The sequence below is a fragment of the Sinohyriopsis cumingii genome, chromosome 6 (assembly GCF_028554795.1).
Source record: "Sinohyriopsis cumingii isolate HCF-2022 chromosome 6, ASM2855479v2, whole genome shotgun sequence".
Lineage (NCBI taxonomy): Eukaryota > Metazoa > Mollusca > Bivalvia > Unionida > Unionidae > Sinohyriopsis > Sinohyriopsis cumingii.
This window is the reverse complement of record NC_142966.1, coordinates 156284768-156356856: the sequence shown is the minus strand read 5'-3', so window position 1 is coordinate 156356856 and position 72089 is coordinate 156284768. Positions and strand designations below refer to the sequence as shown.

At 36.2% G+C, this 72089-nt stretch overlaps 2 protein-coding genes across 2 annotated transcripts in view; both read right to left on the bottom strand.

Annotated features, from left to right (window-relative positions):
- LOC149798341 (uncharacterized) overlaps positions 1–10690 on the bottom strand; it is an 18520-nt gene extending 7830 nt beyond the window's left edge. The window contains exon 1 of the mRNA XM_089963484.1: positions 10360–10690. Within this exon, the coding sequence (XP_089819610.1) occupies positions 10360–10570 (211 nt within the window). The 5' untranslated portion in view covers positions 10571–10690. The remainder of the gene's footprint in view (positions 1–10359) is intronic.
- A 15388-nt stretch (positions 10691–26078) lies between these two features.
- LOC149798340 (uncharacterized) lies at positions 26079–55491 on the bottom strand. The gene is made up of 4 exons (XM_089963482.1): positions 55089–55491; positions 33508–33678; positions 30283–30375; positions 26079–29417 (listed from the first exon to the last, which is right to left on the bottom strand). The coding sequence occupies exons 1-4, from the start codon at positions 55312–55314 to the stop codon at positions 28933–28935; spliced, it is 975 nt and encodes a 324-aa protein (XP_089819608.1). The 5' UTR covers positions 55315–55491; the 3' UTR covers positions 26079–28932.
- Positions 55492–72089: the final 16598 nt, after the last annotated feature.

Below are 72089 nucleotides of genomic sequence, written 5' to 3'. Positions count from 1 at the left end.
AACGTTGGGCCATATCCCCTTGTCTGCCTTTCCCCATAAACGGGAAAAAACTACATTCCCCTAATCCTTTTCAACTAATAAAGAATAGTACTAATACTAATAAGTATATCAAAACATGAATGGGATCGATTAAAAAAGTTCCACACACACTGAATATATTTTAAATGCGAAAACTGAGTGACTTGTAAACAACGAGAAAAGTATAGTGAAAACAAATCTTCATATTTTTGTAATGGGAAAATTGACATTTTAGTTAAAAACTAGAAAAGTAACGTATGTTTTTAGGGTCATTTTTTCTTTCTGTTTATTTTTGAGTACTCCTCGTTCGTCCCTAAGAGAAGGTACGTACGGAATACATTTGCCACATACATACCGAAAAGAGTTTCCATGTATATCAAACCGAAAAACTCAGATTGTCGTTAAAAATGGGGGATAATTCTCGTCATTGTAAGGTCTATTTCATTTGCTTTTTTATTTTAAGCATACTCTGCGTTGAGCTCTAAAAGAAAGTACTCGAGGAATAGATCTACTAACATTTCACATAAACAGCGAAAATATTCTCCTTGTATTTGAAAATGGAAAATTGAGTTTGTCGTTAAGCATAAGTAAATGAATGGTTTCGTAGTATTAATACAATTAATTAATAAATTTCCCGACCTACCTACCTAGAACATTATCTTGTCACGAAACTAAAATCTGATTCATTTTTGTGCCAGTCAACTCTGGTTGCAGCTAGCCACAAAGATACAATGTGTATATATAAATTGCAAGCAACTGAACGAGCCCCTGCGCCTTAATCAAGTAACTTTATACTCAATTTAGTAATAAGAACTGGACGGTGAGGGTTGCTATGTAAGATCGGTAGGCATGTTGTACGTATGTTTTTCTGCTTGAATGTCGATAAACCTTGCTGTTCATAATATCTTAGCGCGTTCTTTTGTCTCCGAAGCATGGAAAGCTAGCTATCTGTATTGTATATAACACATGCCGAAAAAGAGCGCATTGTCAGTTCCTGCTGTATATTTAAAGAGGCCCAACCTGAACTTTTACCAACATTCAATAATAGTCTACTTAAAATATCATATATATATATATATATATATATATATATATATATATATATATATATATATATATATATATAGAGAGAGAGAGAGAGAGAGAGAGAGAGAGAGAGATTTTAATCTTTACTTCATGAATAAGGTTGAGGAGGTTCCCTTGACGTAAATATTTCTGGATTTCTGAATCGTTCCTTTCCTGGGGGTTATTGACTTGATGTGAATATTTGTGCTTGCAGCATTAATGCTTATCAATATATCATTAAACATTTATTATTAATACATTATCCACTTGTGTTTTGTTACGTAATTTCTGTTTGATTCCCTCCTTATTGTTAGATCTTGTTTGTCTGATTAAGTCCTTACTGTTTTATCTTGACTGCCCGATTACGTTTTCTAAAACATAATTTGTATATATGTAGAGAAATTATGTTATATTTAAAAAATGTGTTATAATTCATAATTTTTTTCAAATATTTAGTGGAAATTATGTTATAAGAAAGAAGTTTTGGAACAATTTAGAGAAATTATGTTATGATAATGTTTCAGTCAAATCGCTATGATGTCTGCAGTGTGAAAGCATATAGTGATGTCTAGCACTGGGGATCATGTCGCAGACATATCGCATGCTGTCCCACCCAGTCACATTATCCTGACACCAGGCCGACCAGTCCTAACAGTTACCTCTTAATGCTTAGCGCCAAGCGAGGCAGCTGTTAGTACCATTTTTGTAAGTCTTTGGTATGACTCGACCGGGGATCGATCCCACGACCTCCCGCATCTGAGGCGGACGCTCTAACCACTAGGCCACCGGAGCGGTCATTTTTACAAATATTCAGTGGAAATGTATGTCATGAGTAAGACGTTTTGCAAATATTTGAGAATTTGTTTGTAAAGATCTAACGAAAATACGTAGTGATTAAGAAATATAGTGGTAATTAATGAATTTTAGTAAAGAGTTTAGTGCAGAGTTTGCTTATAATTCTTTACTTTTGTCATTCACATATTCTTCTTAGATACAAATGTCCTCACATACATACAATTCGTGTTCATATAAACGTCATCTATACTAATTAATTTTGTAAAATTAACATGCTAAATATTTCTTATATTTTTCTCCTATATTCAAAGTGTATGTCAAGGTTGTCATGCAGGGTTCTTACTGATCTTTAATAGAATTCACACTGTTCTAACCTACAATACTTAAATAATTTTACCACTGTCTGTACATTTCTTATGGTTGAAACGTTTACACATCAATTGCTATTATAAAAATCACAGATGAAAATTTACTTCTTCGATATGAACTTTTAAAATGAAAGAATGATACTAAACTGGGTCAAGAGAAGCGAGAATAGTTCACCTCTTTGCAATACGCGGCGCTTTTATTACGTAATAGCGAAACATTTAATTCGGTTTAAAACTGGATCATATGTCATGGGTTAATCTTTTCTGCAAAAAGGGTGAGTCGGTACCCAACGTGTACATTACTGGCTCTCAATCTGTTTTGTTTTATAGTTATCGCTGAATTCTGTTTGAGTTTCATAATTATTTTACGCGTTTAGCCTAAGCATGAGTTTTTAATATACCCCAAGATTCAATTTGGTCTGTGTGCATGTCTGCTTTAGGTTGTTTTAAATTGTAATCTTGAGCATTTGAATATAAGCTTGGGGATTGATTTAGCTTCCACTAAATTTAATGTTATTTACTTCATTTTAGTATTGCTTTTACATTCTGCCATTTAAATATTATATTTAGAAGCTTTTTATTTTTGTCTCTGCTAGTTTCAGTGTCCTTTTCGCAATTATTAAGTTTAGTTTCAGTAATTTCTTAAAATGTTCCGAGGGTATTTTCCTTTCTCCTTAATCCTATCTTAGTTTTGTATTTTAAGTATTACATTTTGTCTTAGCCACTTTAAAATTATATTCAGGGGATGTTAATCGTAGTGTTGGTCCTATTGTTGCAATATTAGATTTCAAAAGTGTTAGTAAGACTTTGTCTTGGTCAGTATATATTTATACTGGTCAATAGATGTGCGTGATAGTCAGTAGGTATGGATGTTAATCAATATGACTATGCGTTGTTCTGTAAGGATGGCTCTTGATCAGTCATATGAAGAGACATCCAGTATATTACAATTCTAATAGACTAACAGAGTTGACCACAGCCTTTTAAGTGTCATCTGACTGACATACCTAAATTGGGGTCCAATTATCTCCCAATGTTAAATATTTATCCCAACCCTATACCCTCCTATAATGTTAACTTCCGCTTGCGCCAAGATGAGCAGAGAATGTTAAATTGCCCTTGTACCCATATTAACGCACACTGTTTAATTCACTATGAGTGTAAGGTTTACCCTACGTTTAATCCTATGGAACAACGTCTTTTGAAGATGGCGGTATTATTCGAGTTGTGGCATAAATGTAATTTGTGTTTTGTGTGCACAGAGTAACCCCTATAATTACTTATAAGTTGAAGAATATTTGTACCATCCAGTAAACATTGTTGTCAAACGGTAATTATGGCATCATCCAACATTTGTTTATTAAAAATATTAAACTGTATACATTACAAGTAAAGTCAACTAAGCATATGATAAAACATTTTATATTATGTAGCTCTCTTGAAATATTCATGCCCATCGAGCATAAAAGTATTAGGAAAATGGGCATATATATTTGAATATTTGCAATTGCTTTTCTTCCGTGAAGTTAAGAGATTTGGCAGTTTCTTTTAACTACCAAACAGCTCATAGAATAAAAATATCATTGATACATAAAATGAGCGCACAAAATTGTTGCAATAAGTGTATCAACGTAGCCGTATCCATATATCAGAAACTGAGTTCATGTGCCTCTGATGCCCTGGTGTTTTTTTATACTGATCCGTTTTCCCGAAGGTACCCTAAAAAGTGATCCTTGCATACGCACCATGTATATTGACTGAAAACATGTAGTTATGTTAGGTTCACCAGCTGCACAGCGACGAGAAATTTTCCGAGTAAAGAAATAAGACATTATCTATTGAGCCAATGCAGCGTATTTATTCAGTAAAATAGAAATAGCGAGGAGGGCAAAGTGGATTTTTCTTTTTTCGCAAACATCAAAATATGGTTCAGATTCTCTATGATTTCACATATTTACCAGCCACAAAATCTGATAGCTGCTTCATTCCTAAACAATGACAGATATTATACTGAACGGTTCACGAAAGTGGTTAATTCTTAATAGGTCCAAGAAATCTGTCCCATAAAGAGACGTTATTCCGTGCTGCATCAGCTGATCCTTAAAGTCCGCTGTCACGGAAACGTATTAAGTAAATCCAGGCTACAGGATCGGCACCGTCACTAAAGAAACCCATAGATACATCTAAAAATATAACCCTTTCCAATTAATATTTAGAATAGATGTCATGCATTTATGTATGATATCCACGTTCGCCTAATTCTTTTATTGTTTTCGCTTTGCAGACTTGTATACTAGAATGCTCTTGAAAGTATACATACAATATTCTATAGTTATGCCAAGAAACTGTAGCAAAGCAACTGCAAGTTTGCCTTTTTCAGTTAATCATGCATCTGTTTTCTGGTCTCCGACCCTGTCATCTGCACCGGTCGCCAAATGGTGGTTTCAGATTCTAAGACGTCAATGAACTTCTGCAAACCACGTCCATATTCATAATTATAAATTGTCCATCTTACACGGTTCGGAAGGAGTTCTGTGGAGTAACGTTCTCACGCATGTACGCACCAACACACAACATAAAGGAACGGAGGATCACACGGAGTCTTTACATAGTCTCCACAGCTTCCAAAATGATGACGTTGACGATTAAAAATACCCAGTAATTTCCTTGCAATGATAATAGTGTCCAAATGTTATATGGTCAGTAGAAATTTCCATACGTGATATCAAAATAAAAGTAAATATTTTGATGTTAACCATATCACAATATCTGAAGTTTGTGAAATGTATAATGAAACAAAAAAAAATTCATTTACTAGCCAATATGTGTATCTTAAATAATTTAGTGATCTATTGTTTTCCTTTAAAGGCAGAGCGGTTCTCTGACTGAAAAATATCAAGCGGTCAGATATCAGGATTATACAAGCATCAAATTCAGTCCTTCATTGAGCACGACATGGTGTTTAAAATGTTTGTAAAGTTGATCGTTGTTGTGCATATATTTTGACTGCGTCACTATGTTTATGTTTCCACCAAGAAAAGCAAACAAACTGGACAAAACTTGATTGACAAAAATTCGGAAACGTTCATCAAAGTGAATCATGAGTAATTTTTTGGTATTCAATCAATACACTTCGCGAGGTTTTCTTCGGTGCTTTGCAAAATGGATCATTTCGATGAGTAAGATGTTGAAAATTAAAATAAAGTCGTTCAGGAATTTTTATGGAATATATGTTAGATTGGGTATTTGCGTGATGGGGATTGAAATTCGTAAATGAGAGGGTCAGATAAAATATTCTTCCACTTTCTTGTTGGGTATTTTGACGAGAAAGTGGTTTGAACTACAACCACATTGTTAACTTGAATGGTATAAATCAGTTCTACAAAAGCTACTTCCCAGTAGGCTTTGCCATCCATCAGAGGCGTAGCTATGATATTTTGCGCCCGGGGACGAACTATAAAATTGGCGCCCCAGCCCCCTCCCCGTTTAATCACATTTTTGAATATTACCCTTGTTTACTTATTATAATGTAACGTTGTAAGCCTCATTTTGGCGCCCCTGTACCTTGGCGCCCGGGGACATATGTACCCCCCTGCCCCCCCCCCCAGCTACGCCTCTGCCATCCATTTGTATTTGGCCCTGAAACACATCGATAGAACTGACAATTGACATAGCTAAATACAAATGAGTAAACATAGGTTGTTCTTGTCTCCAAGAAGTTACTCTCTGTCAAACGATTGCTTTCCAGGGAGGTTCCATAATTTGCCTGATTTGACTGGAAGAGTTTTGACTGGCGTTGGTGGCGAAGCTACGGTTGTTGTTACTATCAGTATAATTCAACGAGCGATTGTAAAGAAGACAAACGACATACTTGCCGAGTAAAGTAGTCCATAATTTTTTTTATCTTCTTGTTGCAAACTCAAATTTTCAATCGCTGCTCCAAGTACAAAAATGTTATGTACCGGTATATCTATATTGTGTGTTCAACTTTTGCCCATGATTATAGATTGTAATGATAATTTGCAAACATATTATTTTTTAATTGTGTCCATCATTGTAGATATATCTTAAGATAACGATCATTTGGAATCCACATGTTTACTTGGGCTTGGGTTCAGGAAATGTTTTTTTTCCGTTGGAAAGAACATGATGTTTGTAAGGTATTTTAAGTAAACAGAAGTGACATTGTTTACGAATTTGATGGAAAATTCCATTATAAATGACCTAGGTCAAGTGCATTTTGTTCAGTCATAAATCAGGCGATAGTCTGTCTGTAAGTTTAAATTAAATAAGATTATTTCATTTCAACACTAAGTTCAGCTCTTAAAACATTGTAAGTTGTGTTTTGATAGTTTTTGAGAGGAATTATGTATTTAAAAATTAATCATTGGAATTTTAAAGTGCTCATTTACATTTTACACTAAATCACTATTTGGGATTATTGTGAATTTATTCAAGGACATTCTGGATTATATCATTGTCATACATCAGGATTGTTAGCACATCAGGTTATCCGAGGCTACAGGCACATCAGCACATTCAATGCAGGAATTTATTCGGAACACTTTTGGACTTGTCATAGAACTTTTAGGATATTTTGGAATATAATCCATAATACTGTAAGTTCCTTTTAAATTTTCACTCTTTGTTCGATATAAATAAATTATTTGTTGAATTTGTACCGAACTTGTTTGTTTAGCTTTTTCTGCTACTGGGTTGAGGACCATAGAGTCATAGCACTCTACACCACCAAATTTTGTCGAAGACTGATAATTTGGTTTTGAGGGACATGTTAGTTGTGTTTGCGGGTCTTGGAGAGATGACCTACGAAAGGAGATGTAACTGTGTTTAGCGACATATTGGTCACTTCTACTTCTTTTTATACTTGATGATTTGTGAAGTGGTAATCCAAAAATAAAAAAATGAGCTGATAGCCTTTCAAACGAACATTCACTTAATGGAGTCATCATTACTGAGGATGCTTCCGATATCGTCCACGTCATAAAATTTCTTGATCATTCGTTGTAATTTGGGAAAGTAAGAAAAATATCCTTACAACATTTATCCGTTCATATCATCTAATACACTTGCGGTCCACGTCAACACATTAAACATTTGATACGAAACAAATCTTTCGCCCAGTTGGGTAAAACATCTTTTTGAAAAGTGTTTTGTTTATCTCCAGTTCTTAACACTTATTTCTATTTTTGTAGTCTCTGATGTTCTAAACATGTCTCGAGGCGTCACTTCTTCTGGATCACATTTAATGCTACGATACTATCGTCGTTTACAAATTTTATAAAAAAAATCATCGTGCACATGACAAGCTGACTGGAAAATTGAACTTGCCTATTGGAAATATGAGCTTGCCCCAAATATTGTATCCCATCATATATAACAAAATTAATCACAATAAAATATGTGATATTTTACTTGAATCACGTTCTTTTCATTTTAACTTTTGTTTTCTTTTATCTTTGCTGGCAACTTAAAACCATATGCGATAATTAAAAAATATCCAAATTTATGTAACTAACACATGTATATGGATACCTAGATGATAAAGGTTTAGAATGCATAGAGAGTCAGAAGAATAAAATAGACATCGCCGTGTATATCGATAGGTAGAAACGGAAACGAAATATGAAGACTTTTAATCAAAGGAGAGGGAAAGAGTTTAGGGAAAAGACCTTTAACTGACAAATTCAATAATAACAATATTATAGCCAGAGATACGCGTTTATTCCATGATGATTGGAGCTTTTTTCGTATCATCGTATTTGTTAATTGTCTTAAAAACAGGTTCATTAAAGCTAGAAAATTTCATCAGTTACAACAATAATGAAAGCAACACTATTTTTAAAGAAAATGTAAATTGAGTATATTGAAGGTTTTGTCAACATGTTTTGTATTCATTTACTTAACAATTATGATTTAGAGACCTTAAAATCGGCGAATTTTTCTTATCTTATTACGACTCTATGGTCTTAAAATAAGTAACAGAAAAGATTGAGAAGCATTAAGCTTGTACAATTCAACAAATAATTTATTTCCCTAGAATACAAAGTGAAAATGCAAATAAGGAACCTAAAGGAATTCAATTCCAAATAATCCCTGAATTAAAGAGACAAGTCCTGATGACGAAAAGTTTGAATAAACTTTAATGAAAGTCCAAATCAAATCCAACGCTGAACGTGTTGATGTGCCTGTGGTGACCCGTGTAGTGGTGATGTGCGGATAGTCTTTTCTTGGATACAATAATGCAATCCAAGAATATATCATCTTTGAAATTTCACTAGAAAATCAAGTGTCTGTTGCCTAGAATATTAGTTTTGAAGAGCGGTTTGTATTTCCAGAGAAGAATCGCTTGAATCAAATAATTTTATTAAATAATTTCCAGTCCAAATGAACTACTGGACACCCTAATAATAAAAATTTTTCTGCTACGATCTTAACGCACGAATGAATGATTTCTATAAAAAAACAAGATTATATAGTCCTCTACTTGACCTCACGTCACAATTAGCATTTTTTAAACAAAAGCTATTACCTAATGTAAAATTACCTAGAAAGTTCCTAATGTTTATAAAACAAATCTTTGTTATAAATAGTATGTAAGATATGGTGAATACAATGTCCTTGACTCAGGCCAAGATAATAATCCTAATAATTAACGCATATATATGGAGAGTATTTTAGTTATATATTAGTTGATTACAGAATAACAAAATAAATGATTCAGGTCAAGTAGAAAATGAAATTGAATTAGGACAAGGTCAAGTCCAACGTACAATGTTACTTTGTCGATAGCATATAATGAAATAAAGTAATACAAAATTAACAAACATAAATTACAAATTAAATATACATAACAATCAGCATATTTCAGGTGCCGACGTTTGAGAATGACAAAATATAATGTTATCTATTTAATTGTTTGCCGAGCAGGAAGCTTATATCGATCTCCTGTGATTATCATGCAAACAACATATAAACATCTTGTGGTACCTGCATCTTCGGTACATCAATCGCATTATGCACAAAACCTTCATAGCTAGTAAGCGTTATAGATGAGTGCTTACATTTTCGAAAACGCATGTCAAAACTCTCATGAGCTAATTAACAATTAGCACGTGCTTACCTTGAAATCGACGACATGCATCAAAACAATATTTGACAAACCAATTGTTTCGGTGCACAAGCTTACTATCTTCTCGAGTCTAGGATAGGACCTGAAAGTCGGCGAATCCCAGATTTGTACAAATATTACGATTAAAATGTAAATTATAAGCTAAAGTACTTATTCCTTATTTTTAAAAAAAAATTCTGTACGCATTAAATATTCTCATTATCATGTCTGAGCGAGAAAATGCGTGACTGTCCTTGTCATTGACTACAAGATACAAATGACACACCATTAGTTAAAGAAACTGGCCAGCTAAATTAATAGAAGAATGCGGTATATGCGAATACTAAACTGAACACGACCCTTTCCCACCCTCCGTCCCACCCTCCGTCTCAAGTGTTTGTATTTGTCCGTGGGCAGCCACCATATTAACTTGAGCTTGGCTTCACCGAATTTAATTTAGTCCTATGAGTTGATTTCTAACAGGTGAAAGTGACTGTTGTAAAATAATTCATCGCCGTTAGACAGAACGAAATAAAATCCTATCTTCTATGTAGAGGAAACATAGCAGTTGTCCTCATTGACCTTGAGGTCATATAAACAAGTCACCATTCTAAGATTAATGTTGTGTTTTAGACACCGTAGCGGTAAAATCAATATCGAGTGTAACCAAAGTAATATTTCCTATGTAAACCGAAATGGGAAATAAACCTATGCGAGTCGAACGATCAGTCTTAGAAGGAATTAAGAATTTGGTATATTTGTTAACGTATGTTAATGGTTTATTGTGAATTTGTTGCCTGCGACCTTTATGCCCAAATAATAAGCTTTCATTTTTAAATGAAATGAAATCATACAGCCATTATAGAGAATAATGGGAATGAGCAATATTTAAATAGAGTATGAAAGGAACATCAAGGATAGGGACTGACAGACAAAAGATAAAGCCAAACACACACATCGATAGGGGATAGTCGAAATTATTACCCTTTGTTTCTCTTTGATCCCATTTTCGTTTCAGTTCCTCAATTTGTAACATCATTACCTCAACGTCATTCTGTAAAAGAATTCGCTTGGCCTTCTCCTCTTCAAGTCGAATACGGACAGCTTCCAGATCGGCTTGACCCACATTTTCCAAGATCTCTGTAACTACACGGGCAGTTGAAACAAATAAAAACAAAAGTCTGGTTGAGAGCATATTCACTGTATTGCCTTTACAAGAATGGTAACGTCAGAGATACTGTCTTAGTGAGATCAACTTGTGCTCTATTTATAGTTCAGGCATGACACCAACGTTATGTGAACGCGTACATCTGATAGTTCCAGCAGATTTAAAGCTTAATGAGGGGAACGATTGCTCTCTTTATACTTTATACAGGAAATCTACGTCATTTAGATCACGTGCCTAAGTTTGCTTGATTTCATCTGATAGTCAATTGTGAATGTTTGTTAAGTCCATTGCTAATGCTCCCGCAAATGTATATAAGGAAGATATTATTCGTTTGAGTCCAGCAGTTCATACATCAACTACCAGAATTTTCTTGCAGTGCCAAAAGAATTTGCTATTAATTTATCGTCTTTGTTTATCTTGAGATTTAATTTTATTTTAAGATATAAATAGTTAAACGTATTCAAAGCTAATAAAATGTATACATTTATTAACAAAAGATCGCACCTCCATTGTTGCCAAATGTTGCACTTAACGATTTCAAGCGTTGGATGGACAGTTGCCTAAGGATCACTTAATGTTTGATGGTGCTGCTTTTTTTTCCCAAGACTGCTACATGTAAATGTCCTGTAAATCGTATTTAATATGGAAGATTTTTGGTTCGAGTTTATTTTCATGGTAAAAATATTTCATGAATTAGATGCCAGGTGACGATTCAGAGTGATTAGTCCGTAAAAATTGGTTGACAACATTGAAGATAAACGTATCTAGATCCGTAGTGAATGCCAATAAATAGGGTTCATTTAATATAGTATAACATTTTAAATGAAGCTTTTGTTTTTTCAACCCACACTTAAATCAAAATTTATTTTACTTTATGAAATATATAAGTTTGTTTGTCCCTGAGTTCATGATAGGGTATATCTTGCATGTATTGCATAACGATACTTTGTTAAAAATAATGCTATGAGATTAATTTGTCTTTAATGGTAGGAATGGAAAGAATCTTTAAAACATTTTAGATTAATTGCCTTGCGTCAAGATTGTCAATCGTGCACTTGATACAACTTTATTATCAAAGATATAACGTAATTATGTATGCATGTATGTATGTATGTGTGTGTGTATGCATGTATGTATGTATGTATGTATGTATGCATGTATGCATGTGTGTGTGTGTGTGTGTGTGTGTTGTTGTTGTTGTTGTTGTTGTAGGGTTTAACGCCATTTTTCAGCACACGATAGGCTATACATGGCGGCCAGTATTAATGGTGGAGGAAGAACCCGGGAAAACCCCAGAAAGAACCACCGACCCACGAGAAGCTACTGGCAAGCTTTCTCACGTACCCACATTGGCAGAATCCGAGACTCGAACCCACGCAGACAGAGGTGAGATGGCAGTTATCCGTAACGGAGAACGCTTTAGACCACTCGGGGCCCTTGTATGTATGTATGTATGTATGTATGTATGTATGTATGTATGTATGTATGTATGTATATGTGTGTGTGTGTATGTATGTATGTATGTATGTATGTATGTATGCATGCATGCATGCATGCCTGTATGTATGTATGTATGTATGTATGTATGTATGTAAACATTTCTATATCCTTTCTTGACTATATACTCCGCATGATCGCTCGATATTTTATCCATTGTTTTATGAATGATTGACTCATTCTTGAAATATTTTTCAAAATCACATTTAATACATTTTCAAAAACGTTTACATACTACTAGTGTTATCATTTTTTCCATATAATTTCCATAAAGGGTACACCCATAAAATTTGTAACTGCTCATGCGTATGTAGTAAAATCATTACCCAAATTAATACATGTTTACTGTTCTTAAGCACGTATCGAGTACCTATGACTTGTTCATATAATATGTACGATGGAGTACTAGAGAAGGTTAGCATAAATGGTAATGACATTTCCTCTCCCTTCCCATTCATGAATACTTGTACCACTCTGCTTTCCGTTAAACGGGAAGGAAAAATAGGTTGAGGGTACTCCAAGTATCTAATTATAGTTTTGTCATTCTTTCCTTGAATATGTTTTGGGGATTCCCTTGATATACATATTTCTGTATCGTTTCTTCCTTGAGGGGACTCCCTTGACGTGATTAATTCTGCTTGTAACATTAATGCATGTTATTTACTATTACAAATTGATTACCAATGTAATATCCATTTGTGTTTTGTGTTACACCTTGTCTGTCTGATTACCGCTTTCGCGTTACATCTTGTCAGTCTGATTATTTTCTTAGTGTTGTACCTTATGTGTCTGGTTACCCCCTTGATGCTACATCTTTTCTGTCTGATTACCTTCTTACTGTTACAACTTGTCTGTCTGATTACCTCCTTAGTGTTACACCTTGTCTGTCTGATTACCTTCTTACTGTTATAACTTGTCTGTCTGATTATTTTCTTAGTGTTGCACCTTATGTGTCTGGTTACCCCCTTGATGCTACATCTTTTCTGTCTGATTACCTTCTTACTGTTACAACTTGTCTGTCTGATTACCTCCTTAGTGTTACACCTTGTCTGTCTGATTACCTTCTTACTGTTATAACTTGTCTGTCTGATTATTTTCTTAGTGTTGCACCTTATGTGTCTGGTTACCCCCTTGATGCTACATCTTTTCTGTCTGATTACCTTCTTACTGTTACAACTTGTCTGTCTGATTACCTCCTTAGTGTTACACCTTGTCTGTCTGATTACCTTCTTACTGTTATAACTTCTCTGTCTGATTATTTTCTTAGTGTTGCACCTTATGTGTCTGGTTACCCCCTTGATGCTACATCTTGTCTGTCTGATTACCTTCTTACTGTTACAACTTGTCTGTCTGATTACCTCCTTAGTGCTACATCTTGTATGTTTGGTTACCTTCTTACTGTTAAAACTTGTCTGTCTGATTACCTCCTTAGTGTTACACCTTGTCTGTCTGATTATCTCCTTAGTGTTACATCTTGACTGCCGAATTACGTTTTCAAGTAAAATATTTGGTAACGACGTAAAGAAATTATGTTATAATGAAGATATATTGGTTACAATTAATGAAGTTTTGCAAATATTTAATTGAAATTATGTTGTAAGGAGAGAAGGATTTTATTGTAACCTCATAGCGCAACATTCAGACTGGTTTCGACTGGATCACGTTAATTGGGTTTCGACTGGATCACGTTAATTGGGTTTCGAATGGATCACGTTAATTGGGTTATGACCAATTCAAAAATAGTGTAAGTTGGTACCCAACACTAAATGATCTTGATGATATATACTTAAACAATTGTGCTAAAATGTGTGTTTGTATATGCATCTTTTATACTAATTAATTTTGCAAATAATTGAAAACATGCTTGATATATATTCCTTACTTTTTCTCTTTGCAAGGTATGCTCTCCGCGTTATTATCTCCCCACACCAATGGGAGTCCCCTAGATATATCTTATGCTTCAAATACAACATATCAGATTTATTTTCTTTTTATTTTCTGACTAATATTAAGCTGAAAAAATCGGTCTCCATGACTGTTTAAGCCGCCATTGTTGTTCCTTATTAACATTATCTGGATAAAAAAAGCCGTGCCTGTTTTCGTGATGTATTTGCCAATATTTTATAAATGTTTTGCACATTAAAAATAAATTTCACACGTTTTGTAAGGGAGGGGTATTTTATAGAAGTAAGTTTTTGAGCAGAGATGGAGAAAGACGAATGATTAATTTTATCCAATTTGCTTGCGATTACTAATCAAATTCTTTTCACTGTATTTTCTGCAAAAGAAATTTAATAAAACGTTTTAAAACTATTAACTTTTTTTGTGTATTTGAACTTGAACCTAGGCCACTATTATAATATGTTGGTATTTCCCTTTATGAGTCTACAATATATAAGACATTGTCCTGTAGTTTCATTCCATAACTGCAATTTAAGTTTTAGGTCATTTTAATTCTGGTAGACTTTGATAAAATTTATAAAGACATATTGGTCTAACTTTGTGCATTTTCACAAGAACAGCATCCTTAATTAAATCAGGTAAGTTGTTTTCTTTGATTACTTTGCCTTTGTAAGTATTTTAATGTATTACATGATATACGCTTTTCTCTAAAATTGCGATAATCCCAAGGCTTTAGGGAACAAATCTTTTAGAAACATGTATTGCAATGTTTTTATTATTTTTGCACGTATAGATGTATGGAATTAGTCGTGCATTAATTTTCTTTTTTCCCGCGAATTTTGGCTTCTTTTGAAATATTATAATACGAATGTAAGAGATTGTTGACCGGTCCAACTTCAAAATTTCTTTTACTATATTGACATTGGTAAAGACGGCAACATTTAAATTTTTTTTAAAAGTTAAAATGAAAAATTTTAATTTGGTTAAAGGTAAACAAATGCATCAATTATTATTTTGATAGGAAATTAAAAACTTTCATATATTAATTTTAATACACTAGTTTGATAAAAGATGTCCTGAATGATAAAAGATTTGAAAACTAATTAATTGATTTTTTTCATGCAAACAAAAACAGTTCTTTTTATCGAAATATTTTAATCTCTAGTATCAAAGAAAATAACTTGTGTGCGTGTCACTATGAAACTGCAGTCATTTTTTTACATTTTCTTTTATTACAGAAATCTTTAATAAGTACATAAATCTACTTTAATCTTTGTTGAAAAGACACATATTTTCACACATGACATAAGTCCAGAAGTGCCTGTTAAATAGTTTTAAATTCAAGCATAACACCAATTTATGCACAAAGAGTTAATCTGGATTTGCACTGATTTCGATCAGCAGAAATGGTAATTAGTATGTAATTTGTAACCAATTTCTAATGATTATACTTAAGTACAATATATGTCATGAAGCTTCCATAAGTTTAATCGAACAAAAAAAGTCCTTCTTGAGCTTCATAAGAAGTAGAAAGGTATGTTGTTTTAGGCTATGAATTATATAACTCATTGTTAATATAAACTAAATAGAGTTGACGTCAGCTTATAATGAATAAAGATGTTTTTATTATAAGCTTCTACAAAGAATCTTGTTTTATAAAAAAGTTAAATCATCGTGGAATAATATTGGTATAAATATTATTCCATGTGACATAATTCAATCCTATAGGTGCTGCTTGGTTTTAAGGTTAGCTGAAGTAAATGTATAATAAATACTTGAGCCTAGACGTAGTTGCTCTTAATGTACTCAGTTAAACTTGAATATATTCACGACTGAAAATTAATACCACTAATAGTATATCTATGAATGTACAAACCGACTTATCTGACACCCGGGTCGAACTCAGATTCGGTTTGTGGAAGCTCAGTTTGTTAGCAACGAGCCGGCGGTTAAGTCAAAAAAATTGAGAGAGGGATGCAATTTTATTAACATTGGTAGTCGTTATAGAATACATAAAACACCAGCTCTGTGCGAGATATTTTAGTGACAAGGTGTCGTGTTCAGGTCCTAATACTGTTTGTTCTACAAGTTGTATACCATGTGATCATATATCAATACCTTTATTTAACCTTTATATGCAGCACATTCTTCTACTACAAATGGCTACAGATTCTTTCAGCTGTTGTATATGTCTTTCAGAAATGTGATAATAGGGTTTTAGATTTTGGGCATTAATATAGGTCACGGCCTGCTATGCCCTATGACTTGATATTGACATAGTCACCGTCACACGCGAGTATATGCATGATATGGTGATCAACAAGTAGTCACCATAAAATAACAACCAAAAAAAAAATCAAACGTGAATTAAATTAGTTAAAATGAGACCCCAAAAATGTTTACATTTCAGCTACATTTTTTAACTACCTTTCCTGCAACGAGCAAATCGCCAAATGATCAACAAGAAATCCTACAAGAAGTCTTCCAATCTGAAGAAACACAAATAGCTAAGCCTATTATTTCGCCCATGAAAAAAGATACACAACAAAAACAAAGACACACACACAATTCCATCCAACCTATGTATATTCAAAATGCTCAAACATTTCCATGCACAAGCATACCAATTCACCAGCATTCCATAGCCAACATGATCTACAAAAAAGTGTAACAATCCAACAGAAAAATCTAGAACAAGAATACCAAAAACCAGAAACAAGTATAAGAATCCAAGCAAACACCAGGAACAAATAACATACAAAAACCAGAGACAAGTATACTAAAAAACCCATCCAAATCCAAATCCTACAGGTTTTTTTATAGACATCAATCTAACAACAAGACCCTAAACATCCACGACCAAAAGCAACAGAAAGATTCATGGCAAAAACCAACAACAAAAACATCGACAGCCCCCCATAACAACAAGTATATCACAAAAATGCACACAATTTCATTCGACTTTCTACAAATAGAAGTCCCCTTTCCCGCAAACAACAAATACCGAAGATTTCCCATTTCCTGTATTACAAGTACAAGCACAACTATGCGATACTATACGGAATGGGGAAAAAAGAACATATACAAACAACTATGCGAAATAATGCAGTAATTGAAACCTTTTCCTAATGGAGAAATGACTTTGCGCATATACATGTTCGTCCGTCGAGTCGACGAGGGTCACTCTAGTCATCCGAGGGTTGGAGGATCTGGTTATTTTCTGTGCGTGCGCAGGGTGCTGATGAGGCCAATCCTTGCACGAAATGTTCGTTTGCATAAGGAACAATAGCTGAGTGGGACATCTTCAATAGGGTTGATGGCACAAGCATTTCTGGTTTACCTCTTCAGCTCTGCAGCTGCTGTCCTGCTAGATTTGCACAACTTTGAGCCTTTGTGCACAGAGGAACGCCAAGTGAATTGATCGCTTGATGTTTGCTTCCTTGAATCAAGGTTTATGTCGAACGATTTCAATGCATATTGTCTCTGAAGCGTTTATTGTGACCTTCGTGGGGTCGCTGTCATTGCTGTAGCTCGCCATAGAAGAGTCTCTTAGGCTGCCGAAGGTCTGGCATGCGCACAACATGTCCAGCCCAGTGCAGCTGCGACTGAATCAGGATGATGTGGATGTTGGGGAGACCTGCTTGGGCGAGTACCTCAGTGTCTGGAACCTTGGTACTGATTGTGAGACCGAAGGTTCTGCAGGAGCTGGAGTACTTGGCCATTAGCTTCCACAAGCCTTCTCTGCTGACAGTATCAAAGACCTTTGTCAAGTCGACGTAGATGGAGAAAAGGTCAGCGTTTTGCTCTTGACATTTCTTATGCAGCTGCCTCGCAGCAAACACCTTGTAGATGGTCCCACGTTCTTTCCGGAATCCACACTGGCTTTCAGGCAAGAGTCCCAGTGCATCGTGCGTAGTGAGGAGGTTGATTAGGATTCTAGCAAGTATCTTTCCTACGATTGATAGCAAGTATATACCCCGGTGTTGCTGCCACATCAATACTAAAGTTGGTGGAGCCTTTCTAACAATGTTGTGTCCCCTTCCTTGTAGACTTTAGCTAGGATGTAGTCTGAACTAGGGGCTTTGACACGGGATTGCATACGTATCGCTTTCTGTGTCTCGAACAATGTTAGAGGGCCATCCAGTTCTTTGTTCATGGGTAATTGAGGGCGATGACTAATATCTTGATCGTTGATGGATGAAGGGCGATTCAAGACATTGTCAAAGTGTTCAACCCATCTTTTAAGAATTTTCTCATTGTCAGCAATTAGTGTGTTCCCGTCTGCGCTGTGAAGGGGGATGATTCAGAGGCTCTGGATGTAAGTCCATACACTCCTTTCAGGGTATTGTAGAAATTCTTCTTGTCATGACTGTCTGAGTAGCACTTGATCTCATCAGCTCTGTTGATCTGCCATGATGGAGTTTCTGCCTTACGGTTCTGCATATATTATTGTACGCATTGTGGAGGTGGAATTGGGGTTGTTGAGGTAGGTTTGATGGAGGCGGTGTTTGTCATCCAGCAACTGCTTGATCTCATAGAAGTTCTCATCAAACCAGTTTTGGTGCTTTCTGGTTGAGAGTCCTGGGATTTCCGAAGCTGTGCTGTAGACCAGCTCTCTGAATGTCACCCATGGCATCCACGAGAGACTGTTTGGTACTGGTGCGTTTCAACTTGGTGATGTTTAGTCGTTTAGGGGCCTTCTTTTCCTGCGTGAGTCTTTTGGGCTGAATGAGGACGTTGAATTTAGTGATGATGAGATGGTGGTCTGTGCAAGAGTTGGAGCCGCACAAGGACATGCTCACACGCACATCCTGCCTGTCCCTCTTCCTGACCATGACGTAGCCGATGAGATGTCAGTGCTTAGAGAGAGGGTGCATCCATGACGTCCGGTTGCGGGTAGGGAGGCGGAAGAATATTGGATATAGGAGATTATACTCGGTGCAAGTCTGAAGCAAAAGGCAAGTTGCTGTTACAGTAACCCACTCCTTGCTTTTGTAGTATTCCATCCCAGGCAACGTGATCACAGCATACTCTTGCATTCAGGTCACTAGGAATGACGAGCTTATCTGGTTTGGAATGTCAGCAATAACGAAGTAAAGATCTTCATATGTCTCGACCTTCACTTCATCCGGGTTGGTCATATTTGGAGCGTAGCAACTGATGATGGTAAGTGCTTTCATCCAGACAAAAGTCGGAGTTTCATGGTCATGAGTTTATCGATTATTTCCTTGGGAAGTCCAGCCAATTCGTTAATCAGTGCTGTCTTTACTGAAAAGCCGACACCAGCCACAAGGCGCTCTTCACCTCATCGGCCGCTCCGAAAGAAAGTGTATTCGGAGCCCCTTCCAAAGAGTTCGCATTCTCCTGCAAGCCGGGTCTAGTTTGTATTTGGCGAGTTCCCATCCTATTAGGGCAGTTCTCCTCTGGGGTCTTTTCGTGTCGCCTCTGTTCAGTAATGTGCGCACAGTCCATTCGCCAAGTGTGAGAGGAACAATCCTCATTTTCTTCTTTGTATTTTGACCGCTGGAGAAGGATTCCCACCAGCGCGGTAAGCTGGCTAGGGAGGTTTAGAGCAGGCAAAGCTTATGGCACCTTTTCTAGCCCCTTCCTCGTGGCAAGGAGATGAGTAGTGCATTCCAGAAGAGGGCTGTTCTATCACCCAGGTGACTCCACTACTGCGACGTGTCAGTGGCGAACGACCCAAATGGCCTGAGTAGACTGTGTGCTGGTTCGCGAATAGGCTGCCAGTGTACCCACACCTGCCGCTTCGTCACTTGCTGGTTACAGCTGCCGTAGTAGTCGTAGTCATAACATTCGTTCCAAGTATACGAGGTATCCGCATCTGGCGCGAACTAGTACATCGTCTTCGTTGTTTCAGTTAGAGGTACATTGATCAAACTGTATGCAAGTGTATTCTCATACGCTGTCACTTGTTCTCAACACAACTGAAGCAAGATGTGGACTAGCGTCGAGTCATCAACAATTGTTTCCGGTATGCTGTTTAACCCAGACTAACCCATGTTTGTGAAGGCATCGTTGACTATTACTAGAATAACAGACGCAGCGGTATGGAAGAGAAACATTTATGTGGAGGCATGGATGCATGAAGCGGATCTTTCTCTGTGGATCCACCGTGTGAGGAAGTTAGAAAAAAGAGAACCAGTTAAGTGATACTACTTATGTTAACCGACTTTGGTGTATGTTTATGCATAATTATATAGAAGAGGAACCAGACAAATTTCTTACCTTGTGTGATATTATGTTTGTGTGTAATTGTGTGTGTCAACACCTTATACCCTTTTTGTTTGGATGGTAGGGGTACGTGTTCAGATAGTAATCAAAAAGAGGGTGCTGGTTAGTATATGTGGTGCGTTTAGAAAGTAATAAAAATTAGTTGCTGCATTTTATGTCTTGCGTTTTGGATTGTAGATACAAAATTGAACATTACCATTTCCGTTTGACCTTATAAATCTTAGGACCCTTTAATATTATCTCCCTGATAAACATATTGACCCATTCAGTATAGGATTTCCCATTGACCTCATACAGTCCACCGCAAGGTATATATATATATATATATATATATATATATATATATATATATATATATATATATATATATATATATATATATATATAATGAACCTCAACTGAATATTAAGAACTACATAACTCAGATCTGTCAGAAAGTAGCATGATAAATATACATAAGGCATTGTCTCAACTGCGCCACATAACTACGATCTTTCATTAAGCATCATGAGAAATATACGTCTGACATCGTCTCAATCCTTATTTCTCGATTAATACTAAGTTTCTTCTCTATAAATGCTTTATTATGGCAAACAATAATTAATACCCCTTTATCCCGCATTTTTGTATTCAACAAAAGTCAGACAAAATTAGTAACATTAGACAGAATAACCTACTATAAATGGATTTTGATGACTTTATTAGTTCGTATCATTTGCTGTGAAGAAATGCAAATATTCCAACTGTATAAACATGGTAGCCAAAGCATTCAATATGCTATACACGAAACACCTACTTATTGGAATAATCTGGTCACATTCAAAGAATCCATCTATAATTTCAGACACGAAATTTTGCTCACATTACCAAGGTTATACTCCACGCGTTAAAAAACTAAGAGAGGACAACAAGTTTAGTGTAAAGGAAATAACCAGATTAAATTCCGGAATTATTTGCTTAAGCAATAAAGAAGAAAGAAAATTTACATATATACAAATATAGCTGCACCCGCATCTTCCGAGACTGCTGTCCATACACAGTCAGATGAGACAATTAAAAGGAGTCTGGCTGAGAGCATATTCATTGCATTGCTTTTACCATGCTGTAAGATCAGATATAATGCCTGAATGAGGGTAACTTGTGGTATATTTTATACTTCAGACAGGATATAAATATGACTTAGAACACGTACGTCTGTGTTCGCTTGCTTTCATCTGATAGCCAGTTGTGCTGGTTCTTTTCAGCAGACGTTTAATGACTTCAATAGCTGAATGTATAGCAAGAGAGATGTTCATGCGGTTGATTAACGCAGTTCATATATCAAGTACCAGAACCTCTTGCAGTGCCAACATCAAGGGTAGATATATTTTTCTTCTACATTTGTTTTATGTTTCTGTTTAACTTTTAAAGATTCTTAGTGAAACAATATCATTTATGTTCGAGACCAGTAAGATGTATACATTTTTTTTATCAAAACCACTAGCCTTCATTGAAGTATCGTAGCTAACAATTACAAGCGTGGGATGGGTCATGGCCTGAGAGCCATATGAATTCTGGTTGTACTGATTCTTTACCGCAAATTTCAAATGAATGGATAATGCCAAAAGTTTTACTCAATATTTAAATCAACCAGACAAAATAATTTATTTTAGTGAAAAAATCTTAGATTACACGTGCGTTTCTTTGCCTTATAGTATAGGGTGATTAGGATTTACTTTATGTCTTACGTTTTTTAATAAACACTGACTGCATTATAGGTGCTTTCCAAGCAATCTTAAACTTACTATTTTTTGGTTATAAAAGAGAAAAAATAAACAACAAAGGCCAACTGTGATCACTTGGTTGACACGTCCCTGTGTCCTTGAAACTTTTTTAAGCACACTCAAATAGAAGTGTACAAAGGAGGAACTTTTTCTTTTAATGATAAAAAATTAACTAGAAATTCAGAAAATCGTCTATTACCTAGCACATCACAGGTAAGATCTGTAGCCTTCAGTATGTTAGAGAAACTGAAAAGCTACACAAAAGGATCAACCTTCATAGATCTGATTGGATGACAAAGAAGCTGTGCGAATGCCCGGTGGCAGAACACTTCTCCTCCCCTGGCCACACTTTGAGTGACATAAGACTTAGTGCAATTGCTCACAACCCCAACTGGAGTTCTAAAACCAGGAAAGAAAAGGAATCTTACTGGATACGCCGCCTTAGAACATTGAAACCAAGCTGTTTAAACCAATAAGACTAGAAAAAAGACAACCATGCACAAATAAAATTATCTTTCGCAGCCGATACATTTTCTTTTAATTAATCTCTAAATTTACTTAGTAGCTTATAACTACTACTGTAAGAATGGAATATGTGGGATACAATTTGGGCATACATAACTTTACATAAAGGAACAGATATCATTATGGCTCATCAATTTCTAGGTCAATAAAAATATTTTTCAGCATCCTCAACAGGTTGAAATAAACTATTTGAAACATAATACATTTAAAGGTTTAATTCCTGTAGAAACAGCCATGTAATGTTTTGCAAGCAACGGTTTTTGTATTTGATTTGTTTCTCTTGTCTACGTTTTGCATTTGCATTTTAAAAGGACTCATTAAGAGTCGAAAAGCGCTCAGGCCAGTTAAATTCTAGTTTTGCACTGTTCGTTGTCAGTTTATTGCATATATATATATATATATATATATATATATATATATATATATATATATATATATATATATATATATATATATTCATTCAATGTTTGGGTAAGTATTGTAAATACAAACAGAAAAAGGTAAAATTATCCATTGAAAGAGAATTAAATTCATATCATAACAAAATAGTAACATTACCAGCTGAATTGTTTTGACGAAAGAAATTGATAATTGATTTACATTAAGAAATATTATGCTAAGGTGCCAATCCAAGCTCAAGTGCTTAATGTTAAAATGAAAATTTCATGTCAAATCGGATGCTAAAAATACAAAATTATTATCCGAATAGCGACCACCAATACTTATGTTAACAATAGAATCATAGTGAATGTATGTTCTATCTAATGAATAAGGAATATCTGGTAGATTTATCCTGTGATAAATGTTCCAATCAAAACTGAGCTACATATCACAATTACCTGTTGACAGAGCTCAGCGGCAAGTTTTGTCCAATATTTGTCCTTATAACTTCGAGTTGAATATTTATGGGTGATTAGGCTCCCTCTTCGTCACGTAAATCCAAATAGACGATATAACTTGATGTTTTATTTTTATCATAATCTTTCTCATAGTTATTACCTCATGTACATCTCTTTTAACCAACCATTTATATTCCACCACTTATTTATTTTTCTTCAAATAAATGCTTGCATATACCTGATAATTTATGTCAATCATATTTTGACCTGAAGACCCATGCAGTTGATGATAACTATTTATGAAGAGCTGGAGTTAGTTATTCTCATTTAACATCGTTCATCTATTGTAACATATTAGCCATGACCATGAAATCCTCCTATATTTTCACATATAAATTTATCCCAAACATTTAGAGCATGATTACAATTACCATCACTTACGGACTCATTTTAAAAATTGAGCAAAAATTGCTTTTATTCCAAATGAACTAAAATCTTATTAATTCTTATCACAAAATATTTTGGTAATCTTAAAATCATCTTTTTAAATATTTCTCCAAGACTGCCTGAAATGAATTGAAAACAATCCATATATTCTAACTGTCCTATTTGCAATTGTATGTATTGTTCCATATCATTGCAATACAAAAAATTCTGTTCTTAGAATAGTTGGATATTTCCTTTATTATTATATGGCCGTCACAGCTTCTTAGGTTCGAATTTACTGCCGGTATTTTATTTTTAAATATAATTATTCTTAATATAACTGTAGTGAGATATTGCCTTGTAAATTCTTGTCACGTGACAATGATCCCCTATTTTGTCTAAACCAAACTCTTTCTTCCACATTCATGAAGTTGTTTCGTTTGTGTAAATATTAACTATCATTTTTCAGTCGTATATTATAACGCTGTCGCCATTGGTTGGTGATATATTATCTCTTACTATTTTTGCATGTTTTTCACATTCCAAACTCAGCATACATTAGAAATATTGCTAACATCTGATTTGGAAATTTGTTGAATTGTAACATACTTCCATTTACCAAACATTCAACTCGTGACCCTCATTCACATACATCTTTACAATACAATTTTGTCGTCTAATAGTTTTTGTATGCCAAAAAATGTAAACAGTATACGCAGACAATTTTGTATCTTTTTTTCTTTAAAAGATAACAATCTTTATGAAACTTCCTGTATCCAAGCTATTTAAATAATATATTTGTTTTCTCTCTTTTGCACAAAACGATACTTTTAACAACTTGGTTATCTACCTTTATACAATGGAATATACATTTTCTGATTTATACAACTGTTATTGTGTTTGAATTTCCTTATTTGGTTTCTACTTTAATACTTCCATTTCTTCTTCGTCTTTTCTTTTCTTCTCAAAAGACATTTACAAAAGTCAATACCTTACGTAGCTTGGTTGTCTAGGTGAAATGTATTTTTCATAGTTTAAAAAATCAGAAAGTTTCTTTTGATTTTATTTCTTAGTCCGATTTTCTTTTATTACAATCGATTATCAGTCTCTTCAATCTTGTTATTTCTCTTACGTCATATAAACAATTTTTAGAAAATATTCTTTGACTAAGATCACATGTCATATTATTCATAAAAATGTTTCTAAAAAACTTTCCCACCTTGTATATGTTGTTTCTTTGACAGAGATTATATTGGCCTTCTTGGGATCTCACTGAAATTGAAACAGCTCATAATATGATTGGATAATTTACTTGTTATTTTCTACACCCTTTAACTGCGTCTTAGAACTATAGTTTGTTTTTTTGACAATTTTTAAAAATGTTATTTTCTCAGTTTTATGTTTTTATTTGGTGCATTTCACATTTCTGTTTATATTCCTAGCATTGTTTCCTATTTTGGAGTTTGGGTTTATGACTGCATACTAAAAAGTTTTGAAGAATATAAAATCAGATGGCGGTGGATGATCCGGAAAAGTCGGTCGGGAAGAATCAGCTGACACCACTAATATAAACGATCTTAGATCAGTCGAGAATGGAAATTAATAGAGAAATTCAATATTGTTAAACAATTTACACAACACTTTTCTTCTTTCTACCCACTCTTCGATCAAAAATTATTTACTTTATCAAATATGTCCGTTTGTGGTGTTCCTCCGTTCTTGATATGATCTGTCTTGTATATACTTGAATGAAATGACATCATAAAAATAAAATTAAAGGTCGACATTGTCTTTAATGTGAGAAACGGAAAAAATAGCAAAATATTGTCCGTAAATTGTCAATCGCTATTTTTGTTAAAAGTGCATGTGTCAAAAGTTTATTTTATGTACTTAAAATATGTATGTATGTATGTATGTATGTATGTATGTATGTATGTATGTATGCATGCATGCATGCATGTAGGTACATATTTATAGAAAAAGATCGGTAGGTGCAACAATATTTGGCTTTGTTAAATTGAGCGAGTTAGTGTGAAAGCTTATCCGTCAACTGAAAGCCAAAATATTGCAATTCAAAAATTGTCTTTCATAATTATCATATGATACATCTGGCTGGAGACAAGTTCCAAACTGAAGACATAAAAAATACAGCTCGCAGAAAGTAGCATGGATGCTTGTTAAAAGATGCAAACAGCAGCTTGTCTGAATCATATCCTAGTACTTATCCTTGCAAACTTCAGGTTAGACTTTGCTGAGAAAAGCTGTAGTTTGTCAATGAGCATATGTAGGTATGATAAGTCATTCGTTCAAATACATTATATAATAGTGATATACAGAGAAAATATCGTTTTATTTTTCTGTGAGTAAATATGATTTAAAGGTCTTTCAAAACACATTCAACATATGTAAACATATTGCTTTTCAAATCCTATTATATGGGTATATATTGTGCTGCTTGCAGGACATATTTCTCACGTTCTACAATGACTAGGGTAATGTTTGTTACAGCAATGGATTTTAGGATTGCAAGAAGATATGATAGGCGCCATAGAGCGCAGGAAATGTTTGCAATTGACCATGCCATCAACATCCGCGTTTTGCTTAGAAAGACAGTATTCATTCAGAAATATAATCGTAATACTAATAGTATGATCTTGATAGAAATTTTCCGATTTGAGTATTACTGGTTTTCTTCCTACGGATTTAAGTTTGAAATAAAATTATTATTATTATTATTATTATTATTATTATTATTCATCTGATGTTATTTATTAATTAAAATGGAGACCTTTTTGCTGCCAGACCCACCCAGTCACATCATCCTGACACCAGGTCGGCTAGTTCTAACACTAATCTCTTAATGCTGAGCAACTATCGACACAGCTATAAGTACCATTTTTATAGGTCTTTGTTATGACTCAACCGGGCTTCGAACCTACGACCTCCTGCATCCAAGGCTGACGCTCTAACCACACATGCCACCAAAGCAGTCAGAACCAGTACTTAAGAAAATAAACTTTGTTTATGTTTATGCTTAGACGATTCAAATTAGCTGTTATTATAACAAAAAGGATAATAAATCTGTACAATGAAGAGTTGAATCATTCTAAAAGCAGACATTACATGTAGATGTAATATCGCTTCACATAAAAACACGGCTACAGTTCCTTGCATTAGGTAATCTAGTTCTAATTCCGAATACAGTACGGCCATAGCCATATAATTACTTATGCTTTCCTTTAACTTCATTACAGTCATTAGAAACTGGAAAATGAAGAAATTTTGTCAAGTATTGGTAAGGGCAAATCATTGTTTTAAAGCTGAACAAGTGATCGGGAAACGAAATAGACAAGTCCATAATTGGTCGTAGAATTCTTCATTTTTTAAACTTCTGTTTTATATTGTTAACTAGTGAAAAATCACATGCCTCAATTCGTTTGAAACTATATAAGTGAAAGCGTAAAAAGATCATTTAAAAAAAGAGATGAGGGTCATTTTAACCTACCGGTTAGAAAGATTATTTCTCGAATGGAACGATTCCATACTTCATATTGATCCTTGCTGACATCCGTTTTTATGGAGGATCTCAAATAGGTTATGATTTAATATTTAATTTTATAAATTGACTTGAATAGTTTCTAGCTTTTCAAGGCTTTAGGAAATTATTCAGCGAGTTTCGTAAATTTAATATTAAATCATTGCCCACTTGATATCCTGTTTATCGCATAAGTTTTAACAGAAATAATTTAGAGAAAAAGAAATAATAAATTCGTATATTCTGGCTCAAATATTGCACCTTTCAGTTATTGCGCGAAAGAGAGTCCCAAACGCTAGTTTAATTTATAATGAACAGTAGCCTGTAAAAGTAGATATTTGGAATAATTCAAAGAGCAATCATCCTTCCAAATCAATAGAAGATTTGACACATACGTCATTTATCCAAACCAATATAACATTTAACAAACATATTACTTGACAGGTACATCAACACTGGATTACCGATGGAAATTCATGTGTGACTGTCACATCATACATTCGGTTTAACTTAGACGTGCCACATTATTGGATTTGGAACAGTGCTGTAGTTGAATAACATTTTATTTGTTGGGAGACAGGCATTGATCGGAATCCATTTTGAAACAGGCAAGTTTATTTACTCATACAGATCAACATTTAAACCACACTTTTTTTTATAGGGTTGTGGTTCTAGTACCAGGTTACGGCCCACCAGATCTCTGTTCATTGACCGATACCCTTAATTTTATTTACCAGTGGGGTAAGTTGGCCATATTTCGACAGATTTAACCTTTTCTCCAAATGCCCCTTGGTCAATTTATTCAAAAGACAGCCGCCAAAATGTTGATGGTATGAGTAACATGAACAATTTCCAGAAGGCGGGGTACGGAAAATACTCACAGTCACGGCTAATCATTAAAGAGAATACCACACAAGACTTTCAATGGCTTATTTAGACAATCTGATTCACATCACTTGATATGTTAACGTGTTGATCTATCAAAACCATTAAATTGTACACACCGTTCGTAATGTGTATATCTCTGTGATCAGTACCATTGATACATCGCAATATAAATACTGACTATTCACATGATTGACGTCGCATAGGTTCGTCAAGCTGGATTTACAGAAAAACTCACAAATGAACCTTTGGTGAAAAATACTTTGTGCAAAAGATATATCCTCTCGGCTCGATCATTCGATGACTCACAGAATATCATCAAAAAAATTAGTGTTCAAAGAGTTGTTATAATATTGGTTGTATAAACATTAAACTTCACCTTTAAATTGTAAACCGATTCATCATCAAGCTTAGAAACATGTGGCTGTGCCTAGGCAAAAGTCTTAGCTTTGGTACATTATTTAATTCTTATTCACTTCAGTATACATGTATATGTTTCTTACGTTCTGATTTGAATTTTATGTATTGGATTAATGTAATTTTGAATCGTTTTCATAAATCCTCAAGTTTTGGCAAAATAATGTCATATTTGCATTTTTGGCGACGACCTGAACGGGATAATTGTAGAGTCCAATGCAATATTGTTTAATTAAATGACAATACAATAAACAAAAACTAACATTATCTACACTTATCATCTAGTGATCTGAGCAACGGAAATAACTTTTCACGGTTGATTACAGTAGTGGCAAAGAATCCGATTGGTTATTTAGAGCAGACGACACATGCGAGTTCCCGCCCGTTGACATATGGTGGACATCGCAATGCGCCGCATATGACATCCACGAGGTATATCATGTGACCTTGTAGGTTGGTTATACCGCCATCGATAGATTCCGGGTCTCCGTCCAAACACACGTACTCTAGCGGTGAAGCATGACCGTAATACATTGAGACGAGGTAACCCGAATATTCAACCGTCCATCCTGAGTAGCAGTTTGTTCTCCCTGGGATCATTATAGAAGAAGAACGAGTGGTTTGGCAAACAGCACATGGAACATCATTGTTTAGAAGGTCAGGCGAGAAAGGCGTATAGGTACCTCCTATCTCATATTCTGTACCATACACACGAGCTCTGTGATCACCGTCGAAAGTACCGTCTTGATATTTAGCCCATGTTGGATCTTCTGGAAGGCAAAGATTATTTGGACCGTTTCCCGTCTGTCTGTGTTCGGAGCCAGCCATATATCCTGAATTTAAAAAAAAATCATAACATGAAACAGAAGTCAGTAATCACTCGTATCTGTTAATAGATGACGTGAGTGTACTATGAGATTTGTAGACTTTCCAGACTTTCGACAGTACATTATGCGCCCTCTGCGGAGTAGAATCTGACTGAGTTCTAATCTTAAATCCTAATTAAGTATGTACTCGAATTTATATTGGAATATAATCGGCTGCCCCGACCTCAACGAACACTTTCATGCAATGTTATGCCTTTCAGGGGTAGCTAGACCTGTACATAATGGTGATGTTAATAGGGTGTCACTGCGGTCCTAAACAATTTAATTGACTGAGGGACCTGACTCCAGAAAATTGCAGTAAGCAGAATTTTAAAAACGGACATGAATGGTTTTTTAAAAAGCATATTCGACATTATGTACTAGAATATTGATTGACCATAAGACAGAAAGAGATTGTTCAAAACTTCTTGATGGTCAGTTTCCACATGATGCAGACAACTAAATACTACAAGAAATATCGGTGCAATGATTAATGATAACTGCAGATGGTTTTATTTTTTGTATGTATGATATTGTAATTAGTTCAGCCAGATGCAAATGATCTCACTTTTCTAATATTACAAAGTTACTTTAATTCATTAGAAAACCAATTATACTAGTAGGTAATTATTGTCTAATACAAATAGTCGTTCTCTAAACTGTATTCTAGCATTAGAAAATGTGTCTTATATTTAAAAAAATAACGTTTCTAATGTTAGAAAATGAGATTAATTTATTAATATTAAACAATAACAATTATCTGGTAGAAATCATGTCCTAGTAAAAAAGAATGTTTTTTTTTTTATTTACAACCGCTTGCTGTATATTTTACCTTTATATATCAACTCGGTACCATTTCCAGGACAAACGGTTCTGCCCCATCTGACATAAGTCATACCGCCACCTGGAAACGTCGTACTACTAGCTGAAAACACAAAAGAAAACAAATTGAAGCCATACTGAAACTGCATGTTAAAAGTGTCTATATGATGAATATTGGCATCAGTCGGAGCACAAGAGAAATTTAACTTTGTGTGATTGTATAGGGAAAACTGGAAATTGATATTTTATGAGGTAAATAACAATTTACCACTGGGAGACACTTTGGGCCATATTTATTACTAACATGACAAAACATTTTTGTGATACAGGCCTGATTTCTTCCTAAAAATGGCCGCCAATGTAAACATTTCAGATATGGTCTCGATGTGACCAACAATGTTAAACTTTTTGGAGGTTTTTAACATTCAATTTCATTCGTCCCATTCGTTGCCCACCATATGGTGATTGTGTTTGGGATTTGTGAATAAGAGAATCAGTGTTGACCAAGTGTTCTTGAACTTATTTGTTGAATATTTTGACGAGAAAAGTGGTCTGAACTCCAACTACATTCTAGACTTGAGTAGGATTAATAATTAAATGATTTCTAAGTAAACTACTTCCCAATTATATTGACCCAGGTAATTTGGCCGTGAAAACAAAACATAATATGCTTTTAGTAAACACATCCACAGAACTGTCACTTGGTAATGTTAAAAAAATGATTATACACAGTTCGATAGTTCTTGTCTCAAAGAATTCACTCGATGTCAAAGGATTACTATCAAAGGAGATTCTAGAGGTTGACTGATGTTACTGGAAAGAGTTCTGACGTATTTCGAAGAAGATGATCAATATGAATCCTGAGTAAAGTAGCCCGGAATTATCCCCTTATTACTCGGGCAAGTAAAATATTCCTTTAACTCTTCTCCATTCATGTTTTCCAATAATTAGATATAGGGTTCACGTAAATGTACTTGTCCGTTGTCAAGAAGCAATTCTGTAGCCCTTTTGGGTAAATAACCTTTGTCGAAAAGTGCTATTTGTTTATCCAACGCGAACCCATCTCCAATGTTTAACGATTCTTTCTTTATTCTAGTCCTTGATATTCCAAGCAATATACCAAACAAAACCATTTCATTATGAAGTGTCAATTCTTTTGAAGCACATCGTGATTTACAAATTTATTTTGTAACACATCATGATTTACGAATTTTATAAAAGTTAGCATGCCCAGAAGAAGATGTAGGTGTGTTTAACGGTTGGCAGCGTCTACTCCATTTTATTGTCGATGATTTGTGAGGTTGTAATCCAACTGCGTGGACATATTTTCCAACGAACTTTCACTTCTTGGAGTCGGCGGTTTCCCACCTTACGTGTTCTTTGATCGACAATGCGTTCAATAATGTACAAGTCGTCATCACAACTGGTCACTCGTTCTTACTCGGGCAAGTAAAATATTCCTTGGCAAGCTGTCTGGAAAATTGAACTTGCCCTTTCGAAATACTAAAGTGACCCAAACATAATATCCCATCATAAGGAAAAATAAGGTAAAAATAAATAATGGATATTTTTAAAGAAAGCACGCTATATTTATTTTAACTTGGGTTATTATCATTTTGGCAACTAAAAAGAGTATGCCGATAATTAAAGTTATCATATATATATATAATTAAATATATATAAATATATATAATTAAAGTTATCATATATATATATGGATAAGGTCAAGAAAGGGTTTGATATAGCAAGACTTTTAAGCAAAGGGTAGATAGATAGAGAGTTTGCTTAGAGAAAATAGCTTGTACTGGAAACCTAAACAAACTTTATTATTTCCATATATACTCATTACTCCATGATGATTGGAACTTTATTGCACGTTTTGTAGCATAATACTGGTTAAGTATGTTTAAAACAGCTTCAATTAGAGCTATAAACTTCATCAACTACATCAGCAATAATAAAAGCCATCCTGTTTCTAGCGTTAGAAGTATGATGAAAACTGAAGGATTTATAAATATTATATATACATCAAAATATTTGACAAGCTAACGCTTGAAAATGAGAACCTTTGTTTTTACGTATTTAATTTGTTTGCCAAGCAGGAAGTATGTATCCTGCAATTATGACGTAAATAACAATCATTGAACAGAGTCTGCGGTTATGCGTTTTCGGTACATCAATGACGCATTGGAGAAATCCTCCTGGTGATTAATTTTTAGAGCTGTGTGCTTTTGGTTACAAACACACCTGTCAAAGAAATCTCACTAGCTAATTTACAATCGGCACCTATCCACCTTAAAATCGACGACATGCATCAAAATAATGTTTGACAAGCCGATTGTTTGGAGTGCGTAAGCTCACAATCTGCTTGAGACCAGCATAAGAACCTGAAAGTCTGCGAATCATTGATACCTACAAATATTACGATTAAAATGTAAATCACAAGTTACAATATGACAATTTATTCTTTATTTGTCAAAACTTTCGTTAAATAGTAAATATTCTCATGATCATATCTGCGCGAGAAAATACGAGACTAAACTGACATTGACTACAAGATAGAAATCATCAGCAACGTATGAACTAAAATTAATAGATGAATGAGGTACATGTAGACACTAAATGGAATACGACCCTTCTTCACCCTCCACCCTATCACTCATTTTTAAAAAAAAAATTACCTGGGGCATGTAACATGGAAAATTTAGATTGCTCGAGCTGAATTTGAGTTTGTCTTACAAAACGAATTCAGTCCTATCTTCTATGTATAGAAATCAGCAGCTGCCCTCGTTGACCTTGGGGTTCTAAAACAAATAACCGTCCTCAGACTAATGTTGTGTTTTCAGACACTGCAGCAGTAAAAGCAATATTGGGTGTGACCAAAGGTAATATTCCCTTTGAAAGGTGACTCTTAGAAGGGATTCATAATCTGGTATATTTGTAAGATGTGCAATAATGTTTGGCGCCTCCGATGTCATATATATATATATATATATATATATATATATATATATATATATATATATATATATATATATATATATATTGGGTGTTATGTTTTAAGTGAAAACATACATGAATTTATAGAGAAATAAGGAGAAAGAAATAAATATAAATAAAGAAAAAAGGAAAGAAAGGGTTGGAGACTGACAGAAAAAAGGCTAAAGACACACACACACACACACACACATACACACAAACACACACTTGGAAAGATAAAGGAAGAGGTCATTACCATTTGTGTCCCTTTGATCACATCTTCTGTTCAGTTCCTCAACTTTGAACATCATTACCTCAAGGTCGTTCTGTAATTTAAGTCGCTTGGCTTTCTCCTCCTCAAGTTGAATACGAAGAACTTCCAGATCTGTTCGACCCACATTTTCCAAGATGGCTGTCCCTACATGGGCTATTGAAACAATTAAAAGCAGAAGTCTGGTTGAGAGCATATTCACTGTATTGCTTTTGCAAATCAGTAACATGAGATATATTAACTCAGACAGGGCAACTAGTGCTTTATTTATGCTGCAGACAGGCCACCAATGTTTTGTGAACGCATACATATAACAGTTCCAGCGAGACTTGAAGCTTAAAGAGGGCTCTATTTATAATACGTACAGGACATCGACGTGGTTTAGAGCACATGCACCTGCGCTTGCTTGATTTCATCTGATAGCCAAATGTGCTAGACTTTTAATGACGTCCATCGCGAATGCTCTCACAAATGAATATAAGGAAGATATTATTCGTTTGAGTTAAATATTTCATACATCAACTACCAGACCTTCCTTGCATTGCCGACACAATGTGCCTGTTTATTTTTCTTCTCTGTTTATTTAGCATTTTCGTTTATTTTTTAAGAATCGTCTAGTTAAAGACAAACATTCGAAGCTGGTAAAAAAGTATATATTCATTAACACAAGCTCTTACCTCCATTGTTGCCAAATGTTGCACTTAATGATTACAAGCGCTGGAAGGACAATTGCCTGAGGCTCGCTTGAGCCTTGATATTGCTGGCTGTTTTGAGTGTTATTAGGTTTGAGTTTATATTTCGTGCTTAAAATATTTCATAAATTAGATGTCAGATGATGATGGAGGATTCAGAAAGGTCCCTTGGTAAACATCTTTTGACACCACTGAATATATACGGGTCTAGGTCAATAGAGAATGTCAGTTTAATCGCGTTCATTTGGCTGGTAAAACACTTTGCATGTTATTTTATGTATGTATGTATGTATGTATGTATGTATGTATCATATAAGATAGATTGTGTGTTATGATTAAAACATCACGTGATTAGGGTCAAAACGGATCAGCGGCCGCGTAAAAAAATTGTTTATGACCAGAAGTGGATTTTTAGACCGAAAGTAGACATTTTTTAACAGGAAGTCGATGTAAATTTGTTAGACTATGAGACGTGAAGAGATTTTACATCCGATGGTTTGGGTGTAAAATATAAGAGCGTAAATACTACCTTATTTCATACATGTTTTAATAATCTGTATAAACAATAAACCCACTCCTAAAAGAGAAATTAAAATAATTAAATTAGAATATAAATAAAAATTAAAAATTAAAATAAAATAAAAATAAACAATATAAATAAATAAAATCGATTAAATTAATATGAATTTAATAGAGATAATTCTTTTTTTTTAAATAATAAAATTAAATAAATCAAAATAAAACATGAAGTGTCATTAAGGGAGAAAGTGTACCGCTTTCGCATTCCATCAAAGGGATAAAGATGGGTTCAACCCATTCCTGTTCTCCCTTCCAAAACGAATGAACGGGATGGGTGGTACAACTTTAAAGAAGAGGACTGATATGTAAAGCGGAAGATGAAATAGTTTGAACAATTTCACATATATAGCAAAAATATAATCTCGATGTATTTTAAACAGGAATATTGTCAGTTCCTGCTGCATATTTAAAGAGGCCCAACCTGGAACTGTACCATCATTCAATAGCAGTCAAATTAAAATATCAGGAATTATTTATTAGTATAAATTTGAAACTATTGTGTGTAATTTCGAAAATGTCTACATAGTCTTCAAATTAAAAATTGCGGTTATATATATATATATATATATATATATATATATATATATATATATATATATATATATATATATATATATATATATATATATATAGTAATAAATTTGGTGAATGCGCATTTGGTTATAGCACCCCGTTTTAAGGAATTCTTAAATTTTTGTGATTACTTGTCTGATTATTGGAATTCGGTGCAATGGAAATATTCTTTGGCCCGAAATAATTAGCCAATTACTAGGAGCGATCGTCACGGAGTAAAGTGTTAGTGAGTTTCAATGATACCTTCGTTCAATAGTAGTGGATTCATGTCCAAACCGAATGGGTGTCGATGGAATAATAAAGTCCCTACTAAAATCTAGTGGTGTACATTGGTGGCGTGACTGCAATGGCAGTATTTACGGTAGGAAACCGGTAAATTAATAATGAAATCAATAAGAAGGGACTCGGGATATTCCGTTTATGTCGGCATGGTGGCAAATGTAGTGCAGTTATACTGGCAAAATGTGCCTGGAAACCATGGGTTGACTGGCCCTGGGTATCTTAGTTATAATAGTTCCCTTTGTTTCGGGACAGTTGCATAGTTTCTACGGCGAGAACTGCTGGCGGTACGGAACCTTAACGAAGAGTGGCTGTGCTTTTGTGCGGTTGGTGGATATCTCTTTAATCTGTGGTCTTGCATTGATTAGAGTAAAAAGTTATGGTTAGAATGGACACGTCGGGCTTTCTGATTTACAAGTGAAGTTGTATGGAAGTCTTTGGTAAATTTGGGGGTTAACTTACGACTTCTAGCGGGAATCGAGCCAGGGTTTTGACACCGCTCGATCAAGTAAAGACCCCTGTCTTGTCACTATATATATATATATTTATTTATATATTATATATTTGTCTGCCATCATCACTATCGCTGGTCAAAATGATCGAATTCGACACTGGGGCCAAACGTTTGAGTACTGAAAGTAGCGATTAGGAATGGATGATCATTTCAAAGTACCGTTAAGAAATTAGATTTAGTTGAGGTTGAAAATAAGATGCTGAACAGAATGTTTAGCGATGAATTCTCAAATGAAGAAGGTGTGCAACGTGACACAAAATATAATAGAGAGGAAGAGACCAAATAATTTGCCTCTGAAATCTTAAATGAAAGTAAGAAGACGCCGTGGGAAAGATGTCCAAATGCAGGGCATTGTTAGAAATGCTATTGCCTTCGGAGAAAATGGAAATTAACATCATTACCTCCATATAATTCAACACTGATGCCTACCAAGTCACAGAATGGTTCGTTCTGTGAATGAGATACACTTAATAGTTCAGACACAACTAGAGACAGAGATTTAATGAACAATAACTACGGCTACAACATTTAATCTTCAACTGTGTTTGCTGCCCGGCCGCTATATGCTGAAAGTTTTGGAAATTGAAGAACAGAAACACATGCTTAGACTTCTGAACCGTATTTACACTCCATTTGCACCTTTGAATACGTTAGGAGATTCATCATACTTTTATGGAATCATTTCTGTATCCTTCCTTCTTTCCGTCCTTGAATAGGTTAAACCGGGAAGAGAAAACATTTAGGTAGTCCCCGTATTTACGTAGATATATCTTTTTATCATTACTTCAATGAATAATTTTGAGGAGGTTACCTTGACATAAATGTTTCTGGATCGGTCCTTCCCTGGGGTATTCCCTTGAGGTGAATATTTGTGCTTCCAACATTAATGCTTAGCAATTTGTAATTAAAAATATATTACCAATACATTATCCACTTGTGTTTTGTTACATCTTGTCTGATTCCGTTCTTAGTGTTAGATCTTGTTTGTTGATTAAGTCCTTACTGTTTTATCTTGACTACCCGATTAAGTTTTCTAAAAAGTAGTTTGTATAAATGTTGAGAAATTATGTTATAATTAAGAAATGTGGGTTATAATTCATTAATTTTTGCAAATATTTTGTAGAAATTATGTTATAAGAAAAGAAGTTTTGGAAGAATTTAGGGAAATTATGTTATGATTAAGACATTTAGGTAATAATTTATCCATTTTTACAAAACATTTAGTGGAATGTATGTTATGAGTAAGACTTTTTGCAAATATCTGAGAATTTGTCTGTAAAGATCTAACCAAAATATGTAGTGATTAAGAAATATGGTGATAAATAATAAATTCGAGTTCATATAAACATATCTATACTAATTAATTTTGTAAAATGAACATGCTAAATGTTTGTTATATTTGTCTCCTATATTCAAAGTGTATGTTAATGTTGTCATGCAGGGATTTTACTGATCGTAAATATAATTCAAATTGTTGTAAAATAAAATGCTTGAACATTTTACCACTGTCTGTACATTTCTAATGGTTGAAAAGTTTAAACTTCAGTTGTTATTACAAAATTTACAGACGAAAATTTTCTTCATAGACATGAACTTTTAAAATGAATGAATGATACTAATTTGGGTCAAGAAAAGCGGCGCTTTCATTGTTACGTAATAGCGAGACATTTAATTCGGTTTAAACTGGATCATATTTCAAGGGTTAATCTATTCGACAAAACTGGTGAGTTGGTACCCAACGTGTACATGACCTGAATGACTTGTTGTTTAAGAAACAAAACGAAAAACTATATTTCCTCACATACTTAATATCTAATACCTAACATGCTCAAAACGTGTTTTCGTTCTACACTAACAAATTTTCAAAATGAAAGCATGCTTAATATGCATGTGCTATGCTCTCCGCGCTATTTTCCCCCATACCAAATGGACGTCCCCTCAAAATGTTATATGCTTGTAATACAACATCAGATTTATGTTTGGAGTCTTCTTTCCAACAACCAATGATCATATACAAGTACAGGAGAGGTCCACCTATCCACTTTAGGTCCTGTAGCAAAATCAATTCTTGCAAATATTCGAGTACATGCATCTATAAATCGTTTGCCAGATGTTCTATAGGTTCGTATTGTTTCTTGAACTCCATATATTAGACTGAAAATAATACAAAGTTGAAATAATCGTATGATTACAAACTGGGTCACAAGTATTTCAGTTATTACATCTAGGGAAAGCTTCATTTTGAAACAATGATTGATTAATTGTGAAAATGCAACATTTATTTTCCAATAGTGTTTTCAAAATAATTTAACATGTTTAATCATTTTCATAAGCTTTTCTTAAAACATAACACTTTCATAAGATTATTGAAATTGACAACTCAAGACTGTGCAGAGTGCATGTCGATGAGCCACCCAGTCCGATTAAAATCGAGATTTCGGACATAATTTGATGTAAGTGAATCGCGATTTTGAAAATTACAATACAATACAATATCATACTATGTAATACAGTACAATATAATACATTAGTACAATACAAATACAATACGATATAATACAATACCATACCATATAAAACAGTACGATAGAATAAAATAATGGTACAGTACAATATTTTGAAATGTCTTTGATGTGCGACATGTCGGATATACATCGGGTCTCTGTGTTTATAATGACTATCCTGTGCATTTTACTGTTTAAGTTATAGTTTCTTATATTTAGAGCAAGTCACTCACCTACACGCACGCTCCACCCACCCCCGACCGAAAGAAACCAGGGAAAAAAATAAATATTGCTAAAAATCATAACCCAAGGTTTGAGATCTCGAGCTTGAATCGCGAAAGAGTAGTTATGCGATATTATAAACGCACGTACGGGCGATGGGCATAATCACATAAATACCCGCAGGGATAACAAAACGTGAAAACATGTGGGGAAAGTATCATTTCTTAGGTTCAACATGTTTTACTTTAGTTCAATAGCAAACATTATGTTGCCAGAGCTGAACGACCTTACAAATACATAACTGAGAACGCAAAATGGTAAAATACATCCAAGAAAAAGGAAATTATAGTTCGACACCTCTTATATAGAGTATTCGTACGTATACTTTCTAATATTAATAACAGTATCATCAAGAAACATCTCAGGCTAAAACTATTGATTATACTCGAGCAGCAGGGAAGTTGAACAGACCTCGGTGCTCAGACCAAATAAACCTTCCTACGAAAACTTTTCTCGTAGAAACCTCAGAAATCAAAAACAAAGCCTTCTACGAGGGTCAATTTTCGTATCATTCAGACCCAATACATCACCCGGGTATACCAGTGTGTCATAAAAAACATATCGCCAAGGCAGAAAAATAAATTTTCTCTCAAAAAAGATTTGCGTCTAGGTCAACCTGGGTGAGATTCTTGCGGAGATGCGATATTTTTTTGTTCTATTTTTTTGTTGCATCCGTCGCTGCCTTCTCATGAATAAATTTGATCAAGACCGATACGATACCGACCACGTGGATCATGTAAATTTATCGTGATGAAACCATGCGGAGTTGTCTGAGCGCGGCTGAACAAATTTTTAAATTTATTTATATCCATGTCACCGTTGCACCAAGTTTGATGGATATTTCTCAGCGTGTGTGTGTCCACGCCGTTGAATACCGATAAAATATTACAATTATCTCTTATCACCTTCGGAATCTGCGTGTATCTCTGTGTCACGTAAATGACATCGGTATTCTTGTGTCTGCCACGCGAGAATATTCTAGCCGGGTTAGTTTGTTTATCTAGCATAACATCGTCGTAAACAACAAGATTATTGGTATCACCGTCTAAACTTTCCACGGAAGGAGCTTCATTGATATCTGTGATGAATTCTATCGTGCCTTCATCGGTATTGTCACTGAAATCTTTTAGAACCTGATAACAACGCTGATCGTCCACGGATGGTGCAATCAAATACAATCTATCCCATTTTAGCCATCTCATGATCAGATTTAGTAACAACTGCGTTTTACCCGATCCTGATGGGCCGATGATTATCATTCTGATCGAATTTGGTAATGCCGCGTGATGTTTCACTTGCTCGCGTCGTTTCGTGGCCGAAAAATCAATTACATTCATGTTAATAAAATATATGGATCTATATTGTGTTAAGTGTCGCACGCACACAGCTACGATAAATCCGACCGAAATCATCACACGCAATAACAGGAACGCAATCACGGGAGAATGCGAAGTTTGCAAGATAAGCAAATTCAGATTTATCAAAAAAAAAAAAAAAACTAGAACCGGAGGAGACATCGCAGCCTCCTTAAAAAATTTACCTGGGTTACCCTGGGCAAAATATCCCGGAGAAAAGCATCTACCTGGATACAATTACTGCGGACCTGGAACGAGACTCGATATCAGACTCGATAAAAATAAACGACCTAAGCAAGGTGAAAATCCAATAAACGCCATCGATGAAGCTTGCTACGACCACGATCTCGCATATTACAGTGGAGATCTACAGCAAAGGCATCTTGCTGATATAAAGCTAATTCACGCGTTAAACGCAATTCCCAACAAGACCCTCAAAGAACAATTGGCATCATGGTTGATCAAAGGCGCGATGAAAAGTAAATTAATATTCGGTGCTGGTAAATAATATGGAAGAGATATATTATTCTCCACGAGGATTCTGGCGAGGAAAATCAGCAATCGCCAAACTTGCCAAAGCCGCATCGATAAAAAAATCCGTGGCTGAATTGTGGTTGTCAAAACAGGCAATCTGGCAAATATACCTTCCCCCGCCTAAAAAAATACCATACGCGAGTTTCACAGTCAGTGTCCCCAATGAGGTTCATCAAGCGGATTTGATGTTTCTTCCTCACGATACCGTCAACGGCGTCACCTACAAATACGTTCTAACCATCGTTGATATCGCTAGCAGGTACAAAGAAACAGCGCCATTATCGAATAAAACATCGACGGAAATCGCTAACGCATTTAGCGAAATTTATTCACGAGCTCTATTAACATGGCCGAAACTTCTCCAGATTGATCCAGGTCGAGAATTCCTTGGTGCGGTTACTTCGTTGATGAAAAAAAATAACGTTAAAATCCGACGCGGTCTTGTAGGTGTTCATCGCAATCAAGCTATCGTCGAAAGATTCAACAAAACGCTTGCAGAACGATTATTCGGATATCAATACGCACGTGAATTCATTCAGGATAAGCGATCCCATGATTGGGTATTAAGATTGCCTCAGGTAATCAACGCGCTAAATAACGAGCCAACTCGAGCAATATCAATGAAACACGCAATTGCTATCACAAAATCGAATATACCTCCAAAGCGAGATTCCACAATTCAGCCTGTGCTAGGTAATATCACCGTTAGGTATTTGTACAAAGAAGGTGAAGCTGAAGGAGGAAGAAAAAGAGCAACCGATCCAATCTGGAGCGTCACAACGCACAAAATATCCGCCGTAACAAGATCGTCAGGAAGACCGGCAATTTATATACTAGATTCGTTAGCGCCACAACGCGGATTCACCAAAGAAGAATTACAGGTAATTCCCGAAGATACTCAACTACCGCCAGCGTCACTAAGATAATTTACTCGAATTCGTCCTAGTTGAGATAATTTTCTAACTCTCGACACGGCCAAGTAAACTAAGTTTGACCAAGAAATTCTATCATCGACGATCCAAACTTTACCATCGACGGTTAATCCCTGCGATGAATGTATCGTTGTTGCGTAACCTAATTTCCACGGTGATCTTTCTGCATTTAGCGCGTCACTGACAAGATTAATATCAACAAAGATAATATCATTCAAGACCAAGTTTTTTTCCTCTCCATTTGGCAAAGTAACGTTGATATTTTGTCGCCGAGTATCAGCGGGTCTATAGCACAGTGGTACCTGCAATGTTGGAAATTTCTCACAATGCAACTTGAATAACTTTTCCTGAATAATATCGCGAATAATTTTCCTACTAGCGACGATCAAATGATCAGGACGCCACAAATTTAGAAAATCGCTCATCGGAGTCTCATCGATTATTTTTCTCATGACGTCACATTGAATCTTATTCGGTTGTAATCGAATTAATTTTTTAAACTCGGTCAACAAATTATCTGTCGATCTATAATCGGCGTCGATTTCCTCGTAATAATCAACGAAGTTTCTAAGCCACTCATGAGGCGATTCACCGTCAATCGGATTAGGTTGGCCATGATCGCCGCACATTATCACGGCGGTATTTTTCTCTCCCAGCCAAGCCAAGAACGATTTTAGTATATCTAAATTTACCGTGCAAATCTCATCGAAAATTATAATTTTGTTGATATATTTATCGCCCATGCGTACCGAATCCCATGATCAACCGCTGTATTTGAAACAACTGTGATATGTGCAAGAATTAACGCCACGCTGCCTTATTTCTCGCGCTAATCTGTGTGTCGGCGTTAATACGATCATGTCAGAATTTACAAATAAATTTATTGCTCGCGTTGTTTTACCGCTACCTCCAGGTCCATTCAGGTAAACGAATTTACAGCGTGAAATTGGATCGAACGCAGATGCGGCTGTCGAAGATTCCAAAATCGAAGATTTTTCAAATCTACCTCGGTGAAATTTATCGCAATCCTCAACGTCAGCGTCTTCACAATAACCCAGAATATCTTCGTTTTTTATTCTCCAAGTTCCCCATGAGCTACCGTCGGTAATTAAATTTTCCAACCTATCCTGGTATTTTTTATCGATATAGAACGAATCCGTCGCAACTCTTACTGCGATATCAGAAAATTTGTTTATCATCGAGAGTAAATTTATACTCACATAGGCGAGCATCGACGATCGCAGATGCGTATATTGCGCCGATTCTCCATCAAGATAGCTGATCACGGTACCTAATTTTATTCCGTCAACGATAATGTTCTCCCTGTTACAAAATATTCCTCGTGACGCTGTATCGGCGATTATAAAATCCATCTCAGCGTCATTGATGAATAATCTAGCGTGCCTGTGTTTATGATCAACGGATCCACCCTGAGTAAATTTACCGATTATTTTTCTTCCGATATCTTTCGCGTTATCACAATCCGTGGGCAGCCACACATCAATTTGTTTCTTATACGAGATAATCGCCTCACTTACCGTCAACGACACTAACATCGACGAATCCAGCATATATCTCAACAACACCGTAGGAACCCAACGACGCTGAGAGAAATGCCTACCGAACCAAATATAACAAATTTTATGTAAATTTTCAGCAAATTCGAACGACGTAACGCAAGCGAATCCGGTCATAACAAAATCGGGTAACGGTCCGTTAATTGCCACTCTTGTCATCTCGTTGGTAGGATGACCGAATTTAGCAAAATACCCGGCACAATCGCCATATCCAAGAAAACTTCCAGGATAACACGCGCTCATGTCAACGGAAATCATATCCTCGTACTCGTACCTGGTATTCCACAATCCACCGTGGCCGTATTCGATACAGCTATGTTGAATATCAGCGAGAAATTCGTTTTTTGTCGGTTTCCACGAATTTCGTTCTCTAGCGGCGTGAGCGGCAACGGACGAAATTGTAAAGCAATTTGTCAACAACCGATCTGGATTTGACGAATATCTCACCGCGAGTTTTCTCATCGATTCGTGTAATATTTCATTTCTGTAAATATCACCACAAGGCAGAATAAATTGATCATACCTTTCTTCACTCGAAAACAACCAGATAGATATCGGATCCGATGCGCTTAATTTTCTAATAAATCTGAACATGGCATCGGAATTATTATTCTCCGTGGAAAATTCCGCAGATTTATTATCTGTGGGATAAAATTTAACTACACGATCTCGCGGAAATATCATCACCGAATGCGACCACGCGTGAGAATTATGGTCGATAATCTCAACTGGTGCTCCTCGGGATCTATACGGCGACGAGTATAATATTTCTCCCGATAACGTTTTTACCGTAATAGGAAATTTTAATTTTTTACTCAACACAGCCACGTCATCTACCGATGCACCATCAGCGACGGTCTTCGCCCACGCATTAATTTTATCCAGCCTCTACTGGGTCAAACCAGATCCGCGTCGAGCGTTTTTCATGTGCTCGATTACGCGCTCAGCCACGCAGTTTATCACCGATGATTTTTTCATCACAGGCAAACTTTTTATATCCGGATTGTTATTTAGCCGATAAATTCCATAAACAACTGCGCTGGCCGGATACGCCTTAGCATAATAAGGACCATCTATTCCTAATAACAATCCTGGTCGTGAATTTTTATCAAGAATAACGTTTTTCTTACTGCCACGCACAGGATCTCGTTTATCGCGAATAATCCAAGTATCGTCAGGCATTTGTGCGATAAATTTTATTCCAAAAATAAATCTCTCTTCGGGATGTTCGGTTTTTATATGCTCGATTATTTTCTTAGCTCGTTCCAAATTCATCGTAGCATCGATGGAATTTGTTTTCCAGGTCGACCAGGTATGAACCGCTCCATCATCGAATAATTCCTTCTTAGCTCGATCAACTTCAGGAATTATATATTCTGCTTCGTCAAGATCAAATGCATCCATGAATATATTTTAGACAAATATCTAAATAATATGAACAATTGCAAATGGCTATTAATCGGCTCAGTAAATTTCTGTGATAAATCCTGCAGAAAAGATTACTGCGGCGCTCACATATATGCGGTTCGAAATGGCAGTAAAGGACCACAGCGATGCTTGGTTTGCCAAGTTGGCACGCGAGGGAAAACTCGATTGTGTCTGAAATGTGGAGGAAAAAATTATCGGGAGTAAAGGCGATATTACGAAAAAAATCTTCCTCGGTTATAACCTGCGAAGAAGATTATATTAATCGATTTCAAGCAAATAACGATTTAAACAAATAGAATATTGTATATGAATCCAGAGATTCTTAAATCAACAATGATTTCTGAGTTTAAAACTCATCCAACGATTAGCGGATACGAGGCATCATCGGACGGTATCGTTAGAAATATCAGAACGAAGAATCAAGTTGGTAATGTTTGTAATTCGGGTTATCTTATTTTTACTATCAGCAAAAAAGGAGAGGAAAGAACAAAAAATTATCTTCTTCATAGATTTATATTTGAATGTTTCTACGGACCCATCAAGGACGGTCTTGTTGTTGACCACATCGACGGAGATAAAATTAATAACAAATTATCCAATCTCTGGGCGGTAACCCAGAGCGAAAATTCTAAATTTGGTAATACCGGTAAATATCCGAAATATGCCAGGGCGGTTAAATCGGTAAACAAAGAGACAAATGAGGAAATTGTATTTACATCGATGTATGCAGCTGCAAAATATTTTGGTATTCATCCAAATTCCGTGCGACTTGTAGCAGAAAAAATTCAAAATGCAACGTTCTCTTATCGATTTGGCGAGTGGATCGAATTTTATTATATTCCGACAATATCAGATTCGGAAAAGATAATATTCGAAAATTATAAATTTCAATAATTGAAGATAAAATTTATTATATGAACGAGGAAAACATAAACAACATCATCGAAGCCGTCGAGGATTTGAAAAATAAAAATATAAATTTATCTTCGGATTTGGACGCAGATAAAATCCGATCTGAGTTTGAAACGATCGTTCAGGGAAAACTCGAATACAGATACACGCTACCGTCCGAATATAAATTTATAAAGAAAATCCAAACTGCAATGTATCAATCACTTGCGTCTGTCAGCGATGAGCAAATTGAAGATCTTGTTAAATTATCGACGCTGGTAGAAAAGGTGAGATCGAGCTTATCTGACGAATATGAATCAAGAAAAATTACCAGCTCACGTGTTAGGCAGCTAAAAAAGCTGGTCGAGGAAAGCAAGAATTAAAAATCTTCGATTCTCACGATAATTTCTACCACAAAAAAAATTCTAAAATTAAAAAATTTACCAATTTTTAAAAATTTTACCGATTTTTATTTATTTTTTTGCCCATTTTTTTTACCGTGGACAGATCAAGATTTCACCAGCAAATTGATACTCAGCATTTCTCCGCGTGTATCAATCAAATTTCCATTCTGATCCGTCAATTTGAAATTTATCCTCGACAATAATCGATTATGGCATCGCAGATAAAATAAATTGACAGGCTCTTTTATTATCAAATACCCCGGAGAAACATCAGGCGAAAACGAATATAAGATGAACCCTTGTTGTGCTTGTTCCGACACAGACGCATCTGCGTTGTAACTGCCTTCGATAACATCCGCGTGAAGATTAACCGCGATAACGTCCGTTATATTAACAATACCCGGCGAGATATGCCGTCCCTGCCCGGTTGGACTATTATCGTGACCGAGAATTGACTCTGATTGTGATTTTTTAGTCCACGCGGCGTGTAATTGTGGAAATAACTCGTCGATGGTATCAACGACGGATTTTCTCATTTCATCAACGTCATAACCAGGAAATTTGAAATTTGGTAGTGTTTCCTCGGTTAATCCAAATATGGTCATAAATTTTTGTTTCTCGCCTGAATTTTTGATCAATTTGAAACTGCGAACAGGAAGATCATAATCGGTAACTGATATATCATCAATTACCGCCTGAATAAACATACCATGATAAGATTCAATATCATGCGCGAGTTGAAATAAAATTTCCATGTGTTTGATAATTTCGCTGCATGAACCTGATTCATTTAAAATACATTCCTGAAATAATTTTCGCAGTAAATTTAATTGTAATTTATGTTCCTGATTAAATTCGTCGATGGTTCTTCTTACTAAGATACCGTCTATGGGGGTTATTATCCTGTTAAATTTGGAAACATCGACAACGTGGATATCTTCGGGGATTTTAGGAAGAGGCAACCATTCTAGAATTTTTTCATTTTTAAAAGTGAAAGCAAAAAATACCAGGTTAACTTTGTAATCGTTTATAAGACCGATGGCATCGTAAATTAGGGATTTATGCTTGATAATTCCGTACCTTTTTTTATCGGTGATAAAATCGGATTTTTTTGGTTCCGGTGGCTCTGGAGGAGCTTCTTCGGACCAACCTGGAATAACAAAATCGGATTTTTTTTGGTTTTGCTGGAGGTGCGTTTTCAGGCCAACCTAACACGGACCTGATCGACGATTGGTAAATATCAACGATATACGGCGATTTTACCTCAATGATCGATGCAAGCGTTGGTTCGTGCGTGCATATTTTTATTCCTGGTTCAGCATCGCCGGTTATATTTGATATTCTGCGGGTAAGCTCGTTGTTAATTTGTTCAATTTCGTAGCTGCCTGTTGGTATGCCAACAACGATCCAATCTGGAGTTCCATCGGGACGGTTTTTATTGGCAAAAACAAGCGAGTTATTTGACAATAATCTACCGAATGATTTCGATCTAATATTAGGCCAGCTGTGATAAACGCGTAACTGTGACAGAGCAATTTCTCTGACGCTAATTGGGATTGGAAAATCGATGCTAAATTCGGGCTTAGTTGAGCTTGCCGATATCAGCGTTGTTACCGGCGGCGTTGTGTTTGTCACGATCTGAGCTAGTTCCGACATTATTAATATTCATCTGTTCAATCTCGGAGTAAATTTTTATCATCAGGGAGAATTCGAAATCGGATATAACTCCGTCGTTGAGACTCTCAGAAAGCAGCGATGATAATTTCGAATACGCTTCGGTAACTTGGGATAATTTACTCGTGTACAGGGACAATTTTTCATTCGTGCACGAGGATGTTTTTTTTGCGATAATATTAAGAACACCTGCGATTGTCGTTGTTGATGAGATTATTATCGTTGCCGCGATTGACGCGATTGTTGTTACCGCGGATAAGATTATCCCTGCGCCGGCGATGATTGCGCTTGCTGCGTACACGGCAACATCAATGGTAACTAATCTACGCTGATATTTTTTTATCTTCGCTTGACAGTCGTCGAGGAGCTTTTTTTAACGAATCCTGCCATGAACGCGCCTGATTATATCGATCATCCGACGCGGTCATTTATTAATTAACTCGTCCAATCAATTGAGTGTACCCGGGAAACATATTCGAAAATTACAAAATACCCGGTCGGTTCCGTTATGGATCTCTCTGGCGGTTCTAGCTCAAATGTTTCTTCGGTATTTTCATTCAGCAAAATATTTAAAAATCCGAGAAATTCATCGGATGTATGGCGCCATTTGTATACTTTGGTTGTTATTTTAAATCTTACCTTGGAAAAAACGTATACCCGATACGCACCAGTAATTGGCGCGGTAAAGCTAAATGTGTTATTTTCGGGTGTCCATGCACCTACCATCGTGCTCGTCACAAATGGTATATGACAAAGAATTTCTTTTGATAATACATCAGATGGTATCATGATATATCTTAATTTTCTGATTGTCACTATCGACATCGTTACGTCAATCTTGTCAATTTTTGTGACCCCGTCATCAAGTTTCGCGTTTAAATCTCGAATTTCTCCGTCGTATGACGATACATCGACCTTTTGACGCGCTAAAGTAACCGTTGTGGAAATTTCCTCGTTGATTTTAGTAATATCCTCGTTGATTTTTTTTACTCTCTCGCTGAGATCATCGTGCGATGTTTTATCGGTTTTTTGCATCGCTAGATCATGTGCGGCGGTAACATCGGTAGAAATTTTAGTAATATCCTCGCTGATTTTTTTTACTCTCTCGCTGAGATCATCATGTGATGTTTTATCGGTTTTTTGATTCACCAAGGTATTTATTTCGGTAATATCGGTAGAAATTTTAGTAATATCCTCATTGATTTTTTTTACTCTCTCGTTGAGATCATCATGCGATGTTTTATCGGTTTTTTGCATCGCTAGATCGTGTGCGGCGGTAACATCGGTGGAAATTTTAGTGACGGCATCGCTGATTATTTTTACTCTCTCGCTGAGGTCGTCGTGTGATGTTTTATCAGTTTTTTGCGCCGCTAGATTATGCGCGGCGGTAACACTTTCGCCGGATATTTTCATATCCTCCTCAAATTTCTTACCGAATTTAGTTAAAACATCGTCGAGTTTTTTAAGATCGTTGTTTAGTCTGTTAAATCTTCTTGCAACTCGCTCGTTGAGATCGTCGTGTGATGCCTTATCGGCCTTTAGGGGTAACTTTGCTGCAAACTCGATAATATCAGCAACGTTTTTTAACGCTGATTCTGATAGGCGAGTAAAATGATCAATGTGATCGTTATATTCGTCCCGCTTGATTATATCGGTTATTTTGACGTTGCTTGTTCGCAATTTTCCTTCTTTGTCCTGAAAAATGGCAACATCGTTAGGTTCTATTCCTACCAGCGATAAAAGATTGCCGACATCCTCCTTGGTTGCATATTTTGATAGATTAATATCAGTCGCTGCTGTCTTCCTGTACAGGAATCTTCCGTAAATGTCAACCATGGTATTTATTTACCGCGTATTCAAATACAATTTTGTGATATGGGCCGGATAATCTTGAAATCGCATCGAGAACGTTAATTGATTCAGGGCCGCATATCGGTGGATCCATTAGGGTCTGCGTTGGAAGTGTTGAATACCAAATTGGAATATTTAATTTTGACACGTAATTGATGAATTCGTTTGGTGGCGCTAAACCGTACGAGTCAAAATAAACAACTTCGCGAGGATTAATCGCGTAGGCAACCCAGTGTGTGCCAGGGCCGGTATTTGAATCGAGATTTATTATTCAGGCTCGGTGGAATTCGGTTTTTCTGGTAGTTGATCCCGCATAAATACACCTCTGAAGAATTTTATTTTTTTATTTTTTGCTTCGTTGGACAAATCTAAATTCGAATAGGGCGCGCTAATCTTAGACCGGATCCGTATGGGGGGCGTCTTAGATAAAGACCGTTTCCTTCTATTTTTTTCCTTATTTGTTCCTCCGGTGACATCTCCAAAATCTTTTTCATTCTTGCGCCGTGTGAAAGAGATCTCTTCACGAACTCGCGTATATTTAACGCTCCTCCCTTTTTTTACCGTATCGCCCTCCCGTTGCTTTTTGTAATATTTTGCTACCTGCGTATCCAGCCGCGCCTGATATCGCGCCCTTTGCGATTAACGGAGCAGCTGCGGCTAATAATCCAGGAATAGCGGCTAGCAGAGGGAAAAATCCACCTGTTTTGACCATATCTTTGATGGCCCCTGGACTAAGATTTACATGGACGCCGGAATTTGCTGATTTGGCTTTGATAAAGCGTCCATGTTGAGTCTTAGTTAGCGATATTTTGTTAGGTCCGCCCTGAATTTGATCATTTTTCAAAGTTAGTTTTACGCCGCATCGCTTCGTTGTCGCCGACTGGAGTTTTTTTTACCTGACCGGGGGTCAGAGTTACGCTGATGTGTTCGTATGGCATATTAATAATCGTTTTAATCTAAATTTGGAAATCTTCAACGTTACATTTTTTCGACAGGCGCGTCGATGACTCTCATTCTGCCGCTGATGCCTTCCAGGATCATCGTTCTATCGCTGAGAATTACCGCGATTGCTCTGGCTGGTCCACCTGTGTTAATTCTGGCTTTGAAATGGATATCAACAACGGATTGTTTTACTAAATCGAGATGTTCCAGGGAAAAATAGATAGGATAATGATTATTAAAATCCAGCTGTGATATTTGCAATCCGGTATCGATATTTTGATCGCGACCCATAAAACACAACAAGCGATGATATGCGCTTGCGGTAAAATTATTATCAAAATTGATCAATATTTCCTCGGATGGTTCTTGTTGCCCGTTTATTCTCAGCGATACATTTGTCGCACCGAATCTGTCGAATATCATGTGATTGTGCGTTTGATCGTACCTGTCTGCGCGCTGAAGAACCACAAAGATATGCCTAGGTGCAGAGACTCCTTGCTGTGATGCAATTCGCCAGGTAAATATCCCGTTGATATTAACGTCGATGGAATCGGTGGTCGTTGTTAGCCAGGACATGACAGATTTACCACCTTGGTTCATGAATGACAATAATTTTTCTTCCTCAAGTATTGATGGGACTATCGCTGGCATCCAAAGTGTAAATTTAGTTAGCAACACTTTACCTCGATCACCAGCTTCTCGCCAGATGGCTCTGTCATTACCTGTGTCATCTCGAACAAAGGAAATTGTGTGTTTCGCTCCGTAAATAACTTTCCTGAAATGTCTGCAAAATCCAAAAATGTGAGACAGTGGAATTGCGCAGGAGAATCTTCGCTCATTGCCAGTTAACATGGCTCTCCGCGTGGCAAATCCAAGGTTATAATGATCATTGGTGTTAATAATCATGTTTTCGACGTCAGCGGCAGCATTACCAGCGTGATTATTCGGTCTCCTGACGATATACTGGACATGATCAGCGTTATCAGAATTATCTTTGGCGAACATCATGCTAGGACCAGCTGATCTGGTAAAATCATCCGAGTATCTGGCTAGGCCTATAATCGTTGTTGCTATATCAACGTTACCTGTAATTGATTCAATTTCTCTTCCATCGATCATGTAAGTGGCTGTCTTAAATAACGCCATGATACCGTTATTGACAAATCCGACTTTAAAATCTTGCAAATAGGTGGTATTATCATGTTTCAAAAGTTCGCCAGCAAATTCGATATATGCCTCAGATGGAAGAAAATATCTTGTTGTATCGTGAACTTGAATTTCCACGCGATTAGGCGTATTTTGGCGTCACTGTGTCGTACGAGTAATATTGAAAGTCACGCACGGAGGTGTCCCTGCCTACAGGTTCGTCCCTGTCGAATACTTCATTTGACACTTGTGCGAACATTATTATTAAGAATTATCATCTAAAACGAAGACCATTACGATATAAAACTTGTATTTGTAGCTTCCCTTGCTAACTCATTTATTTTTTATTTGCACCGTCGTTTATAATTTTACTAACGCTGGTGGGCATTTCACTGGTGCTAGGTAGTTTGATAGGCTGTTTTTTTACGCATTAAATTTGATATTTTACTTTTGACAACATCGAAACCTTTGCTGGCCAAATTACCAACACCGGAGATAACAGTCTCACCAATCTTTCCTATTGCTTTTGACGCAATTTGCTTAGCCATAGGTCCGATTTTAGGGACTATTCTTGTAACGAGGCTTCCAACGATATCGCCAAATCCGTTGCCGTGAATGTATTTGTATACTGGCAATCGAGAGTTAATCACGCGGACCTGTTTAGGCCTGCGCTGATGTTTGTGAACGATCATGTTATCTAATTTGGTGTTGTTTTAATCGATGAGTTCGTCGACGAGCTCTTTGTAAACGTAGGAATTAATAATACCGCCACGGAATAATCGTTGGCAAATATCGGAGGCTTCGTTGATTATTTCGGGAGAGTTGTTTCCGGCTCGCTTTCCTCCGATTAATACCTCAAGGCGAGATATGTCGTTGATAACGCTGTCGGGGCAAATGGTATATCCGCTGCCTGTTTTAGATTCTTGTTCACCAGACCATGATATATATTCCTCATTTTCAACTTCTTTTATTTTTTCTAAAAATTTTTTATAATCAGGATCACCGGTATTAGCAATTCTTCTTTTTGAAGCGAAAAATACCGCAGGAATCCATCTTGATCTCATCAACTTTTCTTGAAATCTTGGTTTCAAATAATTTTCTCTTTCATCAAAACCAAATCTAGCGATATTAATTAATTTATCCTCGTCATTAAATAATTCGAGAGCATCATCGGTAAAATACAATTCTGGTCTAAAATCGGGTTTTTTATATACAACTTTTTTTTGGCGTGGCTTCAGATTTTGCAGCATCGGATTTAGCTTCTTTTATTTTTATTTTCATAGGAGAAAGTTCTGAAGGTTCATCGATAGATGGTGGTACAGATTTTTTTATTCGTGGCTGAATTATTTCCTTTGGTCTTGCTCCTAATTCCTGCGGTTGAATTCTTGCTTCTGATTCTTGCGGTTGAATTTCTTCTTCCAATTCCTGCGGTTGAATTTCTTCCTTCGGTTTTGATTTTTTCCGTGAAGATTTAGATTTTTTCGACATTTCCTTATTATACTTCATTTTCTCACGTGCAACTGCTAAAAAACGAACATAAACTTGATTTGTTTGTTTCACCTGTGATACTTCAAATCTAGCTCTGTATAGCATATTAAACCAAGTATCGCGAGTTTTAATTCTTTTTAATCCTTCTTGTGTTAAAAAAACTCTTCTGTCGCTGAAAGAATCTTCCGCAAACGCGGCAAATCCATCCATTCCATTAAAAAAATCAAGCGGCCTTTTTTATCACATTCCAACCTTCATTGGTAAAGTTTTTCTTTATTTCCTCGAGAAAAACTTTTTTGGTACCATTTTTTTTTAAACCTTGCGCCTGCGGTGGCGCTTGTACTATTTGTCTCATTTGATCCGGTAATATTCGCGTGTGTTCCTCAATGTCTCTCAACACAGGAAGAATTCCACGTTTTCTGATATCCGGATCTTCCACGTCTCCAAGTAAAACTTTTTCGGTTGCTTCCGTGACTGGCTTTAATAATTTCGACGATAATTCGGTAAATCCCTGCTCTGAGTCCTCGTGATCACGCACCTTTTTCTTAAACAATTCCTTCGTGGGAATAAATTTCCTTATTGCCGCTAATTGTTCTCGCGCTAATCTAGCAGAATGCGGTTCTCCAACACCGGTACCAGTATTCGAACCCATTTATTTTTAAATATATTATTTTAATGTGATGTAAAATGGAACAAGGCAGCGACGGATGCAACAAAAAAATAGAACAAAAAAATTTCGCATCTCCGCAAGAATCTCACCCAGGTTGACCTAGACGCAAATCTTTTTTGAGAGAAAATTTATTTTTCTGCCTTGGCGATATGTTTTTTATGACACACTGGTATACCCGGGTGATGTATTGGGTCTGAATGATACGAAAATTGACCCTCGTCAATGAAGAAGGTTTAGTACACGTACCTGTTAAGCAGCGCTATATACACGAAGCCACACTCATCTGTTGTTGTTATTATAGGGTTTAACGCCATTTTCAGCACAAGATAGGGTTAACATGGCGGCCAGTATTAATGATTGAGAATGAACCCGGGAAAACCCCTGAAAGAACCAACGACCCACGAGAAGCTACTGGCAAGCTTTCTCACATGCCCACATTGGCTGAGCCCCAGACAGAGGTGAGATGGCAGTGATCCGAAACGGTGAGCGCTTTTAACCAATCGATCACTCAGGGCCCCCAATCGTCTGTTGTTCTGAGCCAGCTGATCTACCTTGTTTAGCCTAGATGGGATTCTATGCCATATCAAACGAGTTCTTACCCCCGACTCGGATTAAAGCAGGTATGATATATTAAGATAGAAAAGTGAAAGTGATTCATTTCGTGAAAGGTACAAACATCATTCAAAGGCGATTGTCATGTTCTAATCACATGTAATATAGTAAACCAACGAGGGTCATCCAATGGATGCTGCGTGACCAGGATATTACTTAACACAGAGAACCTGACCCTGTTTCGTTGCTGTAACAAGAGTAGCAGATCCTGACTGCTGGTTGCCAAGTCCGGAATATACCGTTCCTAAATCAACGGTGTCTTTCATATTAATCACGTAAACGTACAATGTTTGTCTTAAGAATAGTGTTCTATGTTCAGACAATGGAGTTGTAAAACCAATATTGGATATAACCAACGTAACATTTCCTTTGTAAAGCGAGTTAAGTAAAATGACCAGTGCTAGTCAAACGCAACGTTTCGAAAGGAATTAGAATTAGGTAAATTTAAAAAAAATATATAATAATGGTACATTCGGGAGTCTTACCAGTGAACCTTGATAGTAAAATGTTTTCCTTCTGTTGTGGTGAGAGGTGCTAAACACGTGTAAAAATCAGTGAATATTACTTATAAAGGATATACAGGATATATACAACAATAGGTAATAAATTTAAAAAATATAAGCATTTATTGGTTATTACCATTGCTGTCCTTTGGATCACCTTTCCTTTTCAGCTCCTCAGCTTGTAGCAGAAGTACCTTAGCTTGTAGAATCAGTAAATCAAAGTCATTCTGCAAATAACTCCTCCTATCCTTCTCATGTCCAGTACGATCAGCTTCGAGATTGCTTCGACCCACATCTTCCAAGATGGCTGTCCCTACACAGGCAGGAGAAACAAGTAAAATCAGAAGTCTGGCTGAAAGCATATTATCTCTTGCCTTTACCGTACAGTAACGTCAAGGATAAAGACTCAACGAGGGTGCCTTGTACTTTGTCTATGCGGCAGACAGGATATCAGTGTGATTTAGAATATTTCATTTAAGAGCCAATTTTATTGCTTTTTTTTGCAGACTTAAAATGATTTCGGTTGCTGAATGCTCTCACATTATGTATATAAGGAAGATATCATCCATTTTAGTTAAACAATTCACAAATCAACTACCAGAACATTATCGCGATGTCGAAATAATTTCCTTATTCATTTTTCTTCTCTGTTTGTATGTTATTGTCTAGATCGCAAGTAAAGATACACGGCAGAACAATCGGAAAAAAGTGTTTTAACTTATAAGTGCCTTTCTAATAATAAACATTAATAATTAATTACCGAACGTGATTGCAAAAGGTCTGGAAAAAATTAGACAGGTGACCCACATACATATAATGAAATGAGTTGTAGGAAAGAAGGATAAGAGCGGAGGGATTGTGTTTGGTGTGGTCTGGTATTGAGTGGCTACGGCAGTAATGTTAAGGAATTCAATCTTTCTAATAGCACATTAATAGATTGTTTGATACTATAATAACTCTGTTTTCTTAGATTAGCTGAAATGTTCTCAATAAAATCCGGATTATACTTTTTGCCTGTTTGATTTTGTGAATCCAGTGTCAAACTTATGTTTCTTTGATTAATGATACGCCAGTAGCTATATTTCGTAACGTGTCTGAGTTAGGTTAATTCAATGCACGGAGTGAACATTATATAGGAAAATATCTAACGACGGCAGAAATGGATAAACTGGAGCGATCGTAGTGTCAGCTAGGGGAAGCGAACTGGAGCGATCGTAGGGTATACTGAAGTAATCATAGGGTTATCTGGAGTAATTGTAAGGTGAGCTAGAGATCGTGGGGCGAGCTGGAGTAATCGTAGGTGAACTGGAGTAATCGTAGGGTTAGATGAAGAGGGTGAGCAGGAGGATACGTCGAGATGGAGTAGTCGATAATTAGTTGTAATGGGGGGGGGGGGATGACAGATGGTTCTGTTAGAAAACTGTTTATTAAGGTCTTCAAAAAACGTCAGAAGATGGCCTTCGCTGAACCGCAGTAAATTTCACTGACTTTATTGTTTCATATAAGCGCATTCAGAAATTGTAAAGGAGTGAATCCATCCGGTGGTAAAACAAGAAAATGTAAGTATAACAAGAAACAAGGGCATCAACAAAACGTCAAAAATCAGATATTGGTACACTGGTCCACCAATTCTGCGCAAACTCTTTTGTTTGCATGTTTGTTTGCATGAATACGTGCCAAGATGACCCTGGAATAAACTTTCCAAAGCATCTAGGAAATACGATCATTCGCACGTAACGAATCTTTTTCCTTATCATGATTTGAATACAATACACCAAATCGTCCGTTGGTTTGATTTGCGGGCAACTCAATCCTAAAAATCTATATGTATAGTCTCTGCTACTCGATTTTTTTGTTACACTTTTGAAAGAGATTCAAGATTATACTTGTATCAGCAATTCTTTTGTCTGACCATTTGTGGAGTTTTCTAAAGAATTAAAAGTCCCGACAGTATGTGCAGAGCTTCTTAGTCATGATATCGTGTTTTTAAAACTAGTTTGTAGATTTTAGACTGATTTAGCGGCATTAATATAAATATGACAAAACGTAGCTGACAGGAAGATATGAAATATTTCCAAAACAAAACACCACTCGTAGTGGTATATTAGAAAGATCACAGTGATAATACATGCAGATAATATAACACAAGGCTATCCCTCATCAAGATAATCTGAAAAATCTCAACAATTTCAGCTTACATTCCTCGCTATTCTTGCTATGGATGTAGACATCACTATATGTCAGAATACAAAAGTTACGTCCATGACCTTAATTTAAAGATATTTCACTACAGTATATGCTTGAACCCAAGAAGCTAATTGACCACAAAAAACAACAAAAAACAAGCACGCACGATTTGCAAAACGCATAATTTCATTGCAATGTTGTGTGTACGATTGCAAAATGTGCTCAATTTGAACTGAATCAAATTATAATATATGATGAGATTAAAGGTCAAAGGACATAAATAAAACAAATTCTCATATGGTCTAACAACACCTTGTATACCGTTTGATATATTATATAAGTACGTTACACATTTCAGCTCTGCCGCTGCATACACGATCTGTGGGGTTTCTAAATTCCAACCACCCATGGAATAAGATACCATCTGCTTTCCTCCACCGCTTTTTCTAACATGATGTAATCCATGACATAACCTTAAGTAAACACTTTCCATTTGCTAATCTACAAACTTTGCAACACACCATTTACAGAACACAATGATTGCACTTTATCAAAAATCAATAAGATCGGAGTAAGGTTTGATGTATTTTTATATCAAAGTAGCACAGGTCCAGCCAAGGGTATGAGCATATTGTACCTACGAACACACTTATTTAGCATCATACAAGAGGAGTAACAGAATTAGGTGTAATAAATTTTCCGTGGGATACGTCGCGAGTAATGGATATACTGAAAGTAATGGACAACACAGAAATGTTGATATATATATATATATATATATATATATATATATATATATATATATATATATATATATATATATATATATATATATATATATATATATATATATATATATATATATATATATATATATATATATAGTTATTTTTTCTTTTTCTTTCTCATTCCTCTGGGGCTTTAACCACGTGTAATTAAATAAATACATCAAGTTATTTTGAGAAATTCAAATTCCAAATCTGTCATTATATCCCATGCTCTAAAAATAGCGTCGGATTTAAGGAATTTGTTGCACAAATTAAAATCTACTATGTGTGGGCCTGTGTGTGGTCTAACGGGAATTAATAACATTAGTTAGTCCAAAGGTTTAACATGTGTGGGGTTTGTAGTGAGTCAAACGGGGAAATAACGTTATGTTTTAGAATTAACATGTGTGGGCCTCTTTAGGGTGTTACAGGAAATGTAATGTTTAAATTATCAATAGGTTTAACGTGTATAGGTCTCTGTAGGGTCAAACGAGAATTTAACATGTCTTCAAGCTGAAAATTTTATAGAGTCAAACGGAAATAATATTTTACAAATCTTAATAGCTTTAACATGCTTGGGTTGATGTGGCCTCCAGCGGAAATGTAACATTACACCTTAAGTCGTTAAGTTCGACATTATGGTTCTATATGGCGACAAAAGTAAACGTAATCTTAAAATGTCCATAGGTTTACATTACAATTTGTCTGATCATTACCCAGAGATCTACTATCGAGCCCCCGGTTGTCTACACTGGTGGCTATCTACTATCCAGATTCACACTATACTCCTCACTCTAGGTAAAAAAGGCATATTTCTTGATATTTTCAATTTCTTTTGCATGGTGCTTCTACTGTTTTACAAATTTAATATAATCTTTATGAATTTCATTCGGCTTATAATCGAACAAACTAGAATCCGGCATACTGTTATAAGTCTGAACCAATTTTTTAAGTCATGGAACTATTTAAATAATTTTTATTATCTTTAAAGTAACGACAGAAACCGGTTTAAAGTACCAATTACATCGTTCAGATAAAAGCGGCGTTGTAATCACTAAGACGATTGATATAACAAAAATTCTTTCTGTTTTTAGAAACTTTGAAAAAGTGATAATAAATTCACCACCCAGATCACTATTGTAGAGATTTTATAAAGGGTGTACAAATGCTTTGCGTGAAAATATAGCATACAATAAACCGATAAATAGTTGTTATTATCATTATATTCTGATAAATTCTCACAAGCTGCTAAATCTTTGTATAATTAATACCATTCGTAATCACTTTCGAGTGTTTTGTATAACATTTCTTTGCACTGAATAATTATGTTCTTTTTCTCACTCATTTTTTAAATATACTTTCATCATAGATCCTTTGTCTTTTAATAATTGTTATAAATTGTAAGGATATGCTCCAGGCTGTTTAACATTATAGAAAATATTCTACAATTCTGCTTGTGTGGTATGTACTCCTTCTAATTCTGAAAGCTTCATTTTATGTGTGCACCAATGAACATCTCAATAATAGTCGGAAATATTAACGAGCATTATTTCTACTTTTTAGATTTCCTGTTGATATAAACATCACATTCTGTCTTGTGATTAAAAAATTACAGAGGGTCAGACGTAGAGGATAATTCAGTTATTAAAGAAAATTAGTGGTAGAAAATATGAAATAACTGAAAGATCAGGTTTTGCAATTCGTAAAAGTTTAAAAGGGTCTAACAAAAACATAGGCAGATGATATATAGTTACTGGTTTTTGTCATAGCCATTTTTTGACAACGGTAGACAATCCTTGCAGGCCTTGACCATAGCTTTTTATGAGTCTGTCCGTGTTTTTATTTGAGATTACGAACCATGTCACTTTTTGTTAACTTGTAGACAGCGAGTGGGTATTTTCAAATAATATATTTCGTTTTTACTAATAAACACTAGTGCCTGTGACTGGAAATGCTGTTTCAGATGCATTATAATTTTTGAGAATAACAAGACAACTAATACTAATTATCCATGACTGCTGAAGACTAAAATAACACGCATAACGCGAGGATCGTTTTGTATCTATTATCCGTCTCTTGTATCAGTATGTGTATCGTTTCAGCAAAAGTATCGATGCATCGATATATCGATGAACTGTTTCACCTCTACTTACTATAGGTCAAATTCTAATTCGGGCTGTTCCCTACTTACAACTGTGTGTAAGTCACAGTTTAATTAGGGTCATGTTAACTAGTAGTGAAGTTTCCTCCTCAGTATTATTTAGAATTTAGCGTACATAGTGTACATTCTTTTCCCCGAAATAACAATGACAAATATCAGGTCTGAATCAGCCATTAAACACTTGTTGTATTGGTTGGATAAAATTGAATTACTATTTTCAAATGGTGGGCAAACGGGTCATATTTGAACATTAAAACAGTTAAATCATCAAAATGGTTTTTCAAACCAAAATGGTATAATAGGTCAGTAGTCCTTAAAAGGTTGAGGTCGAACCTCTAAAAGTAGGAACATTAACGGCCTTGGGTATTAGGGAGGCATGAAATTTTGTTTGGGTTGAATTTGGGGTGATGATATCTGCCATCACCAGGTCCTCCTATTCTGCCCAGTACTGAATTTGCTGGGTTGGGATGCTAAATGCTCGGTAAATTTCGTTCTCTATGAGTATCACTAGGGGAACTGGATATTTGCAGCATTCTTCTCTGTTGAACTGATATATCTGCTGCGTGAAGAAAGTTTGTTGTTTCTCTCTTTCTCAGCTGGCCCTCTCTCCTGTTTCTTGGTAACCTCCAGGTCGGTCCTTAAGTCCCACCTCTTTGTGTCGCTGGGCTGCCAATCTGTTTTTCATAAGGATTTCTATACCCACTTCTGCCAGGATACAATGGTACTCGGCCACTGCAGCCCTCTGCCTCGCAACTGGCTGCTTTTCGCAGCTTTCTGTTCTGGTTGTGGCGGTGGTTCCTGTGTTGTGTGCAGGCTTTGTAGTTGTTGTTGTTGATGATGCTACTGGTATTGCTAACGCTTTCGGGAGTTGTTATATCTTGTTTTAGGCTCTTCCATTTTGGTATTCTCTATGTCCTCGTTTTCCTTCTGAACTTCTATTATTACGCGTTGATTCTCCTATGCTTGCTGCAGACATGATGGCGTGACTGTTGAACACTCGGCATTATATGGTATAAGCACAGACGTGAATGAAAATATCAATCACACTCAATGCAACCAGCACAGAAAAAAAAATGGAACAGAAATTGCGCGAACATAAAATAATCTATTATTTTTATTTTTCCATTGAGAATGATAAATTCATAAAAAATGGGAAGGATATGCAATTTATGTCCACAAACTCAAACACAATCACACTGTTTAGTGGTTGAAGTTTTGGTTGTCAACATCGATACACACAAGGAAAAAACATATCTTTGTCAATAAATGTGAGTAGTATGTCTCTTTTCTACAGATCTGGGCGGCCCTGAAAAGGCCGAGGTAATCAAAGACTACACGGGATGAAATTCTACCTATTTGGATTCGTGTATCATCAACATCGTTGGTTAACAGGTATGACTTGGAATACTCGGAAGAATCTCGATGCATCATTTATTTTCTTTCAATTAGTAATCAAACACGTCCAATTCTCTGACAACTCCTATTATTCTTTTCTAATTCCTTTTCTGAGATCTAAGGGTTCGATGTCTCTCTTTGCCTCGTTCTTGATGTGGCGTAGAAGAAGTAATGCCTTGGTTGGAACTGTTAATCAAAGTTGGAAGGATGTCCCGGGGACCAAAAAGGTCTTCTTCTTCTTAAAGTAACACATTTTTACTGCTCTCATGAAGTTTTTTTTTGGACCATGTTTGTCAATGAGGACATTTTAAAGAAAATCACGTCCTTGAGTCAAAGCAGCATCTTTTAAAGTATGCAAACCTCCAGTCACATTGGATTTTAACATCGATACTACCACACGAAAGCCTGATTTTAAATCCTCCTCGTTAATCCAACATTTTTCTTTTTTTGACTGATGGGTATTTTCTTTCATCATTTGGCATAGAACTTTCCGATGTTTTCTCAATCAATGTTTCCATATTTTGGACAAAGGCACCGTTCTTTTCAAAACATTCAAACAAAAATCACACACACAGTATCGATGAATGTTTTCTTTGGTGTCTTTTGAATGTTCTGTTTTCGCATCGTAGAATTAATTTAGTCAAAACATCCTAATTTTCAGCTAAACGAGGAGGGAGTCCTTTTCACTTCTCTTTTCTTTGGACGAAGGTTGTGTCTTGGGGCGACGAGGATAATGGTGATGTACACTTCTTGGCAAGAACATTGCAGTGAAACTCATGATACACGTCTTTGTTGATATTGGAATTCGTCTTCACTGATTGTTGGCACGTCGTATAAACTTAATTATGGGCAGCACTCGAGGTGTTTTCAACGGACTAAATCGTGAGAGTTCTTGTTTGGATAAATCCTGTAAACACTGTAACATACCTGTTCTGCTTTGTAATTTTGTTCTGTGTGAGGCCATTGTTTTAGCTGCTGTAGCAGATGCTAAAAGTAAACATAGTCGTCTTTACAGCCAGAGAATGATACGTTCCTTTAAAAATGTGTTTCCTTTCTTCGATTAAATGACGAAAAACGAGTGTCAGACAGGTTTGGCAGGCATCGCCTCGAAGAAGCAGAAATGACAGGAGGAGACACCGTCATCTAGCCGCTGGTTCTCCGTAGTACGTACGCGTCCTAGTATCAGTACCTCTCTTTCTGGTAGATATTTGTTTCTTTGGACTTTTCTTGTTGGGATTATTCTTTTTCTTCTGTGAAATTCTTGCACCATTTCTCTTCCTTTTTGCTTTGCTGCTGTCTGGATTTATCTTTTCTCCTTTTACTTTTAGTTCGGCATCAGGATCAGATTTAAAAAGGGAACAAATTATGGCACCTCTTAAGCATTCACTTTCACCATGTTTCAAAATGATATGTCTTTTGTTTGAGTATCTTCTTAGTGTTACACCTTATTTGTCCGGTTACCTCCTTAGTGCTACATCTTGTGTGTCTGATTACCTTCTTACTGTTACAACTTGTCTGTCTGATTACCTCCTTAGTGTTACCCCTTGTCTGTCTGAATATCTTCTTAGTGTTACATCTTGGCTGCCGAATTACGTATTCAAGTAAAATAATTGGTAACGACGTAAAGAAATTATATTATGATGAAGAGATTTTGGTTACACTTATTGAAGTTTTGCAAATATTTAATTGAAATTATGTTGTAAGGAGAGAAGGATTTTATTGCAACCTTATAGCGCAACATTCAGACTGGTTTCGACTGGATCACGTTAATTGGGTTATGACCAATTCCAAAATAGTGTAAGTTGGTACCCAACGTCTAAATTATCTTGATGACATGTATTTAAACAATTGTCCTAAAATGTGTTTTTGTATATGCATCTTTTATACTAATTATTTTTGCAAATAATTGAAATTATGCTTGATATATATTCCTTACTTTTTCTCTTTGCTATTTATGCTCTCCGCGCTATTATCTTCCAACACCAATAGGAGTCCCACAAATATATCTTCTACTTTAAATACAACATATCAGATTTATTTTCTTTTTATTTTCTGACTAATATTAAACTGAAAAACAATAGGTTTTCAATGCTGTTTAAGCCGCCCATTGTTGTTCCTTTTTAATAATATATGGATCAAGTAAACAAAGCAGTGCCTGTTTTTCGTGATGGATTTGCCAATATTTTATAAATATTTTGCACATTCAAAATAAATTTCACACGTTTTGTAAGGGAGGGGTATTTTGTAGAAGTAAGTTTTTGAGCAGAGATGGAGAAAGACGAATGATTAATTTTATCCAATTTGTTTGCAATTACTAATCAAATTCTTTTCACTGTAATTTCTGCAAAAGAAATTTAATACAACCTTTTAAAACTATTAACCTTTTTGTGTATTTGAACTTGAACCTAGAGCACTATTATACTATGTTGGTATTTCCCTTTATGAATCTGCAATATATAAGACATTGTCCTGTAAAAATAACATTGTTTCATTCCATAACTGCAATTTAAGTTTTAGGACATTTTAATTCTGGTAGACTTTGATAAAATTCATAAAGACACGTTGATCTTTCTTTGTGCATTTTCACAAGAACAGCATCCTTAATTAAATGAGGTAAGTTGTTGTCTTTTATTACTTTGCCTTGGTAAGTATTGTAATGTATTACATGGTATATTCTTTTCTTTAAAAGTGCGATAATCCCAGGGCTTTAGGGAACAATTCTTTTAGAAACATGTATTGCAATGTTTTTATTATTTTTGCGCGCATATATGTATGGAATTAGTCATGTATTCATTTTCTTTTCCCCCGGGAATTTTGGCTTATTTTGAATTACTATAATACGAATGTAAGGGATTATTGTCTGGTTCCAGCTGCAGGATTTCAGGTCCTAATGCTGTTTGTTCTACAAGTTGTAAACCATGTGATCATATATTAATACCTTTATTTAACCTTTATATGCAGCACTTTCTTCTACTACAAATGGCTACAGTTTCTTTCAGCTGTTGTATATGTCTTTCAGAAATGTGATAATAGGGTTGTAGATTTTGGGCATTAATATAGGTCACGGCCTTCTCTGCTCTATGACATGATCTTTACTAATGTCGCCGTTACACGCGAGTATATGCATTATATGATAATCAATAAGTAGTCACCATAAATTAACAACCAAAAAAAAAATCAAACGTGAATTAAATTAGTTAAAATGAGACCCCAAAATGTTTACATTTCAGCTACTTTTTTTGTAACTACCTTTCCTACAACGAGCAAATCGCCAAATCAGTAACAAGAAATCCTTCGACAAGAAGTCTTCCAATCCAAAGAAACCCAAATAGCTAAGCCTATTATTTCGCCCATGAAAAAAGATACACAACAAAGACAAAGACACACACAATTCCATCCAACCTATGTATATTCCACATGCACAAACATTTCCATGCACAAGCATACCAATTCACCAGCATTCCATAGCCAACATGATTTACTAACAAGTGTACCAATCCAACAGCAAAATCAAGAACAAGAATACCAAAAACCAGAAACAACAAATATAAGAATCCAAGAAAACACCAGGAACAAATAACATACAAAAACCAGAGACAAGTATACTAAAAGACCCATCCAAATCCAAATCAAAATCCAAAAGTTTTCTATGGACATCAGTCTAACATTCAGACCCTAAACATCCACGGCCATAAGCAACAGAAAGATTCATGGCAAAAACCAACAACAAAAACATCGACAGCCCACCATAACAAGTATATCACAAAAATGTACACAATTGTATTCGACTTTCTACAAATAGAAGCCCCCTTTTCCGCAAACAACAAATACCGAAGATTTCATAGTTCCTGTATTACAAGTACAAGCACAACTATGCGATACTATATCGAATGGGGGGATAAAAGAACAGATAAAAACAGCTATGCGAAATAATGCAGTAGTTGAAACCTTTTCCAACTGGAGAAATGACTTTGCCCATATACATAGAAAACCAAAAGCATGTTTTTTTTTCATCCGTCGAGTCGACGAGGGCCACTCTAGTCAACCGAGGGTTGGAGGAGCTGGTTATTTTCAGTGCGTGCGGAGGTGGCTGATGAGGCCAATCCTAGCACGAAATGTTCGTTTGCATAAGGGACAATAGCTGAGTGATCTTCAGGAGGGTTGTTGGCACAAGCGTTTCTGGTCTGCCTCTTCAGCTCTGCAGCTGCTGTCCTGCTAGATTTGCACAACTTTGAGCCTTTGTGCACGGAGGAACGCCAAGTGACTTGATCGCTTGATGTTTCCTTCCTTGAATCAAGGTTTATGTCGAACGATTTCAATGCAGATTTCAGATTGGCTTTGAAGCATTTCTTCTGACATTCGTGCGGTTGCTGTCATTGCTGTAGCTCGCCACAGAAGAGTCTCTTAGGCTGCCGAAGGTCTGGCATGCGCACAAGATGTCCCGCCCAGTGCAGCTGCAACTAAATCAGGATGGTGTGGATGCAGGGGAGACCTGCTTGGGCGAGTACCTCAGTATATTGAACCTTGTCCCTGCCACTTAATGTTGAGGATTTTCCTGAGACTTGTGGTGTGAAAGTGGTTCATCTTTCTGGCGTGGCGTTGGTACACCGTCCATGTTTCGCATGCGGGAAGTAATATGGTAAGCACAACTACCATGTAGACCTTTAGTTTGGTCTGGATGCTGATGCCTCTACTATTCCAGACGTTGGCATACAATCTGCCAATACGGAGGTTCACCTACTCGTCCACAGTGACGCTCTGTGCTGCCAAGGTAGGCGAGGCTCTTCACTGCGTTGAGCTTTTGGCCGTTGACGGTGATGTTGGGCTCAACGTATGGCTTTCCAGGGGCCGACTCGTGCAGGACTCCAGTCTTCTTGGTATTGATGGTGAGACCGAAGCTTCTGCAGGAGCTGGAGTACTTGGCCATTAGCTTCCACAAGCCTTCTCTGCTGAAGTATCAAAGACCTTTGTCAAGTCGACGTAGATGGAGAAAAGTTCGAACAAGGTTAGAGGGCCATCCAGTTCTTCGTTCATGGGTAATTGGGTAGACGACTAATTGCTTCTTCGTTGATGGATGAAGGGCGATTCAAGAAGCTGTCAAAGTGTTCAACTCATCGTTTAAGAATCTTCTCTTTGTCAGCAATTAGTGTGTTCCCGTCTGCGCTGTGAAGGGGGATGATCCAGAGGCTATGGATGTAAGTCCATACACTCCTTTCAGGGTATTCTAGAAATTCTTCATGTCATGCAATTTTGAGTACCACTGAATCTCATCAGCTCTGTTGATCAGCCATGATGGAGTTTCTGCCTTACAGTTCTACGTATATTATTGTACGCATTCTTCCTGGAGTTAGAATTGGGGTTATTGAGGTAGGTTTGATGGAGGCGGTGTTTCTCATCCAGCAACTGCTTGATCTCATCGAAGTTCTCATCAAACCAGTTTTGGTGCTTTCTGGTTGAGAGCTGTGCTGTAGACCAGCTCTCTGAATGCCACCCATGGCATCCACGAGAGACTGTTTGGTACTGGTGCGTTTCAGCTTGGTGATGTTTAGTCGTTTAGGGGCCTTCTTTTCCTGCGTGAGTCTTTTGGGCTGAATGAGGACGTTGAGTTTAGTGATGATGAGATGGTGGTCTGTGCAAGAGTTGGAGCCGCACAAGGACATGCTCATACACACACCTTGCCTGTCCCTTTTCCTGACCATGACGTAGTCGATGAGATGCCAGTGCTTAGAGCGATGGTGCATCCATGACGTCCGGTTGCGGGTAGGGAGGCGGAAGAATATTGGATATAGGAGCTTATGCTCGGTTGAAGTCTGGAGGAAAAGGCGACAGTTGCTGTTACAGTGACCTACTCCGTGCTTTCCTATTTCTCCATCCCAGGCAACGTGATCACAGGATACTCTTGCATTGAGGTCACTAAGAATGACGAGCTTATCTGCACTGGAACGTCAGCAATGACGGAGTAAAGATCTTCATAAGTCTCGACCTTCACTTCTTCCAGGTTCTTCGTATTTGGAGCGTAGCAACTGATGATGGTAAGGTGCTTTCTTACAGAAAAGATTCGGACTTTCATGGTCATGAGTCTGTCGATTATTCCCTTGGGAAGTCCAGCGAATTCGCTAATCAGTGCTGTCTTTACTGAAAAGCTGACAGCAGCCGCACGGCGCTCTTCACCTCATGGGCCGCTCCGAAAGAAAGTGTATTCGGAGCCTCTTTCAAAGAGTTCGCATTCTCCTGCAAGCCGGGTCTACTTTGTATCTGGCGAGTTCCTATCCTTTTAGGGCAGTTCTCCTCTGGGGTCTTTCCGTGTCGTCTCTGTTAAGTAATGTGCGCACAGTCCATTCGCCAAGTGTGAGAGGAACAATCCTCATTTTCTTCTTCGTATTTAGACGGCGGAAGAAGGATTCACACCAGCGCGGTAAGCTGGCTAATGAGGTTTAGAGCAGGGCACCTTTTCTAGCCCCTTCCTCGTGGCAAGGAGGTGAGTAGTACATTCCTGAAGAGGGCTGTTATATCACCCAGGGGACTCCACTACTGCGACGTATCAGTGGCGAACGACCCAAATGGCCTGAGCAGACTGTGTGTCGGTTCGCGAATAGGCTGCCAGTGTACCCACACCTGCCGCTTCGTCACTTGCTGGTTACAGCTGCCGTAGTAGTCGTAGTCATAACATTCGTACCGAGTATACGAGGTACCCGCATCTGGCGCGAACTAGTACATCGTCTTCGTTGTTTCAGTTAGAGGTACATTGATCAAACTGTTCTACAATGGTAACCCGTCGGAACTCTCATGTTATATAACACAGTGACGTCACTCGTCCGCTCTCTTCTGACTGGAATAGAAACCGCTCCCTCTGACTGAATTTTGTTCAGCGCCTTTGGATTGGTGGAACATTTGAATCCTTTTTGGCTATGTATGCAAGTGTATTCTCATACGCTGTCACTTGTTCTCAACACAACTCAAGCAAGATGTGGACTAGCGTTGAGTCATCAACAATTGTTTCCGGTATGCTGTTTAACCCAGACAAACCAATGTTTGTAAAGGCATCGTTGACTATTACCAGAATAACAGACGCAGCGGTATGGAAGAGAAACATTTATGTGGAGACATGGATGCATGAAGCGGATCTTTCTCTATGGATCCACCGTGTGAGGAAGTTAGAAAAAAGAAGACCAGTTAAGCGATACTACTTATGTTAACCGCCTTTGTTGTATGTTTATGCATAATTATATAGAAGAGGAACCAGAAACATGTCTTACCTTGTGTGATATTATGTTTGTGTGTAAGTGTGTGTATCAACACCTTATACCCTTTTTGTTTGGAAGGTAGAGGGACGTGTTCAGATAGTAATCAAAAAGAGGGTACTGGTTTGTATATGTGGAGCGTTTAGAAAGTAATCAAAATTAGGTGCTGCATTTTATGTCTTGTGTTTTGGATTTTAGATACAAAATTGAACATTACCATTTCCGTTTGACCTTATAAATCTTAGTACCCTTTAATATTATCCCCTTGATAAACATATTGACTTATTCAGTATAGGATTTCCCATTGACCTCATACAGTCCCCCGCATGGTAATCTACGGGCGTAATGTTAGAACCAATATCACACCCAATCACCCACATAGCTACTGTTGTTGGTGTTAGTGATGTTGCTGCTGCCATTGTTAATGATGCTATACTTTTCTCAGTCACAACGACAGCAGACATGTTTGTCAAGGATCCTTTTCATCCTAAAGTAACTTTCGTCTTGGAAGATGACTTATTCGGAATTAGCAGCTTCATCTTTGATTTGAGGCTAATTAGTATGTCTTTCATCGGTCTAATTAATATGTCTTTCATCGAGCTAATTAGTATGTCTTTCATCGAGCTAATTAGTATGTCTTTCATCGAGCTAATTAATGTCTTTCATCGAGCTAATTAGTGTGTCTTTCATCGAGTTAATTAGTATGTCTTTCATCGAGCTAATTAGTAAGTCTTTCATCGAGTTAATTAGTATGTCTTTCATCGAGCTAGTTAACATGTCTTTCATCGAGCTAATTAATATGTTAGTTAATGTCTTTCATCGAGCATACTGCTTTGAGTGGATACTGGAACAGGAAAGGACCAACAGTCGGCAGGAAATAGGTGATGGAGAGGAATGCACCAGAGAATGTTCCTTAGCACATATATGGATTGCAAACCGTGCACCCAGCTGTATATTATTCCCTAAAATGAAAATCCAGACAAAGACAAATTACGTACATACTCGATAGAATTCATTGCATTTATTATATCTGTTGATGGTAGAACAGTTTACCAGATAGTGCAGTCGAAATCGACCTTTAATGTCTCAGTTTTTCAGACACCATTTTCTCGTAGAGGGAAGTTGAATGTTTGCAAATATAAAATGTGATTCCAATAATGCAGTATTATTAACATGAACCAATCGACGTGAGAGTGTCGCAGAGAGAGAGAGAGAGAGAGAGAGAGAGAGAGAGAATTGATGGTAATGAATATGTTGTATAAATTATATCTAAATAGATAATTCGTGCCAGTTTATCATCAATAACATCAATACATATGACATTGTCTTGACCAAGCCACATAACAACGATCTGTCATTAAGCATCATGACAACTATATGTCTGACATTGTCTCAGTCGTTATTTCTCGATTAATACTAAGTTTCTTCTCTAGAAATGCTTTATTAGGGGAAACTATAATTATCGCTCCTTTATCCGGGATTTTTTTATTCAGCAAAAGTCAGACAAAATCGGGAACATTGGACAGTATAACGTACTATAAATGGATTTTGATGACCTTATTTTTTCGTATCATTTACTGTCAAGAAAAGCCAATATTCCAACTTTATAAACATGGCAGCCAAAGCATTCAATATGCTATACACAAAACACCTACTTATTGGAATAATCGGGTCACATTCAAAGAATCCATTCATAATTTCAGACGCCAAACTTTGCTCACATTACCAAGATTATACTCCATAGCGTCAATTAACTAAGAGAGGACAACACGTTTAGTGTAGAGGAAATAACCAGTTTAAATTCCGGAATTATTTGCTTAAAAAAATAAAGAACGAAATTTTACATGTATAAAAATATAGTTGAGAAATTATACATGAAAAAGACACAAAACCACATCTAGAGAGGAATAAAGAAAACGAGAAAGACATATATAAATAAGGATAGAGAAAAAGAGAAGGATGGAGAACGACAGAAAAAGGCAAAATACACAAAGTTGCTAAGAGAAAAGTACATAGATTAGCACCCTCATTTTCATGTTGATCGTATTTTCTTTTCAGTTCCTCAACTTGTAACATCAGTACTTCGACGTCATTCTGTAAAAGAGGTTTCTTGGCCTTCTCATCCTCTAGTCGAATAGGAACAGCTTTAAGATCAGCTGAACCCTCATCTTCCAAGACCGCTGTCCATACATAGTCAGTTGAAACAATTAAAACAATCTGGCTGAGAGCATATTCATTGCATTGGTTTTACCATGCTGTACGGTCAGATATAACGCCTGAATGAGGGTAACTTGTGCTCTATTTTATACTACAGACATGATATAAACGTGACTTAGAACACGTACGTCTGTGTTCGCTTGCTTTCATCTGATATTCAGTTGTGCTGGTACTTTTCAGCAGACGTTTAATGACTTCAATAGCTGAATGTATATAAAGACAGATGTTTTTGGTTGAATAAAGCAGTTGATATATCAAGTATCAGAACCCCTTGCAGTGCCAACATCAAGTGCAGATATATTTTCTTCTATATTTGTTTTATATTTCTGTTTAATTTTTAAAGATTCTTAGTGAAACAATAGCATTTATTTTGCGAGACCAGTAAAATGTATACATTTTATTTTATCTAAACCACTAACCTTCGTTTAAGTCAAATATCATCGCTAACAATTACAAGCATTGGATGGGTCATGGCCTGAGAGTCATATGAATTCTAATTGTACTGATTCTTTACCACGAATTTCAAATGAATGGGTAATGCCAAAAGTTTTACCCAATTTTAAATCAACCAGACAAAATAATTTATTTTAGTGAAAAAATCTTAGATTGCACATGGGTTTTCCTTTGCCTTCTAGCATAGGGTGATTAGGATTTCCTTTATGTCTTACGTTTTTTTAATAAATACTGAGTGCATTATAGGTGCTTTCTAAGCAATCTGAAACTTACTATTTCTTGGTTATAAAAGAGAAAAAATAAACAACACAATGGCCAACTGTGATCACTTTAGTTGACACGTTTTCTTTTGATGATAAAAAATTAACTAGAAATTCAGAAAATCAACTATTACCTAGCACATCACAGGTAAGATCTGTAGCCTCCAGTATGTAAGAGAAACTGAAAAGCTACACAAAAGGATCAAACTTCATAGATCTGATTTGGATGACAAAGAAGCTGTACAAAAGCCCGGTGGCAGAACACTTCTCATCCCCTGGCCACACTTTGAGTGACATAAGACTTAGTGCAATTGCTCACAACCCCAACTGGAGTTCTAAAACCAGGAAAGAAAAGGAATCGTACTGGATACGCCGCCTTAGAACACTGAAACCAAGCTGTTTAAACCAATAAGACTAGAAAAAGACAACCATGCACAAATAAAATTATCTTTTGCA

Excerpts from the sequence above, each read along its gene's own strand:
- LOC149798340 (XM_089963482.1), bottom strand. The coding sequence starts at position 55,314 with ATGCTTTCAGCCAGACTTCTGATTTTACTTGTTTCTCCTGCCTGTGTA. Across the intron at positions 33,679-55,088 it reads TGATCCAAAGGACAGCAATG|CCCATGTAGGGACAGCCATC; the intron begins GTAATAACCAAT and ends TTGTTTCAATAG. Across the intron at positions 30,376-33,507 it reads TGATCAAAGGGACACAAATG|CTAGTAGTACGACGTTTCCA; the intron begins GTAATGACCTCT and ends TTGTGTTTTCAG.